Below are 72089 nucleotides of genomic sequence, written 5' to 3'. Positions count from 1 at the left end.
GGCACTGGCGCCAAAGCTTCCCAAAAGCCAGGCAAACCAAAGCGAGCCGTTCCCGTACGATGCTCCGTGGTCAGTAGCGCTTCACAGTCGAGTCTTTCAGCCAAGACCCCTGCCCAAAGGAACATCGACAAATGGTTCCAAACGATTCTAGCGGCCGACCCTAACCAGCCCGATGACAGCAAAAGGCCAACTCAGACGAATCCTATTTCAGGTACGAAACACTTAATCGTCTCATATTACATACTGACCCTTTGCCACAGACCGCTTGACGCCAGCACCGCTTCCGTGCCGGCCTAAAAGAACACGGTCGTCATCCTGGAGGTGGGACTATGTGTATCGTGTCTGTGCTGCTAGGAAGCTGAGATACCGGCGAACAGAGCGTGCACTTTAGCAGCATTCATCAGCTGGATCGCTACATAGCGATGTCCAAGGAACAGTGGCCAACTACCCCTATACACTTGTCCAAGTAAATGTTACTTCATCAAAGGCTGTGATCAGCAATGAAGCCTCAGCATGAGGAATATAAGCGTAGTTGTATATCGTTCCATGTATTCCGTAGAGGAAGTAGCAATCGCCCTTCTTAGGAATGACAACAATATAGAGGATGTCCCAAAGTCAAAGTTAAGGAATCGAGCACGACGGTGGTGCCCTTGGAACAGACCTGCCTACACATTTTCATTCTTGCCATGCAAACCAGGAGGATTTCATCGGAGTGTTATATGGCCCAGTAAGTACTGCGGACAGCGTATATGGATTCACGATACTATGAGTGGTCCCGTAGGGGGTAGGATATGGTAGCAAGGGGGCTCTAGGAAAATGGAAATACGGCATTCTTGTCGGCTCAAGGTAATACATCGGCTTGGACTTGATTGGATTGATGGTCGAAAGCAGGGTAATCTTGGGGTGAAGCGTACGATTTGTTTTGACCTACGCCCAAGTCAGGAGGAAATTAGTTTGACAGAGACCGTGGAATCACGAGGGCAGCTGACGATCATTAGCGGAACCGCAAATCATTCGACCGCAAAGTTTGGACGACCCATGGAATCGCCTGCTCGGTGAGAAAATGCGGTGGTCATGTAGGATTCAAAGCCCGGGCTTCTGCCCCACATGCTTTCTAGGTTGCTCGTGATTCAGCCCTACAGTTCAAAAGAGAAGTCCAGAGAATTGGGGCAGAACCACCACAGTCTCGACCTGCTCATGCAGGGCTTTTGGAATATACCAGCAGTGTACTAGAAAGATCTCTCTCGCTACAGTCGTAATCAAGATGAGGAGGGTGATTGAGATAAAGTTTGGGGGCCGCAGGAGGGCCGGCCCACAACCTCAATCCATTTTCGGCAGCCAATCGGTTCCTCGGTTTTAGTGCAAAAACCGGAGATATTTTTACATAAGCTCATGAGATCTGTCCATGATCCGATAGTTTCCACAAGCTATCCGCTAGGGATATGGGACTGACGATTGAGGGGGTTGTGTCGGATTCAGAGAGTACAATCTCTACGGGAAAGCTTTATGCAGGACAGAAGACAGAGCTTCTAGAACGTTCGACAGACCTGATAGACAAGGAGCAACTTGCCACTTGACAGGAGAACTTACTCTCCTGTGACAGGAACCAGGAAAGCATAACCACGGATCGGGATTTAGCCTACCATTCTGTTGCCAGAATTCCGCGCGATATTCCAAATATCTCACCTGCCTGGACCGTACCTCGGCCGTACCCTCTACGCAACAAAGTCCTTTTCCATCAGACACTGACGGCCGTCAAGTTTGGGCTTGTGGATCGGTCTGGACCTTTGCAAATCCTTCACTTCTTCTCCGGGTCAAAAATAGAACCTCCTTGATCTAGTGTCCCGTGGGTCGTCGCTGGGATCTGTATCGCAGAACCGTACCTGCGTCTGTCTAAATTCGCGCATTGTGTTTGATTGGTCCGTCGGGCGCTATTTGTATCCAGAGTCTCATCAATGTGATAGTAGCGTTACAATCTTGCGAGGGGGTGGCGATCACGCGAACCTAGCTCGTGGGCCTGGTTGCACATTTCACATGGTTGTCCTAGGCTCGGTTTCCTATGGAAACTTTCCAATAAGCTCTGGACTTTTGTTTATGCCCTCCCAAAGAAGGACAATCCTCATCCTGAGCTTGAGAGTATGTCAATATCTGTGCGGTAAGGGAGTAGAGATTCTGGTAAAAGCAACATTAGCTGGCTGCGAGTAGTCAGGAAACAAACAACATTCAGCGGCGCGGGGCCAAGGATGAACAGGATTGATTCGAGCGAGACCAAAGGATCCTCCGGCCAACCGCAGGTACAGTCCAGCGTTTCTGTCAGCCAGAAATTTTTCAACCTATTATTTTGGCATCTGTTGAAGCACTTCAACCCTCATGAAAGAGACGGTGACCGTGGCTAAAACAGGCAGATGTAGGGTGCCACCGCGTTGAGCGATTTAATTGCAAACTCAACAATATGTAGGAATCACATTTTTGCGGCGTTGCTTTCTTTCAACAGTTGATGAAAGCGGTTCACCATACTCAACGCAAGATTGAGAGAAATGGTCCCAGGTCGAAACTTGAGTCTATAGGCCACAAATCCTCCAAACACCATTTCAACGTCGTTCGACTTGCTTCAACGCCAACCAAAGGACAGTGATCTCTCTACCCTCGGCGCAATGGTTCCATGGTAGAGACTTGACCGAAAAGTTATAAAAGGGGCCGGATTCCCAGCCCAAAAAACTCAGGACTTCGGTCCTCACACTTTGGTCCTCACACTTTGATGCATCATAGTGTCCCTCTCTTGCCTGCGGGCTTGAGGGCTTCCGTGACCACGGCTGTCGCTGCCACGAGCCCAGCGATGTAAGACTGTGCTCCCTCGCTGCCATGAGCCCCGCGAGTGTAGAAAGGTGCTTCGCAGGATAGGTCTGCGTCAACAATAATCCTCGCAGGGGGGTGCTGCGAAAACAAGACTACCCCGCAGGATAGGTCTGCGTGAACAATAATCCTCGCAGGGGGTGCTGCGAAAACAAGACTACCTCGCAGGATAGGTCTGCGTGAACAATAATCCTCGCAGGGGGTGCTGCGAAAACAAGACTACCCCGCAGGATAGGTCTGCGTGAACAATAATCCTCGCAGGGGGGTGCTGCGAAAACAAGACTACCCCGCAGGATAGGTCTGCGTGAACAATAATCCTCGCAGGGAGGTGCTGCGTCAACAAGACTACCTCGCAGGGGGGCGCTGTGATGACAAGTGAGACCCGCAGGAGACCGCTGCGTTAACAAGTTCTCTGCAGGAGACCGCTGCGTTAACAAGTTCTCTGCAGGAGACCGCTGCGTTAACAAGTTCTCTGCAGGAGACCGCTGCATTACCAAGTTCTCTGCAGGAGACCGCTGCATTACCAAGTTCTCCGCAGCCTAGGTCCTGCGTCAACAAGTGTGCTTCGCAGGATGGGCTCTGCGTCAACAAGTGTGCTTCGCAGGATGGGCTCTGCGTGATCAAGTGTGCTTCGCAGGATGGGCTCTGCGTCAACAAGTGTGCTTCGCAGGATGGGCTCTGCGTCAACAAGTGTGCCTCGCAGGATGGGCTCTGCGTGATCAAGTGTGCTTCGCAGGATGGGCTCTGCGTCAACAAGTGTGCTTCGCAGGATGGGCTCTGCGTGATCAAGTGTGCTTCGCAGGATGGGCTCTGCGTCAACAAGTGTGCTTCGCAGGATGGGCTCTGCGTGATCAAGTGTGCTTCGCAGGATGGGCTCTGCGTGATCAAGTGTGCTTCGCAGGATGGGCTCTGCGTCAACAAGTGTGCCTCGCAGGATGGGCTCTGCGTGATCAAGTGTGCTTCGCAGGATGGGCTCTGCGTCAACAAGTGTGCTTCGCAGGATGGGCTCTGCGTGATCAAGTGTGCTTCGCAGGATGGGCTCTGCGTCAACAAGTGTGCTTCGCAGGATGGGCTCTGCGTGATCAAGTGTGCTTCGCAGGATGGGCTCTGCGTCAACAAGTGTGCTTCGCAGGATGGGCTCTGCGTGATCAAGTGTGCTTCGCAGGATGGGCTCTGCGTCAACAAGTGTGCCTCGCAGGATGGGCTCTGCGAAACCAAGTACTCCAGACCTTCCGTGACCACGGCTGTCGCTGCCACGAGCCCAGCGATGTAAGATTTGCGCTCCCTCACAGCCAATGAGCCCTGTGACTGTAAAAATGTGCTCCCTCACAGCCAATGAGCCCTGTGACGGTAAAAATGTGCTCCCTCACAGCCAATGAGCCCTGTGTATGTAAAAATGTGCTCCCTCACAGCCAATGAGCCCTGTGTATGTAAAAATGTGCTCCCTCACAGCCAATGAGCCCTGTGTATGTAAAAATGTGCTCCCTCACAGCCAATGAGCCCTGTGTATGTAAAAATGTGCTCCCTCACAGCCAATGAGCCCTGTGTATGTAAAAATGTGCTCCCTCACAGCCAATGAGCCCTGTGTATGTAAAAATGTGCTCCCTCACAGCCAATGAGCCCTGTGACTGTAAAAATGTGCTCCCTCACAGCCAATGAGCCCTGTGTATGTAAAAATGTGCTCCCTCACAGCCAATGAGCCCTGTGTATGTAAAAATGTGCTCCCTCACAGCCAATGAGCCCTGTGTATGTAAAAATGTGCTCCCTCACAGCCAATGAGCCCTGTGTATGTAAAAATGTGCTCCCTCGCTGCCCTGAGCCCCGCGAGTGTAAGAGTGTGCTCCCTCGTTGCCATGAGCCCCGCGAGTGTAAAAATGTGCTCCCTCGCTGCCCTGAGCCCCGCGAGTGTAAAAGGTGCTCCCTCGTTGCCATGAGCCCCGCGAGTGTAAAAATGTGCTCCCTCGCTGCCCTGAGCCCCGCGAGTGTAAGAGTTTGCTCCCTCGTTGCCATGAGCCCCGCGAGTGTAAAAATGTGCTCCCTCGTTGCCATGAGCCCCGCGAGTGTAAGAATGTGCTCCCTCGCTGCCCTGAGCCCCGCGAGTGTAAAAAGGTGCTTCGCAGGACGAGCTCTGCGTCAACAAACGTGCTTTGCAGGGGATTGCTGCGTTAACAAGCCCTCTAGCAATGTGCAGGCACCTCTCCGTGGTGTTAGAGACCAGTATTCGATATTCAACAGTATTCGAAGAAGCAAAGACCTGCCCAACCTCCTCATAGTCTGTTTCTTTTTCCGAAGGATCATCATTGGATAGATAGAATGAGCTCTCGATAGATCGTCCCAAATTCAATGGCCAAAATTATACGATAACAACGAAACTGTCATTTTTATCAAAGGGGAGGTTCCCAAATGTTCTGCGCTGATGGTTTGCGGTCCGATAGTCCTTTCGCGTAGTGAAATTGACACCCTTCATTCAGGCGTAGAGCAAACATGTTGGTGAGAATTAGTGAGAGTGTTGATGTGTTGACGTGTCGATGCGTTGATGCGTTGATGTGTTGATGTGTTGATGTTGATGTCTGATGTTGATGTTTGATGTTGATGTTCGATGTTGATGTTGATGTTGATGTTTGATGTTGATGTTTGATGTTGATGTTTGATGTTTGATGTTGATGTTGATGTTGATGTTGATGTTGATGTTGATGTTGATGTTTGATGTTGATGTTTGATGTTGATGTTTGATGTTGGTGTTGGTGTGTTGTTGCTCAGTGTTGATGTCGATGTGGTGAAATGTGTGTACCGAAACATCACTGTTGTGAACGGTCGGGCGGTGAAGGGAGGGGTGGTCAACGTCTCATGGAGGCAGCGCGGTTTCTTGCCATGTCACCCACATCATAGAAATTTCAATTCCTTTTTTTTTTTTTGATTCTGCAAAGCAATTTTGATCCCTGTTGGTCACGTCTTGACTACGGCCTCCAACTCAATTGAGATGATCCAATTCAAGAATTGTGCAACTCTGATCACGCAATATACTGTACACTCAAGATCAGAAATACGAAGTGTAGACCCATGCGATGTGTCTAGAAAATCTGATCATGGGTTCAATTCAAGATGCTTATGTGATAGGCTCAGTTTCTTGCGTCGCCAAAGAAATTGCTTGAGATGACTATTGCTAGTCACTCGAACCTATTCTACACTAGAATGCCTACATCATAGAGCGATTGCGAGAGTGAGAGTTTCTTTCTCTCGAGGTTAACATGTCATTGGTAGCTTTGGCTCTGGAATATCTGATCCGCTCCTTCTACATGTAGGAGCCGTCGCAACTCTGTGAATAATATCCCGCCAGTAAATTGAACCAGTCTTTCGTAGAAGTCCACTACAGCGATGAAGAAACGGTCGTTACCTTCTGTGAGGCTTATTCCCCACTACATGCGATAAATCACGCGCCGCTGCTGATATAGCATGATTAAATTCCGATCGGGGTCCAACGAGCTATCTGGAATCAGAACCGGTAAAGACACTCTCCGCGATCACCGCTCAGGACCTGGTGATATCTGTACAGGGGTGTTCTAACCCACGTGTGACCCTAGCAGGCATCCGCTCCAACTGCTCCCCAAGCAAATATAACATGAGCGCTTATTGGGCTAGACAATTCAGTATAGGCTGTACAGGATATTCAGAGGTCCTAGAACCCGAGGGCTCTTGTGATTCTGTTAGACATCAAACCCACCTTCACGGTGAATTGCTCGAACAGTGATATGCCAGATATCGTCTTGGGCGCGGAGAAATACATCATAGATGGTCAAAGAACAGTGAGCTCAGAGACGTAGAGGAATCGGTGATTTGCTGGCAAGACCTGCTTGCGCCTCCAATTGCGATATGTCAGACGACGGCCTCAATGGACGAAGGATACTGGATAACTTGACTGACCTCCAGCTGCTCTGACATTCAAGGTGTATGGGCTTTGCACGTAGTGCTCGGGCTTGGATAGAAAAACACAGGCTTAGGAATGAAATCACCAAGCTTCTGTCTAACAGGGAAAAGCAAACAATCCTGATAGCATGCAGCTCCGTGTATGTCCGAGTGGTTCCCGCTCGCCCGTACATGTCCAAAAGCTCAGCAACCCGGAGAGGAAGAGGAATCAAGATGACTCTATCAGACGTAGTTCTTGGGTTATGGGTCCTCTCAATCGTTTGGCCATCCTCGGTCTTGTCCATCGATTTGAAGCTGACTGGCTATTGTTAGTTGATTCGGGTAGAAATGACGGGACTTTTGCCTCACCTTCTCCATGCAAGCAGTCCCGACTAACAACCTCGCCAGTACGAAAATATGGCTCTAGCTAGACAAAGCATTGGCGTCTCCCGGTTTCTTAGGGGTTTCAGGCTCGAAAGACGCTAGATGCCATCTGAGGACAACGATGGTCACCCACTGGACGCCAGGGATCCAAGCCGCAAGTAGGCCATTCTACGAGAGGGTTCATATGCCGGGAGACAGACACTGCTATGCGCTCCATTGGGTCTGCATCAGGTAGGCATACCAACGCATGATCTGATGAACCAAATCGACTGGGAGAAGGTCGAGGTAGCGACTCGTCGATGCCACCAGTAGTCATGTGGAAGAAACAAAGCATAGATGGTATTGATGTAGGGGAGGTCGAGCAGATAAGAGATTTGCTCGCTTTGCATTCGGGTGATGGGAATCTGACGGCGTCTTCCTGTGGTGAGACCCGAGTCAGCAAGTGTTGATTCAGTTGGACAAGGTGTTGTACTTTACGCCGTTCGTGAAGAATCCGAGTGTATGCTTGAGACAGATAATCAACAATATTCGTGATCATACCTGCTTACCAACTAGATCACTGCCAAATCAGTTCTGCGATGCAGTCACCAATATGCCATGTTGTATCCAGGTTCGTCACACTCTCCGGCTGTCGCTTCGAGAAGCCGCGCTGGATGAACCGACAAGTTCACAACACGGCAAAGGCGCATGACGAACTCACGTGTGACAAAAAATTGTACAGTTGTATTAGGAGACAGCTTCGTGCAGACAGCGAGAGGTTGAGGCACTCCGCTGTTCATGGTGTGAAGGCGGTGAGGAGGGGAATGGCGCGTTGGGCCCTGGGTCTTATCTGACTCGGCGGGAATAGGTTACTCGCCACAAGAATTGTCGCGGTTGGCGATGGGCTGGCTGCTCCTGCAATGGCATAGAGACGTCAGTGGAGTTTGTGTCTGCGGCACAGAGTTGACACAAATCATCGGATCCGGCGCAGCAGGAGGCGTGATATTGCACTCACCTCGTCGTGCACAACGAACGTCTGGGGCTTATGCATCCTGCTGTTTGCCCGCGGCCTTAGTTTGCAGTATTTCACATAGGACATGTTGCATGGTTTGAAGTGATAGGGCCAGAAATGGCGTGTAAGCCATGACCCTGCGCGGAGCACTGACGGAGAGCTGGTTCGGACTCAGTCTGGTGCGCTGTCAACGGTTTCCTGTCCATCGTTAGCTTGTCGATCGGCGAAGCAATGCTTGACTCACATGTTCTGAAAGAAGACACGGAAAAGGGCTCCGTGGCTTTGCGCGTGCATTGGACGGAATGCATAGATCCTTGTTTCGCATCCTGTCTGAAGTAAGTCTAGTTTCGGACAGGGGCGCGTTGAAATTTACATACCTGTATGGAAGTCTTTATTTTGCATCGATATATTCAGGGACGGGACAGTGGTCGGTTGCTATGGTGGACAGATGTTCGCATAGATACTTTGACCAGCTAACCCCGATCTGCTTCTCGACCGGCTGGCATGGGTGGCATAGTGGACCTGGTGGGAATCTCATTCTCACAAGCACTTTCTAGCTTGTCAGTCCACAACGTAATTACAGTATAGATGTCAGTACATTGGAAATCCAGTAGGTGAAAGGGAAGAACTTATCAGGTGCCTCGAACCGAAGGCCTGCTCGACTTTGCGCAGCAAGTGACAGTGTTGTAGAACAAATTGCTGGGGGGAGAGGGCGAATTTATAGGTTTCTCGGCTCCCATCGCGTACGTGCTCTATTGTAGAGCAAACGTTCAAGGACACGACGCTATCCTAAGTGAGGTCTGTTGCAATTCATGCCTTCGTTCTACCGCAACTATTTGCAGCCGAATTTTTGGTGTCATGTTAGATGCCCACCGAGAAAAAAAATGCTATAGTCTTGTTGAGAATGAGTCAAAGTGAGTCGGTTAAGAAACGTTGGCTCACCGTTGAATCTACGGTCTTAATATTGAGGCAATGGAAGCTGTTCTTTGATTTTACCAACGGCACTCATATTTTCATCTAAGGAACATGGAAATCTTCTGGCCTCGCTTGAGTGTTGGTTGTCTGAGCTGTGTGTGGTTCTGTCCGTCTAGGCTGCAGAAAGCGTCAGACCACGGTCGTGCGCGGGCGCGGGTACGTACTCGACCCGTCAACCCGTTGAAGCTTGGCCGTCCTTGTTGACGAGAGTCACCTTTTGAACTTGTGATCATGGTTGAGATGGATACCTTGTTTTTTCGATTTTCTTTTTCAATCCTCTAAGTTTTACTCGTTTTACTTCATTTACTTTTGGAATTTCTGAGCTCTCAAACGAATGTGGAAAATGCGTTGTGATTGAATATATATCTCCTGGACCGTTCATCACCAGTAAGCCACTAATATGAGGCACATTCACCAACCATCAACACCACGAGACTGATCACCAGCACCATCATTGAACAGACTGCAAACAGAGTGCTGAGATTAAAAAGCTGACTACGCTGGTTAACTTTCCTGGTGAAAATGAGACTGAGTACCTGGCCACCGATGTCCTCTAGTCTATAAAAGCCTCCAAGAATTAGTGGACATGCTATTGCCTAGATACTCGTTCCCCTGCGATCAAGATGGATGCCCCTAACAGCACGCCAGACCAGGAAAAAGAAGGAGGACAACAGCCCAGTGCATTGCAAATCGTTTTTGAAAAAGAGAATTCGCAGGAGGCTTCTGATCATGTCCCTCCACTGGTAAGTAAAGCGGCTCAGCTTCCAATGCTCTTGCTGACCATCGCAGCTCTCTCTTTCGCCACAGGAAGCAGAAACAAGACATACCTTGGCGACCGAGCCATTCCAACCTATTCTGAAGGTACTAGCAGACCTCGAACGCAACGATCCCAAGTCCGCCTTTCCCGCGGCTCGACTTGTCGGGCTGTATCGACGCCTATGGGAGTCGTGCGTGTCCAAACACATCGATGGCCAGAACCTAGAGCAGAGCAATCGGATCTTGAAGGAGGCTAGCAGTCACCTGACTAAAGAGAGGGACGGACTTCAGCTTCGCCACGACAAGCAGCTGTCTCGGCTGCGCTTTTTTGACCAGGCACTGGAATCATCTCGGGGTCGACTGACTAGGATCCTCGATGACTGGGATCACCCTTGCAGACTCAACCTGGCGGGGCTGCCAGGCATAGGAAGAGAAGGTTGAAGGGTTCTATATTCTTGATTGTCCTAAGTCTTTTACCATGTGGAGAGTATCCAATGATGTACAGTATCCAACGATGTTGCAATGAAGAGTTACCGCAGGAAAAGAAGCTTATATCTTTTCGAGAACTCATATTACAGCTTTTGTGGAATGTGTCTGCGAATAATCTCGCATGTTCTGGTGTCGCTTTTATTACCCTAATATATTATAAACGAAAAACTACGGATCCAGTGACAATGTGGCCAGTGTAGCTAGCGGAGAAAGTGTCGATTAACTCGGCCGTCCCGCAAATCATCACGACAGCTACCGGAAGTAGATGTCGCCAGCTCGTACAGACCACCAAACCTTCTCCCCGGAGACCTCTTCAACAATCTTTGTGGAGTGTTGGCGTCTTCCATTCTGCTTCGAATGGCCCTCTGAATGTAATCGTTCCTGGTTAGATCCAGAGACTTCGTCAAACTGAAGTAGTTCAGTCTGGGATTGACCACAAGTGCATCAACAATCGAGGAATGCCCGCCCCTGACCGCAAACATCAATGGATCCTCAGAACATTGATTCCTGAGGTTCACATCAATCCGATTATGGCTTAGTAGTGCCTGGACCATCTCCAATTCACCACAAGCGGCGGCAATGCAGAGAGCAGTGTCGTGAGTTGCGATCGTGCTCTCATTGATGTTCAGACGTGCGTCTTGCTGCACTAAGAGTCTTACCACATCGAGATGGCCATGTGCAACCGCTCGACAAATAGGCGGATCTATTACATCCCTTCCATTGATCTCCACACCCTCCATACTCAGTAGACAAGCAACCGTGTTCACGCGACCGTGATATGCAGCCACGGAGAATGGAGAGTGGCCTCCAACACAGAGATTCAGACTGATCCCTGGCACCACAAGCAGCCGTCGTAGGAGCACGGTATCCAACCTGGCCGCGGCGTGGTGGAGAGATGTAGACAGCGTCTCGAAACTCACGCGGCCTCCAACAAAATTGACGTTGATGTCTTTCTCGGCCAACAGCCTTTCGGTTATCTCGTCGCATGACGAGTAAGTCGACAGCCAAAGTGGCGTATTGCCATTTTTGTCTTTGCAGTTCACGTTGGCACGGGGGTGACTTAGGAGCAAATTGACCATTTCTAGGCGATCGCTTTGAATGGCGAGATGGAGCGGCGTGTAGCCATTCCGGTTCTGGATGTCCAAATTCAGGCCCTTTTGTCCGAGAAGCCGTTTGACAACATCTACCGACCCATAGGATACTGCATGGTGAAGAGGTAGCTCAGCCTCCTGTGATGATTGGGTACCAAGAAACACCTTGGCCATCGGATCGTTTGAAAAAATCATTTCCATCACGGGTCTATTGAAGCGACATGCCCAGTCCCATGGCGAGTGGCCCGAATCGTCCTGTTGATCAGGGTCGCTGCCACTAGAAAGTAGCAGATGCACGAACCCTATTCTGCCTGCGAAGACTGCTAGGTGGAGCGCCGTTCGGCCGTGTTTCTGCTTGACGTCCACCTGGACGTTGGGTTGTTCTAGAACGCGCTTGACGGTGGAAAAAGTTCCGTAGTGGATGGCATACCACAGGGCGCTCTCCCGTGCTTGATTTTGAATGTTGATGTCTAGATCTCGACGATTGAGCAAGAGGTCACGCACAGCAGCGGAAGAGTATTTGAGCGCCCTCATTAAAGGAGTTTTGCCTCGGTAAAATGCATTGATGTTGGCGTTGCGCTGGAGCAAAGCCTCCGCAAGACCAATGTTGTCGTATTTGACGGCCAAGTGCAAAAGATTGCTGTTCTGAAATTTGATATTGTATTTCCAGATGCTGGGCTGCAGTCTAAAATCGAGGTCTTTGCATGATTTTGCGAGGGCAAATAATGCACTACCGTCCAAATACGACACAATCCACAGCAAAAGCTCGTTGGGCAGGTCTCTGATATTTGGCTGTAACGTATTAGCTCATCGGTAAACCCCGTAAGAACGAATTGAACGGACCATGATTGGACAGCGGATGGAGCAAACGAAATGTAGATAGGGGTGAGGTGAGAGATGTGAAAGTAGGATATGGGAGGCCTTTATATACTCACCTCAGCCAAATTCGTGGTCAGCTAGGAGTCTAGTCTGTCACTTGGCTGAAAGGTGCGTAGCAATCACACGGCAGCATCATAGCCTTGACAACAATGTTCAGGCGGAGTTGGAGAATCTGTGGGGTCTAGCTCCTGGGAACGCCAAAACTGTTCCTGGTAGTGTGTCAATGGCCTGGGAAACCAATCTATCTCTACGTACCCACATCTTGCATCTAGCGCCATAAGAATAAATCACAACCTATCATTCACTTCGAAATTCTTTAGGCAACCCAGAATTTAACCCGGTATTTGTCGACTTTGCTGATCACCGCAGTAGTCAGTCTGTTCGCTAATGCGTGGTCACCGCGATGGATAGTCAAAAGTGCAGCTGATTGCAGCAGTGGTCTGGAATGATATCCCTTCATGCAGGCCACTGACCGGCTGTATACGGCGCATACTGCGTGTGAATGCATTCTTCCACGTACCGACTGTTTCAAGGAAGTGTTCCATGCCAGCCACGCAGCCATGTAGGTAAGGAGCCACGCGATGGCATATAAAGCTGGCGAGGGAACGCCGCAGTGATTGCCCAACACCACCACAATCCGAAGCATTTTCTGCCTTTGACGACCACCTCAATAACTACCATGCTGCCTTGGAATCCGTTTCTTGTTTGTGAGATAGAGGTCAGCCCCAATGGCGGTCCTGGCTCTTGTTGCGGGACGACGAAAAAAGGCGAGCCGTGCAAAAACTCGATCAAAGTTGAAGACACCAAGATCGGCCATCAAAAGTTGACCACTCTCGCCAGAGAGCCATTTGACTTGTCATCGTTGCAGTCCAAGCTCTGTGATGTCGCCAGAGACTTCCTCTGCGCGAGATGGCACCGACAACGGCAGGCCGACCAAGTTGGCCAGCAGTGGTATGAAGCCGCCGTCCGCAACCAGGCGCGAGTACCACATGGCTCCAGAATGGCTTCTCCGTCAGTCATTGTACATCGGGGCCAGCGTCAGACATCGTCAGCCTCCAGGCGACGCCCTGCATCAGACAACACCCGGTCATCACCACCACCGGTGCCCCTGTCAACCAACCCCGAGCCAGTGCAGCCATTCAATCCATTTGTGACTTCTGCAATGCTGCGGACGAACAGTGTTCCATGGCGCGTTTCGCCGACCCGACCAGCCATCCTCTCATCGGCAACTAATATCCGGGCGGGTGTCCAAGACTTGACGCTGCAGAGTCTCAGGCCGAGCCAAGCGGTCGACAGCATCCACGTCGACAGCATCTACTGTGTGTTCTGCCAGACTGAGGATGAAGACCATGCGAACGAGAGCGTGATCTTGCACTGCGGTCAGTGCACATCGCTCTGTCATCTGTCATGCGCCGAAGAATGGTTGGAAAAGCGAGATACAGGGTTTGGCACGTCATGCTGTGTGTGGTAAGTGTGGATGACCTTATTTCTGAGACGACCAAGATACTGATGACCGCAGCCGAAACGAAGGAGCCCTAGATGCCATCATTCGCCCCCTACGAATCCCCTCGTCGGATGCCGAGACACATTCCGTCCACACGGCAAGCGATCCATCTCCCACTGGTGGGCCCCGTCGCTCAGCCAGACTAGCAGGAACTCATCTACCGCGAGAACCTTCTACTTCTGCACCGCTTCGCCGGTCGGCACGACTGAATTCCACTCAGCGTAGGTGATCACAGGTTACAGCCGTTATAGCCGTGATATACAATTTTGAAGCAAATTAGCAAGAAATGAAATACCGATGGTTAAACTCCGAAGTACAACGCGACCGTTTCATCTCGTAAGTGCTGGACACCAATACACCATAGCCAGTAGCTATTGACTGCTTCGCTGATTCCGAAAATGTCTGAGCTCGAAACTATAGTGGTAGATAAAAGTTCTGTTTTCATGATACCTAACGGCGATGACCAAAGAAACAGAGGATTCATCTCAGTGGAGCCGTGTCGCGTGAAGGCGGGGATTGTTGGCAGAAAAGCCAAAGGCAAGAGACTGACAAACTCTCGTGCTTGTTAAGTTACTCTGGGAACCAATATGTTGGCCCTGGGAACCTCAAAAGCATTTCTAGGGGCTGTTTATCCCCTAGGAAATGCTGTTTAGCTCCTGGGGCTGTTTCTAATTCTAGGAAAACGAGATCTACCCCTGGGATCTTCACTTTACGTTCCTGACCGAATACGAAACTCGCTCTGGGAATACATTGGCTTGACCTGGGAGCTGTGGAGCCCCTGGGAGCTTACTTTAGGGTCCTAGAGTCACTATCTTGCCTTCCGAGATCGCCGACAGCCCTCACAAAAAGCCTTCACCAAACCTGCGCACAATTCTGCGTCATTCGGTCACTCCTAGAGGGTCAAATTATAGCCCCAGGAATCAAAAAAGTCGTCAACAGGAACGCGGCTTTGATTCCCCGTGGTGGGGATACCAGACCCCAGAAGCTACATCGGGTTTCCTGGGGGCTATGTGGCTCCTAGAAGCTGCTTCTTTGCTCCCAGAAATGTTATAGGAGCCCCTGAAAGTTATCTTACTCCCAGGGTCAAGAGATGAGCTCCTAGCACTGATCGAATCGTCAATAGGAGTGTGAGAAGTTTCTTAATAGTAACAGTGGATAGTCTTACGACCCGCGAATAAAACCCGCGTAGTTGACTCTACGTTCACACTGGCCTACGGTTTCTAAATATTACGTATCGATGGCTTCAAATGGCGTTGGCTCTGAATATTCGACGTTGAGTATCAGTTATGCAACACAGATCCATCGCCGAGCGGAATTCAATAACTCATAGGATATTCATCCTACACGATTCATAGATAGTTCATAGCGATTTCCAGATCTACAGAGCTCGCGGAAATCATGAAGCATAATTTGGATCACCCTGTAGGAATAGTTGGAGTGGATATGAACGTTCCTCGATCAATCTATCCAGTTCATGGACTATGGCAAGGCTTGTTTGCTTGCAACCCCACCATCCTCATTTCTTGGTCTAAGTAGGGGGAAACGGCTTTTCCAAGAGAGATATGTAACTTGTAAATAATCATGTACCTAGTAATAGATGTGGGCCTCATCGTCGCACTCTATCTCTTGTGGACAAGTCTCGTTGCATATCTCTAAAGAGCCAACAGTAAGCCGGGAAAATATCCCATATTGTTTAATTTTGCTACAGTACGTTAAGTTACTTAGTTCCTCGTCTTAAATGTTGAGGGCTGGGAATAGACCGACCGATTGCATATCAACGTCTATAAATTTTCCACCTTGACTATATATTGAATCCACCTCCAGCGGAAAGAAACAGAAAACCACACTAGAATTGGCTACCTTCACATCAGTTTATAATAATGCATTGCAAAGATCTCTCACCTCAGGCTAGACATGGTTTGTATGTCCCTGTGGAATGAATACGCCTTGCTAACAGCAATCGGATTGGAAACGTGCGGAGGACTATTGCCTGGCGTTTGAATCACAATTCTTTTTGAAAAGGTGGATAGAAGATTATCGTATGACGAAGGCGATGATGATGTCCCGCGTTCAGATGTCGTCTCACGCCTTTGATCTTAAGATCACGCATTACAAAAATGTTTCATGCCAGGCTAAAGGCTTCCGACGCCAAGTCAAGAAGGGGCTTTTAACGGCCAAAGAGATGGAAGAGAAAAGGCAAACTGTTTACAGTCTCTACGCTGATGCTATGAATGACCTCGAAAGATGGACCGGTAAGGGTTCTAAACTGTTAGTAACGCAACATTGGGAGACTAACTTTTTGCAGAGTACCGGTTCCCACTAAATTGGACATGAGAACTTGAGCATAGACTACAGTGAACGATGGAGCCGCCATACAGTATTTTTAAAAGACCTACGCACGGCAGCGCGGTATGATCAAACAGCAAAGAAAAGAGAATCATCAAGCATCCCGCGCCATTCGCTTCCTACTCCAACAAGTATGCTGATTTGATAAAAAATACTTTTTGTTTCTGTCTATTTCACACTCTCCTGTTCTTCGGAAATAAAGTAATTAACACGCAAGCGGTTGAGGATCAACTAAATGTAGAGCACACCCCCTCAGCAATGAAGGATTTCGGTTGAGTGATCACCATGCGTTTTGACCTATACTTGTCTCCACTTGCTTATAATCTACAGATTGTGGGTAGTGGAATCAGGGGATTGATGATAAGTCTGGCCTATGCTGGTTTGTCGACAAATCTTGACAGCTAGAGCAACCGCGACACGATTTCGATCTGCAGTGTTCTCCAGACTGATACGTACCAATTGTCTGTTAGGTGAGGCCACAGTGGGACTTTCCCGGAGAGGTAAAGACAGGCAATGTGTTCTCTGCAGTGCTGATGGAAACGGTACACGATGATGGTGAGGAATACAAGATTCTAGAAAGTGTGTCAACGGTTTACTTTTATGATGCTCCTCATAAAAATAGTGTCAGCACCAAACACGGAAAACCACTAAATTGAGTGGATCCAAAAGATTCTTCAAGACCCGAGTAGCTATTAATGACCTGAAATTTATGATATATGGGATGCTTTTCACCTCCGGGAGGCGTCGTGAACTCCAGTGACTAATCGTTGAGCCGTCCACTATTCAGCGTTTACTCACCAGTATACCAATCCGCTTTGAAAACATAGTGAGTCTGGTATTCAAACTCGGAGGATCAAACCCAGGTCTTAAATCCTGATATGTAGGCTCTTCCCATTCTATCAAGCAAGGCAACCCTGAAAAGCCACCGCCGACCACATCACTCAGCATAGAAAGAAGAAAAGTATGTTTTAGCTGATAAAACCACGTCCTCTGTTGGCAAAGCGTCCACTGGCTGGAAGCTTCGAGAGCAGCGGGTCCTCAACCAGAAAATGAAGACTGTTCTCGATAGAACAACTAGTATTGGATCACCACTTTCCTGCTTTATAGACAAGCATGCTAAAAGCCGACGGCACCACATTCAATCAATATCAATAGTTGTCACAGTCAGACTGTATATATACACGGAAAGAATATGATGATTGGTAACGGAAAGTCATCCTGCTGAAAGAAGTTTAATGATGATTTTGCATTGTCTCCTTCACTCTAGAGAATACCAAGGAAGCACCGGGTGGTATTGATGTGGATTTTATATATCCATATTGATTGAATTAACCCGGTCCTACCATTCAACCAACCTGTTACATTCCGTCGGACAACGATCCTGGGACATCCATAGTTTCAATACCAACAAGCCATCTTTGAACTGTCTCGGGTGCTTGTTCTTCGAAGACCAAAGGATGCTTCGCCATATAATCCTTCACGATGCTCAGCGATTGCAGAACTTGGGACTTTTCAAGATGCGCTGCCAATCCAGTGTAGCTTGCTTCCATATGACTGTGGCTCTGACTTATCCTAAATGACAAGCCTGGCCATCGCTGCTGATTGTTTGGCTGGATAATGTGCTGGTTTAAGCCTTGGTGATCTGTTGGCCGGCCACCGACAAGCGCTCCGGATGCATCGCCGGTAAAAACTGACGATTCGATCCTCGCTGCGCTTGCAGAGCCATTTGCAGGCGGTATCGGTCCAGGAGTGAAGGTAGGGACTTGGTTGCTCGAGCACAAGTCGGAATCCGTATATTGGTTGCAGGGCTCGGTACTGAATTTTGTGGTTCTCGGGTCAGACGTAAAATGAGACAGTATCAAATGAATGAGAATCCAAACCTCTCTCTCCCGGGCTTAGTTGGAGATACCAAGCTGGTATCGGCCTTTAGTTGGGTGGGCTTAAGCTCGCTGCTTCTCTTTGGACGTTGGCTACTTCGGCGCATTTCACCTTTCTGACGTTTGCTAGACTTGGTTCGTACAACCTCATCAGCCTTCCCGGCTTTGGAACCATCTTTCTTGGGTCGAGGTTGGATGACGCAATATTTGGGGCGCAAGGGTGGAGGAGAGGGAGAGATCGCGGGAGTTGCCAAGCAGGGTGATGGAGCAGGTAACCCGTAAATAAAGTCCCGGGTTTGAAAGCCAGCCTCAAAAGACCTGTCGCCAACGGCTGAGTGATATGATGAAAGGCATTGCGGTGAGGTGTATGAGTATGGGTAACTCATCTGACCAAATGCGAACTGGTCCCCGGTGTCCATGTTGATCCGGAGTGGAGAATCTTGAAAGGACTCGCGATTCATTCCAAGCATATAAGGAGATAACTACCTCAGGACATTTCTCAACAGTGAACAGTATATTCAACAATAATTAAGAATGAAAGAGATAGTTCCAGATCGCCGGGGAGTAGGATGGATCTCTATTAACGAGAATTGGGGGAAAGGATTGGCGCTTCTTTCTCGCTCTCAGGGCATTGTACTAGTGAAATGCTCTAACCACATAACATATTATGTGGCCATGCTCTCATTTCTATTGGAAGATAGCGTAAAGGCACCAAACTTTGATCTTGCCGGAAATAGTTCATCCGAGCAAGCCGCAACTGGCGCCAATGTCGGGTTCTGAATCATAGCCGGTTGCATGACCTGGTCTTAATGGCTGAGCCTTGCTCGCAGGGCCCCGCGGCAACTGGATGGATCAGCCCGTGTTTCCAGGTCGAGTGCATAGCAATAATGCCAAGCCATACGTAGACATTACTAGGGGTAATCTAGCACTTCGGCCCATAGTCGATCCATTGCCCCTCACATTCTACTTCTCTTCATCTTCTTATTCTAGGGTATTTATCGGGATCACACTCTTTGGCATTCCACGGAAGACTCAACTTCCAGAATGACCTTTAAATGGCTGAAAGGCAGCTCCTAGGGTGTATCAGCCCAAAATGAACCGGATTCAGGTGAAAGCCTGACAGTGATGAATGGGCGTATTCTGCCAGACCTGCACAGAAATGCTTTGGTACCATGCTTTCATACTAGCCCTTCTTTTCTAGGTAGACTTATGGCTAATAAAATGTCAAGGCCCAACCAACGTCGGCTCCAATGCACGACAGTCAGGACCAGGTAAGTCTACCCTAAAGCCAGTCCGTACATTCTTGTACCTTCCAACGACTGTTACTGACCATTTCTTTTTTTCGCGTGAAGCGACTATCCCATGATAGACATATTCCGTCTAGTCGGCTAATTCCCAACCCCGATGAACGGAGACAACAGGGTACCTATGTCACGCCTTCTCAGTACGTGCCTTGGGTATTGACTTGCATTACTGTAGCCACCATCGACTGCTGCCGGGGACCTCAAGGCATCGGTCATGAAAACCAAGGAACGTATACCTTCAATGACTGCACATTCGATAACACAAGCATGGTAATTATTGGAAGCGCAAGCTCTAAGAACGAAACCGTGGTCCTCCGTGATGCTAAAAGTGGCCGAGGCTTTTTTGCCAATGGAGACATGGATAAAGAAACCTTCTTGAGAGAATTCTGTGGAAAGAAGTAGTTTTAGTGGAAGCCTAGGATACTATGCAGCTATTTTTCCTTTGATTTGATATGGATCAAGTAGACATGCAGAGCAGGTCGAAGCTACCTCTCAATACCTCCCAGCAAGCTTTAACTCCCCTTTGTATTCTGTGCTATTCCGCAATGGGATGATCAAAACAGACCGAATATACTAGTTCTTATTCAGTACCTCCCAAAGTCTTTTGATGCGGGGAGTCCAAAGGAGGTAGCTGCGGGATAGTGGGCTTGGAAAGGGAGAATATGGGGGTTCTCTGGTATTCTCGACGACAAACGACTGCTGACATGTAGGCACGCAAACAGAATTGAGGGCGCAGCTTGAGTATTAAACCGTGGAATGGACTTGGTGGCTACTGAATAGCCTACATGCAGTCTGGCAGAAGGATGCGCTCAAATTGTTTGAACTTGGTGCAAAGACTGACCATGTGAATCCTTCCCCAGGACGTGGACTGCATTTGCCTATCTGACAGAGCCCTAGAGCCGAGTCAAGCTTTGAAGATTTATCACCAGTTGTACCTCCTTCTGAATTGATGACAGACCCTCACTTGCATCACGATACTCTTCATGAACGACCACAAATAATGTGATTGAAACTTCAACCGCTATAGCTTCGGCTGAGGTTTAGAGACAGTATTCTAACCACAACGGATAACGGTAGAGTAGAGTATGCGGCGGTTTGATCATACGGGTGATGTCTATCACGTTCAAACAACAAAGCGGGAGAGCTGTCTGGTGCGGTCGCAGGGCTTCTGGCTGGCGTCCGACTAGCCCTTGGAACCAGACCAGGTCTTCCACCCTGTGGCATTGAAGAATTTTCTTACTCCAACAACACAAGGCCGATCCTTCTTGCCGATATTAGCTTTATGCAGTATTCTGGTTGAACAACCTCAAACAATCATGCACGAGGATCGGCCAACGAAGAGACGGATGGGACAGGCCAGGAGCTCGGTGGGCCTGAGGATTGTCGTTTTTGGAACTGCTATTATTCAACGCAAGTTTGAGTCCCTTGTTAGCTGAAAGATTCTTGGATATCAAGGCATTTCGGTGGCTAGACCTTCCAGTCTCAAGCCCGAAGAGCTTCGGTTGGGATGGCTTGAGATGATTCGGTGAGATTTAACTTACTGGCAAGGGGAGCAAGAGGATCAGGATTTGTAACACGGACACGCACTTTGTTGATCAAAGAGGACGGGGGATTGGTGATGGAAAGAGAAAAGCAGGGCTGGAATACTCAGAAGTGTGAGGGTGCGGTGAAGAGCAGACAAACCAAGGGTTACTTACCTAAAACAGACAGTTAGTGTTAAGTTTCTCCTTCTCCCAAGCTTTCTGCCTCGCATTCCCAGGATCCAGCAACAGCACGCACTGCATCAAATCGGGGTCCCCTTTGAATATGAGGAGCCTTAGCTTAACGGAAAGCAGCATTGGACACTTCCTAGCAACGGCTGCGCACAAAGCATCCACAAAGCGGCTCCGGGGCAACTGAAGACCCCTGGAAGATCAACCTCACTGAGCTGTACGACAAGTGACAGAGAGCATGAGTCAACTGTTGATGTATGTGGGAGCGTCCAGAACAGTTCCTACTAATTGAAGATTTCTCCAGGCTCAGAAGTGCCATCGCCTTCCCGTTTCTCTGAATTTCATTTTCGCGAAGCCTCTTTCCTCCTTCCATCCTCCCACATCTATTGATGTGCTACAGGTTCACTTCCGCATTCCCGAACCCTGTCGACCTTACTTTTTGGAGACGAAGAGTTGGCTTCCTGGCCAGGTGCCGTCTCAAGCAAGCACGAGGGGAACTTTCCAACCTTTGGTATACGAGATGGCCGGTGGTACAAGAAGGAAAACACGCAGCTCGGTCTATTGAGCCTCAGAGCGCTGTAATATAGGGGAAGCCTGTTGTTAATGGCGATGGGGTTCGCGCAGGTCCTGCTTTGAACGGTTCGGTCCGACAGAATGTTCCATACGAACGAGAACGTACGAATGATGGATCCGGGCCACAAATACACCCCTATCGTCATATGGGAATAGATTCTTGGGGATGCAGAGTGTACATGAGGCCGCAATCGTACCTCTGCAGCCCTTAGAGTTGAAGGCTGTCATGATCAAACCGTGATCGGTGAAAGCACAACACCGAGCATATTTTCCGGACTAAATGGTACCAATCCTATACCCGGAGCAAGGCAGAAGCACTAGAAGAGGAAATAAACGGATATTGGAAGCAGTGCCTTGGAATCTACTTTAAGGAAATAAGAGCAATGATGTCCCGGACCCAGGGAGGACGGCACTGAACCTACTGGATGTGTATTGACATGCTCTCAGATACCCAAAAGAGAGTGAAATATGCATGAAAATAACAATTCGTACAAAATGGAATGTAATAAGCAAGAGACTATTCGCAAGCTTCTGAGAAAACAGCGTCATTTGACTGCTCGTTGTGTGTGTCTGAGCTGAGCCTTTCTATCCATCTACCAATATCAAGATATAATCTCTGATTCTGGAATAGGTGGTACTCCGCATAAGTATGTATATAATTCAACAACTCGAGCGCTTGGTCTCTGATACTATGGTCTCGCATGGGGCCTGGAGCAGTGATGCATTTGGTGAGGATGACATTGAGGCTTTCAAAAGGAGCAAGCAATTGGAGCACGCTATTTGATACTATAGGGATCAGTGTTGCATCAACTCCGGTGATTTCTACCGTCCACTTATCAATTGTCTCAATTTCCAGGTTGTATGAGCGGAACTCCCCAGCGATCACGCCCAAAATTCTCAGTGCTTGTAAAACTTGAGTCTTTAAGGCTGACTGGAGAGCCTCAACGAGAACATGAGCAGAGCCAGTTTGGTGGTCTGGAAGGGTTTCAGAGAACCAAGAGCGTGAGCACTGCGTGATTGAACTGGGTCGCGGCACTGGCGTTGTTGTCCCTTGACTGCAATAGTCTACTTAGCACTGCAAAAAAGACAAGTTCGAAAGTACAGCAATGCAAACCTTGTTTGATCATCTCTGGCTGGTAAGTTACCCGCGCCAGTTTCCTCAAATACCGTCCGGCCTGCACTTTTGCTGTCCCCTGGGCGCGCCTGGGGCTCAACTGTGTTCTTTGCTTTGAGTGTTTCCGGCCCTCTAAGTCCTGGTCCCTATTGTGTTTCTCCTTTTCCCCCGTCTCCCGTGGAGGTGATGTAGGTGTTGATTTATGCGGCAGCATAGGACTTTTTTCTCGATGAGTCACATCAGGCCGAGAAGGTTGATACATGCTGCCACAAAAATGAATTAGCTTGCAGTCCTTTACGCCCAAGAAGACTGTGGAGGCGGTTTACCTGCAAGCAGTTTGTTGAAGCCGACTGGAATATGAGACGAGGTTGTATCCTGCCTCCTGGCCAAAATGCAGGTGCGGAGATCGGAAGGGGCGATCAGAAATCTAGGACATGACACTGATTTTACACCTGATTGGGAGCACGACACCACCAGAGGCACTAGTTGCCAGTAGAAATCCTAGCAACCAGACTTGGAAGGGTGAGTGGATCAAATGATAGGCGCTCTTGCCTCAAATAGGTGTCCCGAACTGACCCGGACCGACCTCAAGTTCTTGGTCTGAACCTTCACTTTACCTACTCCTACATTCTTGGCCCGCGGCAAACGGGTCATTGGCCTGGTAGGCCATCTATAGTGTGACGAAGGTTTTTTTTTTTTTTTTTTTTTTCCTTTTCCCTCCATTACGACTGGACTCCTGCATACGCAATGAACTAGACGCTGGAAGGCCGCTTCACGCTCCAGCCTCTGCCCCCTACTCCTCGTTATACCCATAAAAGTAGCAGAATCTGATGATCAAACCACTCATCCATTTGGGTTTAGTGGAGCATGACTTGGCCATCATTGGCCACCTTGCCCTCGATAGCCAGATGCCCCATGGATTTTGGCCTGAATCCTCTTACGTTAACGGTCAGGTTGGCCGGCGCCAGTGGCTAGCACCTTTGCTGCAAGCCCGCAGCAATTTTACAAAACATACCATCACAAAAGTTAATACGGTGTGTCCGTGGATTAGGCTAGTGTTAAAATACAACACAAATAGGCAGATAGCCTTCTTTCATCTTCACTTTCTCCATTGCATTTCATTATCTCATCAGTTTCTACTCTATCCACTAGAAATATTCTGGCCCTGTGACTAGTATTTTTCACCATGATCATCAGGTACTCGAAGGGAGAGCCACCTCTTCGAAATGATTCATCTTCGGATCAGGATGTGCCGGTAGCCGGGGAAGCGATGTTGCACACAAACCAGGGCAATAAAGTATGTTTCTGCCAAAGCAAGCACTGCTGATCATATAGAGCTACGTGCTAAGCCTTAACACTAGACTTGTTCCTCTGGCTTCGAAGCTAACCAGACCGGCGAGCATAAAACGAACCCAGGTATTTCCATAACCGACCGGCGGTTTACCCCTTCCCCAAACGTGTCTCCTGATCGCAAGGTTACAGGCCACACTAGCATACATTCCATGTCAAATTCCATCCTCAACGGCGGATCATCATGAATGGCGGAATCAAAAATACTCGGCACAAATATAGAGAACAGCCGAAGCAGAATGACCGGACGCCGGCAGTCAGGAAATCTGAATCGCATGTCCAGGACGTCAGTACGGTATGAAAACATTTTCTGCGATTATTGGCTTGACTTGTCAAGTTGCTCATACTTATCGCAGGTTCGAAATATACGGTATGGTGCAGAAATCTCGGCCTCCAATCCCCGGATGAGCAATGTCAATATTAGCCGAGGAGCAAAATTTGCGAACCGAGACATGAGTAGAGACGAGTTCATGGACTACTACTGCTGGGGAATTTTAGGGGTAATCCAGACCATTAAGCTCTGTAGAAGCTCCTACCTATTGGATACTCATGGATTTCAGTGGATGGGTCAAGTTAGGATTGCTCTGTTCCCTAGGGAGTTGTCTAGAGTGGTCCTGAATGGAACACGGAGCTTGGTGCAAGTTGGCTTGAGTACTTTCGATAGCGGGTCGAGGATCACAGCTAATATGAGTCGGTTATAGTGAAATGGACCTTGGGGTGACAGGTCAATGTTGCAGCTAAGGATGCTATGTACATGAAGCGAACCACCGCATGCTCCAAAGCCCGTAAACTGTACAATACAGATCTCCCATCAACAGGTGGCCTATATCCAGGGAACCTAGGTCATCCTTCTATTTCAGCTCGTGGAAGCCATAATCAATGAATTGTGATCTGTGTGAGATGCCGGAAGAGGGACGTGCAGTTCCCAAGGGGCGAAGGATTCTGGCATTGGGGCCTTCCCTATAGGGTATGGTTCAGATTTCATACCCTCCTTAGTGTGCTAAACAAACACCGGTTATAAGGGAAATGGTTGGAATTTCGGTTCAATATGGCAATCCGCCCAATCGCAATCTGTATCCCTTGTATGAGTACGGATCTGGGTCCGCAGCGACCGCTATCGCAGTCATCGCTCTTGCTAGGTACGACAGTGGCGTCTGCGGGCGAGAAGCAGGATTCTGGTTTTCGGCGTGGAGAGCTACTTCCATTTTCCAGCATGTCCGAGTCTAAAGGTACATGCAAGGGGTTTTTCATTTTGACTAACTACCCTGATGGCTTTCTTTGGATACCCTCGAAGGGTTCTAGCTTCAAGTTTATACCAGGGAAAGGTCAGTCCAACCGTACGAATCAGTGAAGTTACATGTATCCAATTTCTGGTTTGTCGGGCAGTTCATGTAAACGTGTGTGTAATAGGCGCAAATTTTGCCACTGCATCCTCGCCTCCATCTATTGCCATCACGTCGCGATACTGCATACGCTTCACGACCGTCTCCTTTGCCCAATCGAATTTGATTTCAACCTCCAATTCATCAATAGACAGGGGTTTGACTCGGTCGTTAAAAGTGTATTTGATAGACCACACGTTGACCACATGAGACTGAGCAACATCCCCCACCCCGGCCCTGGAAAATTCCATCCTTTTTTCCAAACCTGGAGGGTCACTGACAGTGGTGCATCCACTGTATGAGATCATGGTATGTGCCCAATTTGTCTTTGGCTGGGTGCTGTCCGTCTCCTCCTCGAGGGAGGGCTCCCTTGCATCCATGAAGGCAGTTGTGCCCTTTATATAGTTTTAGCATGTATCAGGCGGAACGGATAATTCAGTTTCCAGACCTTTGAGAGACCAAAACAATGAAAAAATCGCAAAATGTTCATGGCAAGCGAAGATTTGAATGGGGACTGGCTAAAAGTCACTTCGACGTGTGCACGCACAACCAACATCAATTGGAAGCATGAGCATTAAGTAGGTTTCATGGGTATGGAAATGAGGACGGTCTCTTTCGTACTCAGGGGTAGTACAAAAGCCAGTTGTGCTGACATCGCACATCGTCTATAGTTCAGGTATAAATCCTGCGGCATGGTCTGATCTATCCTCTTTCTAGATGTGTGTGATAAATCCTGCTGACCCACCCCTGCCGACCTCAACCCATCTGATTCTAGGCACTCACAACCAATCCCCAACTGTCATCATGACCCCAGTCACCGCGGAAAGGCTGCTATCAGACTTATCAACGCAACTGGATACTTTTACCCGCTTTCTCAGAAACGACTTGACCCCTGTCACCTTGGAAAGGACATCGGGACAAGGGGGTTTGCGGGCTGCGGAACTCATAGCAACAGGGAAGAATACCCATATGTGGCTACTACGACTCCAGGAAATCCATCATTGGACCAACCTAGCTTTGTGGGAGCAAGACTGGCTTCGACGGACTGGACGAAATAGGCCTATGCCATGCTCGGGGCCCCATCGACTAGGCACCATGGCCACATTCATCCAGGAAGAGAAATTATCCGACAGTCACAAGACCAAGAAAGCACTCCAGCATGGGCGCAGACTGATACGATTTGAATATGAACTTGGACCTGGAATTACGCTTCTTTTCGTACCAGTCCTTCCTGCTTTCCGCTGTTTGACCTTAGCTGAAGAAGCTAGGACGATGGAGATGCTGCGAGATGGCGACTTTGCACAGATCATGTACCAGGCGCAAGCTCTGGCTTGCCTGAGGTTCAATTATCAATGCATCCATGGAATTTATCCCGGTAAGCTAATACGGACCAGTTACCTATATTGTCTAGCTAAACTGTTCCCAATAGCAATGTCCTGCCCACCACATGCAGATCCAGCATGCCATAGCGCGGTTTCCGCTAGATCTTCATGAAAGCAAAAGCTTCACGTGCTGATGATGTATCCAGCCCCCACGGGTGCTCAGAAAACCCTTGCCAAACAAAGGATCCTCCAGCAGGCAGTGAAATTACCATCTTGACTGCGCCTCGCACGAACAGTACTTCATTTGATCGTAAATCGAAAGACCTCGGTGTTCTTCTTTCCTGTGCGAATTCGGTGCTCGTCAAGTGGTGGGAGATCGGATAGAGCTTCAAGGTTGTCACTCTATCCTCTATGGTATCTGAGAGTGCCCGGAAGACGGAAAGCCCATTTCGGCAAGGATGGGCGGCATTGATTCCCCAGTTTAGGCGATCCGACGAGTGGACGATGACCGGGCCTTGGTGGAGAAGGAAGGCAGGCCTCCCGGTCACTTCTTCGACCTTCCTGGTGAACTGTCATTATGTTTAGTTTTGTACAATGACCACTGAATTGAAGGACACACATCATTACCCTGGATTCCAAATCTCAGGAAGCTCTCGCATGCATCATGATCCCCTCTCCCATACATAGACCTCCGCAGAGCCCATAAAGCCCAAAGCCCAGCCCAACCCAACCCGCAAATGGGTTGGGTTTTGGGCCCGGTCCTTAGGCCCATCGATGGGCTATGGGCTTGTACCTCGAGCCCACTGTGCGTTAATGGGGGCCCAAATGGGCCCCAAACAATACAAACATGCCGAGAATTTGGATGCCAAGATAAGTTGAACCCCCTTTTTGGTATTAATTAAATTACTTCTGTTTTACGTCCGTTTCTTACCCTGATGCCTAAGGTAATATTTTATTAGATTTAATGATTTAGAATCAATTACTAGCATTCTCTCTATGTCACGTAAAAGAACACGAGAAAACGCGGTATTAAGAAATTTTCAAAATTACAGAGGTTCACCAGAAAGTGGTGGTGCTTCCCTATAAAACCTAGATATATATCTAACATCAAAACATCAACATTCACCTTTTGGGTTATATCTCGACCCCCACCGATCGGATTTTTGTTCAAAATCAGCATGCGTACTCATAGTATTCCCTTTATTTTAAAATTTAAAATTGAACTTCATACGATTGGTGGAAGGTCGTAATACAACGATTACAGAGTCCGCTTTGTCAGCGCTTGCATGGGTTTTTATGGGGGCCACGGCCCAACCCACTGTGGGCTGTGGGTTGGGTTGGGCTTTGAAGGTTGAGCCCATAGCCCACCGTGGGTTGGGCCGTGGGCCTAGGGTCCGGGCCCATTTATGGGCTTTGCGGAGGTCTACCCATACATGACGGGCCCCGACGCTTCCTTTGGTCGTGTTCGAAGAGATTTCTTCACCTCCGTGACCATAGACTGGGGTGGCAAGTCGGCTGGAAGTATGCTATATCCCATAACCTCCATGGTCGAGGACCCTCTGGCGTCGTCACAGAAAATGGCTTGGTTGGATGTCATGTCTGCGGAGTAATACAGTCTAGCCAAATGAGGCTTAGTTCCGTTTGGCGAAATTTGTAGGACTTGTCCCACTATAAAAGAAAGAAATGATTATTTCTTGTACCAATGTGTAACCTGCGGGGAATATGCCTTTTTATATTGCTTCGACTTAGCGATTAGACAAATGCGTAGGTGCTTCTAGCCTTCAACGGGAAGACGGAACTATTAGGACGATGGGTAACATGTCATTCTCCGCGCGTACTATCGCACCAAAACGTATCTGTTGGGAAACCAAGGCCGAGGAGTTTGTTGGTCTTCTAATATGCATTGTAACCATTCAGCTATGGCCATTATGAATCCATCCACTGGACTCATTGCAAGGCTTACGGTTCCACTCTCTAAGTTCTGTCTATCTACAATTCGAGGATTACAATTCTTCCAGAAAGAATAATATGACGATTTAATGTACAGACTTAATGGACGGGGGCTTGTTAACTTCATCAGAAGGAATACAAAAGCGTACATAAGGATATGGCATTTAATACAGGAATGAATAGCTGTCGTCTAAAACACTAACCCATACAATGTTTCAAGCGGCTCAAGGCGAAGACATGCCTGTCCAGTATCGATGATCATGCTCAGAACAGGTATCTTTCCCCTCTTCCGAAGAGCCTCACATCCGATCCTGGAACGAAGTTAGATAATAACACCCGGAGAATAGCGTTTGGGTGGCTGACGCATACATCGGTATTCGAGAATAAACGCTCCTCTTGCAGAGAATATGCTGCGTGCCGATAACTTAGAAAATATTTCCAGCGTACGGTTTAGTAAAGGCTCGACCTCTTGGTCTTCCTTTCCTCCCTGGAGCCCTGCAGCGCCTCTGATGAGAGTATATGCTGATTGTTCAGCGTAGTAGCTTCCGAGACCTCGCATATACCAAGCATATGATTTGGACTGCATGCTCCCAGCCAAAAGATTGAATACTCGCAACGTAGCCTTTGCAAAAGCAATACACTTCAATGCAGATAATCTTGTTTCTGGTGTCGTCTCCCCATCTAGGTATCGCTGAAGATAAGGCAAAAAGAGAAGATGAAGCAGATAGTTGATATAGCAGTGCAGTATACCATAGCCGCCTTGATGAGAGATTGACTGCGAACCAGGTCCACCGAGCTTGGTGTTAAGCTCGCTGCAGACTTTCTCCATACGGTCTAGCTCAGTCTCAAGGACAGCGAGGGTACACTCTGACATCAAACCATGCTCTGCGCTCACACAGATCGTGTCTGATATCTTCAACAGTTGAGAATTCAACATGGTAAACGTCGTCTCCATGGGAGATAATTCTGCGGCACCTGTTGATAGGCTTGAATGTTCAGGATACTCTTTGCAGATATCAGTTAGTAGCTGTATACCTTGGGTGAGTACCGGGTTGCGGTAGTAGTCGTGCATCTGAGCGTTAAGCATAAACAGGGCTTCCAAGCTAACCAGAATACATCGGTATTCCTCGCAAACCTTGGGCTGGACAACACACTGCTCGGTATCCACATGACATTTGGTAGAAATTGCCGCACGGCAGGCCAGTTGCAGGTCACTGAATACATCCTCTCCACGGTGTGTGCGACCATAGATTATGAGTACCATCGCTTTCAGTTAACTCTGTGATATTTCAAATGGTGGGTCGTTGGTCAACTGACAGTGCCAGGCAGCTTCCTCGTACCGCATCGACAAATCATCGGAGAAACAGCCTCTTCCAGAATCTTCTTCCGCACGGCAGGCTAGTGCTAGAATTGCAAAAATCAAGGATAGCCAGGATTGCGGCGCGACGTTAAAATTGCGGCAGAATGCCTCATACTCAGCTTCGAAGCTGGCGGCGTCGATGACACAACATAGCTAGCGTGGTGTTAGTGAACATATCTCGGCAGTTTGATAGGCCAACTTTACCATAGACATAGATGTAAAGTATCTTTCTATAAGATGGTCAATCACTTCACGGTTTGGGAGGACGTCGAGGAGTTGCTCATATGAAGCGCACCCTGCCAGTGAAGATGGGCCAACAGCACTGTCGGAACTGCTGACTTCTGGGCTTGGAGTTCTGCCCAGCTCCGACGGGGCAGTCAAACTGCTGGTTTTGGAAAGTGGTGTGGTAACGCCCTCTGACTCATCGTGGAATGCTCGTCTCGTATCAATAGCAGCAAGAGTGGAGGTGTAGGATGACGGACTACTGTAAGACCCTTCATGGAGAGGGCTCTCAGCCGGTTGGACTGGGGCCTTCTCTAGTACTGCATTCCAGGATGACTTGGCGGGAATATCGGACTGACATAGAGGTGCATGCGGTATTGTGGGTTTCGTGTGAACTGTTTTTGCAAACTCACACGTACTTTCAATTCCACGAAGAGTACATGATACACACGGAGCTCCTTTGCCAGTGCAGCGGATTTTCTTGGCGCGGCACGGCAGGCAGGCAGATCTGGCCCTTGCCAGGTGCTTCTCGCTGCGCGAGTCAAGCTCAAACGTACATGCTCCATTTCCACGTAGAACGCATTCCTCACACGGCGGTCCTCCCCTGCAAAGTGTGCTGTTCGTGAGACACGGGCCGCATGCGTCACTTTCGATCCTTGCCTGCTGTGCAACAAGCTTCCTGCTAATTGCAGTGAGGACAAATTCACAAGACTCTTTCCCCCGTTCAAAACAGTTCTGACAAGGAGGTCCCCCAGCGCAGCGTTTCCTAGTAGTGCGACAAGTTTCGCATGCTGTACTAGTTCGAGCTGCCATAGTACACTGAGATTGCTGACTCCTCGAGCTCTTGGAATAGAAAGGTCATTCAATGAATAAAAATGAAGGTTCTTGTAATGCTGGTCTGGCGATTGGTAACTTTATAATTGACAGGAGACGTCGCGACTTTCAGACTTACCTTAGTGGAGTAGGACGGCTGACCTTGAACCCAGTTACAGCCTCTCCGCTTCTTCCGTCCAACATGATCGTTGGTTAATCCGTCATCTAGAGTACGTTCTAGACATGGTGTATACTCACCCTTCTGTCGAACCGGGCAACCTATTATTATGTTGTAATGATGTCTTGCCGAAAGAGGAGAGTATCTGCTTTGTAGCTAAACTTCTATAAACGCCGAAAAAGGCATGCTAAGTAGAGATCTATCCCGACAGAGTGTAAGGTCTCGATTACCATCTCGAAAGTGTTCTAAATAAGGCTGGAAATCAATGGCCAGGTTGTTGCAAACGAGTAGTAAAAGGAATGATATTGCGTCACATTGATGGGTGACTTCGAGCCCGGTAGCCCAAGTTCATAGCCAAAAGAAAAAAAAAGCCTAGCACAATCACTCAAGTGGCTCGAAAGAGTTCCTAGACATCCGTTCCGAAACAGTATTTACCAGCCCCTGGGTCATGACAATGACAACCAACAACAGTCGAAACCCACAAATGGCGAAGCTGAGGATCAGACGCCGTAAATACTTCCAATTCCCAATCAAAGCTGCTTTACAAATTTGGCGTAGTAATTGGACCTTGACTCGTAGCGTGTACTGGCTATCCGGATGCTCAGCCTGCCAAATCATTGTTCGACCAGGTGTCGTCATCTCCAGCACAGTGAATGGAACCAAAGCGGAAGTATTGCCATAGACGACAGGGCATATAGGCAGTCGTCCTTTTTGAGTTTTGCTGCCAACTCGAAGGCCTTCGATTCCGGATAGTGGCTTCCACTCTGAATTCCTCCAATGCCGCAGTGTGTGATAAAACATGCACCAAAAATACCCTCCGTGGTCGAGAAGAAATGCGCACCCGAATATGGAGCTCTTCATCTCGTCGAGGAGGAGTTCTAGCTTCCACCCCGTTGCTCCTATTATCACGGCCTTTTCATCTTGCTCTCGGATGTGTAAATGATCCCAGGGCTACTCAAGTGGTTAGTAAACCTTTTTTAGCATGGAACGTGAAGCTCACTTCTAATTTCAAGACCGTCAGGTATGTAATTGCTGCGGAGAGGCATATCTCCATTTTGAGCCCAGAATAATTCAAGTCAGATGCCAATAAATATCTTCGCCTCTTGGAACGTAATCTTCTCCAGGGAATGGAAAGCATTTATATCCTTGCGCGTCATGGTACAGAATATAAAGCTACAAATCAATTGGCAGCCTTCTCCTTATGCGGCACCATGAGCCGTCAGACGCCCATTCGTCGATATCAGATAATATCAAATCGCCTTTTTCTCAAATAAAAATCAGGGCCGGCATCACAAGGTATATGGTAAGGATTTTCCTGGTGCAACATCGTCTAAACTTACGCTGCTTTTTCATTGTTTCCGGATCTTGCTATTTAGGGAGCGGAAATTAAAGAGCGCAGAGATAAAGCAATCGACGATGAAAAATGCCTTTCTCGAAGAAAACAAGTATAAGCCCAGAGAATCTTGATACTGTAACCAAAGCAGTGTATCTTGAATATGAAGCACGGGAGCGTGTTCCCACAACCAGGATCTTTTTGAGCTTGGGTTTGAATTTGGATATAATGCAGTCCATTTTTTCTAATACTATCAGTCTATTTCTGTCCCCGTCAAAATTCTGAACTCTGGTTATGCGAATAATTTTAACCCGGAACAAAAAGAAATGCTTGTCCTTGGATGATGAGTTGCGAGAAATGGACAGTGAATAGACTTTAAGGTTTGTTTCTAAGACTCGATCAAGAAATTCTAGATACAAATTGGTGAGAGAGTGTCCTCACATCTCTTCTAGCCATGCCAACGCCCACGATTTCAGATTACGCGCTGGGATGAATGCTCTGCCCTGAAGCATCCCGAGGTTTAGGTTAACCTTCTCGTATGATATTCCTGATATCGATTAGCAAGATCCAACCTCAGCACAAAAAAAAAAAAATACTTACACCCGAGGATTCATTCCATGTCGATCTTCAGGGCCCCAGATGATTGTAATCAAGCCTCTGATAAAAATACCGCATCTGCGAGAAGGACCTGCGGCGTGACCGTAACCCAGTCGTCGTAGTTTCCAACAATGCTTGAATAGAAGTCATCCCAATCAGACTGAGCATTTCTATCTAGAGCTAGAAGCAGTGTTGATTTAAGCTCCGGCTTGGCCGCAATAATTTGTTTCGCCAAAGACATGCAATCTTCGAGGTCTGTATCTTCAAAAGTCTTGGAGACCGATTCGACATCTTCGAGCAATGACTCCTTGACAAGTTTGAAAATATGCTTTGCTTTAGCTGATGGGTCATCGGGCAGCGTAGCTTCTTCATTTGTCCTGAGGTGATCCATCGTACAGTTCTTAACGTGAATTAAGGCAAGTCTGCCACGTAAAGTATGTTAAGTATAGTTGAAAGAGAGAAAAAAATGTTGCCTGGTAGGTGGGAAATATTGGTCCGGCCATCGTTTATATATTTTCTTGCTATGTCCCATTCATGCATCCAGACAGACAGATAACTATTAATGGCGGCAAACAGAAATGGCTAAAAAAATCTATGCAGAGTCTCTGTTACATGTTACGGTAATTGCACTATCCAGCGATAATGGGGCCTATCCGTGATTTTTCATAATCGAGACCGGTTACTTGGAACCTTGCATTAGATCGCAGGGATTCTACATGTTCGTACTAATTGAAGGACGGTGATTGAAAGATTAACTAGCAGATTGTATTGAAGGCGTCTCATACCCTCAGGGGCTAGTATTAGCGTGTTGTCAGGCGGGTTTCCCGAAACGACCAGATTTGCCACACAAAAGAATACGGAGGAGCGGGTAGCCGTTGAATCAGTTGAACGAACTCTGATTTGTACTTGAGGTATCTATGTGCAATTGGCTGGTTTCTCTGGGTCCTGCTGTTGAATGCTGCAGACCTCCGAACGTTTGGTAGTGCCACAACAATAGGATTGTACTTCAAGTTCTCGAATGCAAAGATGAAAGAAAGTAGTGTGTACCCGAATAATATTCCTATCTTCAGAAGTAGACCGGCCTCAAGTTTAATCGCCGCTGGTAATTCTAAGAACCAGCCGGTTGTAGGTCGGTGAACTCTAGTTTCGCCACATTCTTGACTGCCATCACCGGGTCTTCATTGCACTGCAAGAAATACTCTTGCAGAGTAGCAGGTGACAAGGCCAAATGAGAGACAACATCGGAAAATTGACTGGCCAGCTGATCAAGCGTTGTATTCGGGAGCTTTGCATCGGCATCATCATTACCAAAAAAGAAAGAGAAGTAGTCGTGTATGGTCGGTGCATCAGGGTTTCGGAACTCGAATTGCTTGTCTATCCGTCCAGGTCGAGTCAGAGCCGGATCAAGTGTTGCTTTAGCATTCGTGGTGGCAACGAGTATATGGCCGTTGTGCGCTCCGATGCCATCTAAAGCATTCAGAACCGTTGCCAGCGTTATTCCTTTCTGACGAGATGCATCTTTTTCTTCGTTCACTGTATTTCCACGCTGATCAATCCCGGTGGTGTCTATATCTTCAAGTACCACCATACAGCGTGCAGGAGGGGCCGGTAGTGTGCGGAACAATTCTTGTAGGCCATAATCATCAACAGTGGCGAGGTTGAATATATATATCGGAAGCTCAAAGTGGGTGGCAATCACCTTGCAGCAGCTGCTCTTACCAGTCCCCGGTGGGCCATGGAAGAGATAGCCTCGTCGATGCGGGATGCCACGTTTCCGATAAAAATCGGTAACGGCTTTGCTGAGGAATTTTTCAATATCTTCGATCATTTCTCGCTTCATTTCTTTATCCTGTGCTAGGCTGTCCAGGCTCCGAGGAATCTCGTCGCACATGTTTTGCCAGCCCGCATCCCGCTTATCTTGGCGTGCACAGAACACGGCCAATTGTCCGCGGCGGCAGTCAACATTGAATTTTTGGATATCCACCAGAAGATCTTCAAAAACAGCCTTGTTCCAGGACATGTAATAAATAGTGATATTCTCGGCATTTCTCGAGAAGGGATCCAGAGCATTCCGGTGCGGGTCGCGGTAGAAGGCAAACCAACATTTCTGATACCGAAAGAAATGAAAACGCTCTTGTCCCGGAGTGATGCGAAGCTTCTCTATCTTTCCTCAATATGCTGGGATTTCCGTCTCCACATACTTAAGAGAGTCGTCGTTGGAATCCCAAAGAAATCCGAATGCCTCCGTAATTCCAACGATAACCGAGCTTGAGCAGCTGTGAAACCCGACACTAGATACCCATCTCATGACTTGGGGGTATAGATTATTCCGGTGTTTGATTTCCGCGGAGGCGACAAATAGTGAAATAATGGGTTCCAGAGCTCTCGAAAGTGACGGCAATAAGAATGCCGAAATGATCGGAAGGGCAACCAACGGCAGAACAGAAGACAATATGTTAACGCCCAGGGCGGCCGAGATTAGCCGGATAAGCCATGAAAGCCCTGGGGCAAAGGTATCAAGGAGAGAATGAAGTGCCTCATCAGGTTGTTCGGACATTTTAGGTGGGAAAGCAAGAATCTCTGAGGGGTTTGGTATTTGGAGTGGAGATGAACACCGATAATCTGTTGGTGATCTGTGGTGTATTTCTTCGTTGTGTACAATGGCATAGGAACAGTATTTTGGGCAGCTAGTATTTATATTATATCCCGAATGGGGGCTGAAACTTCGTCTTTACTTTGGCGGTCGAGGTGGGACGCCTGGTTTCTTGACGCCTGTTGTATCGCATGCACTGCGTCTGCAAAGCTTAGCCTGGGTTAAGATCACCAGTAAATTAAATGAACATACCTGTATTGAATTGGTCTTCGTCAGGACAAATCATGGTTGGTATTTGCACTTCGACTAGCTCTCAATTGGAATAGAGCAGCGTAAATTTGGATATGCTCGAGGAAGACTTATTAATCAAGCCTCATTCTTTGGCTGTAGGGCCCCGCTTGCTGTGGGTTTAAGTTGTAAATTTAAATCCTTGTGACTAAAACAAATTACTAGCGATTGTGTATACATTTACGGTGTACAGACTATCATGGCCCAAAAGGAGTTCTGAACTTAAAGCATAATTGCCTGGTGCTAGTCGCTTTCCCCTTGTGGATTGGTCCATATAACTGGTTTTTGGCCTACAGACAGTTTACCAATGTACAAGTTGCGAGCCAAGACCTCTTGCATAGTTTAGTTCTGATATTAAGAAGATGCAGCGCATTGCACAAGAGTAGTATAGTTGAGGTAGAAAAACAATTTGAACGGGATCAATGCAGAAACGAAAAAGACCAAGATAGATGTTCCAGTGTACCTATCCGAGATACCCGTTTGGAATCGCGTGTGGAAAACTCGACTAGCCACTGCTCAATCGCGCCGTGGGCGCTTCGGAAAGGTGATATGCTGACTTATAAGTCACTCTCGAAAGCCATGGGGTTTTCTATCTACATAAAGTCAGCACTAGTGGGCTTGCTTGCCGATCTAACACTACGAAGGGTCAACGATCCTATCCGTCATTAGTGAAAATTCAAGACTAATCCAAATTGAGGACCCCTCACTGAGGGTTTCTCAATAGGTCTATTTCTGTAAGCGATCCTCCAACTAAACCCTATTCGGAAGCCCCCATTGTGGGTTTCCTGATCGGTTTAGTTGTGACCGGCCACTTTGCCCGAGTGTAGCCCCACCCCTATCTCTAAGAAGATCAACCGTGGAAGGCTCTCTGAAAAGTCACATACTTCTCAATAAAAGCCGCACACGTGTATGTGAACTCGAATCAGAATGTCAAGACCTAGAAGAGGTGATGGAGCTGAGAGGAGATTGGGTATACAATACAATAGAATGCATATCGGCCGGACCACCGAGATGTGACATGAGAAAGAGGAAGAAAGATCGTTCTCAACCTCTATTAATGGCTCTCAGTAAAGCATGGGGTATCTATCGAAATTTAATCAAATGCAACGTGACGGAACTTGCATACACTAGCGCCCCATATGATTGATTTACCGAATAATAGAGTTCGTAACATGGAAAACCCATTGCAAAGCTGGCTTAAGTTATTGCCTGCTTACTTGTCCGCACAAGGCAAACTAGAGGAATACCTAAGAGGGAAAGCCGAATATCACATGACGAGCCGTGGCAAGGCTTTTCCATTTTCCTCTTATTTTTCTTTTTTGTTTGATACATGCTCCCTATTATGGCGATCCAGCGTCAGATTGAATTTGAAGGCAATGATACGGCCTATATCCGGTTCCTCGAAAATAAAGTATTGGAGCTAGAGAATGTCTTGCAGATTTTACCAAACCAGAGGATCCGTCCGTCCGTCCCACAGTCAGTAAGTGCTGGATCAAACCCTCGCTCTAGCAGGCGTCAATCTTCTACGAATGAGCGTGGTAATCGTCCGACTGTATTACAAGTCATCGAATACGACCCAAATCACGATGACTGCTACCCCAAAAGAGTTAAATCCAGAAGCCAGACACGAGACAGGTGGCAATCTGATTTGAACGGCCTACTTGCGAAGGTACCGCCTTTGGATTATTGGCGATCTCACAAGAAAGAGTTATCAGAGAAGAGCAGAATTACGCTGGAGGTTCTGGTCCAAGCCGATATTTCATTATACCGAACACCCATATTCCCCCCGGGACTTACTCTGGACCTGTTGACCTTGTTCCTATCTTGCACCAATATTGTAACTTTGCGATGAAAACAAGCCCTGAAGGAGATTTCTACTGCAAGTTGACGTGCTTCCGAGAACTCGTGTTCATGTCATTTTGTGCCGTCGCGCTCAAAGTGGCTAATAACGCAGCCAGCGTATTTAAAGTGATGCGAGAATATAGCGGGTCTGAAGCTCAGGAGAAACACTTGATTAAGCTGACTCGGGGTGCAATTTGGGCAAATCGCTCAATTTTCGCTTTGTCTGGGACTCAGTGGGGCTCGGATTGCTCCGATATCTTTTTGCTGGGTAAGTCAGAACAACAGCTAATTTTTGTCTCAATTAACAATTTTTTGAAAGCTGGGCAGCCGGTTTCTTTCTATGCACGATACGCAGAGTATTCTGAAAGTCTGCCGTATTTCCTGCACCAGATGAGAACGAAGGCCGGCGAACATGCTAGCTCCGGAAAAGATTTCAGACCAGTGTCGCTTGCTGTTCCTCTCATAATTGAGAGGCTTGCTCGGGGAGTTTGTCGTAAGTGTCACTTAGTACCCGTCTACATGAGCTTATCAACTTCAAGGCCTGTCACTTATTCGATTTGGGTACGCAGACTATCAAAAATATGCGAAAGCCTTGGATACGAATTAGGATACATGGAAGACTGTCGTCTACCATTTGAACAGGCGTTGAATCAATCAGTTACAAAGAAACGACATTTTGGGCCAGCACAGCCCAACGCTTCCAAGAGGCCTCGTTTGTCCCAAACCCAATCTACATCGTCAGATTCAACCCCCAACCAGGCTATACGAAACTGCGAAGAGACAACCACGGGAACTAATGTTGCTTTGTCTGCCGAGAGCATTCCCGAATCTACATTTCCTCCCAACGCCATGAGTGGAACAGAAGTACAGACAGGCTCATGTCAAAGTGATGTCACCAGCGGTGTTGACTTCTCACTAGAGTTGAGTAACGCTCCGCTGTTGCAAGGACAATCCCCTCAACGACCTAGGTTACCGGCCGAGCAACTCAGCTTATGTATTACACAACCAGAATCTGTACCTGATCGAGATTGTCCTACCCTACCACCTATTTTCGATGATCTAGTTCCACACAGCTCGCAGCCCACAGCTTCACACCCTGAAGACTATAGTATCTTGGACTGGGAAAAGGATTTCCTCTTGCTGGATTGGGAACGTGATTATGACTATACTGCATTTCATTCGGGCAACTGGCAGGATCGACATAGCTAATCAATGTACGAAAACATCGGCCACGGCAGTAAATAACTTCAGGCAGTGCGTAGTCGATAAACAAGAGTAATAAACTTCCCACCTCCACCACTGGTATGAGAGTACACAATCCGGCCACTCCAAGCGACTGCGTCACCAGCTTTCAGATTTAGGTCCACAGGATTTCCAATGGGTGGTTTCCGTTGATGGGATCCTTCGTAGAGCGTAAACCATCCATTTTCTTGTCCCAAATCCGTAACTGCAATGGTAATGTAAACCTCCTCTTCATTTGCGGTCTTCAGCTTTGATGGGTCCGCATGTGTCTGATGAAATATGCCCATATTAATCGATGTTGGTTGGTGGGGCACGGCAGTCGTGGAGAACAAAGGTTCAAGCATTCCCTTTTCTACATTCTGCTTTTTCCTTAGCCTGTGTTCACTGATAAGTCCAGGGATAATCCATACCTTCACAAAATCGTCCCTCACTGCGATACCTAATGACGAGACCTCGTATTCATTGTACTTTTCTCGACACACCGTAGGTTTTCTTTTCGCGATGTCTACATCGAATTCGGTCGCCAACTGTTTCACGAGAGCCACAGATACACATTGAGGTATGACCATAAACCCTCGAGAGTTTTCCATTTCTGTAGTGTGTTTTGGTTCGTCTTCAACTGAGAGGTCTCGAGCAAAGGCAGCATGAACGGATGATTCTAGAAGTCGCGCCCTGCTATCAGTCATTTGCTTCAAGCTACCGAGGCCAACAATCTTGATATTGGTAGCTCACTTGAAGAACAATCTGCTGAATTTGGATACTTCGCAAGTCACCAAAAGAAGCGATGGCAGCTTCTTAGATAGGAACCTGAATTGTCCCAGGGCGGGGTTCTGCATTTTCTATGCCCGACCGCCTCGTGCTTTTTCTGCCGGCATGTGGCCCCTCCCCCACATGCGGACCGCTTTTATCGCCTGTGATATGAGGCTGGTGCACATTAGGAACCAAGCCGCATCAGAGGATATAAGTTCTTCACGGTTGATGGGAAGATTCAAACCCAATAATAATGTACAGCAAATTGAGGCACCGCAAAAAGCAAACCCTTTTGGCCCAGGGAAGACTCTCCTCAATTTAGTTTTTGGCGGAATTTGAACTACTCGGGCCCTTTTAATGCTTAGCTAAGCTAGTCGCCCCAAACACCTCTGGTGTTGGGGCTCCGGTTTTAGAGCATACTTTCGGGCCCGATTTTGGTGCCTAACCATACTTTTCACCCACCTAGTAAAATGCCAATCTTCGTAGCATTTTTGTATAGCAAATTACTGCCATAAATACTGCATTCAAAAGAGCATTGCCTGAGCTATTTAATGTAAGCAAATCAGAACGCAATGCATCTAATATTGGCCTTACCATGACGTTTTCCCGCTAATATCTCCATGAAATAGCTCATTTTTCGACCATTTCTCGCTACCATGTCCGATGAAAATGAGCTCAAAATCGCTAATGCATTGGCCGCTTACCATGACCGTAATGAGCCGAAGATCAAGCCATTGGCAAGGGAATTCGGCGTCAGTTACCAGACCCTGCTAGGCCGTATACGGGGTGCCGGGTCAGCAAGTGGCCGACTTGCCACCAATAAGGCATTGGACTCGGTCCAAGAAAAAGCATTGCTTGACTGGATTATCTTTATGGATAGCTGCGGCGCCCCCCCGACGGCATTATCGATACAGCAGCGCGCCGATGACATTATTCATCGATCAGACCCGGACCGGAAGCCTCTTTGGCATGGCTGGGGCCTGGCATTTACTAAGCGACTGCCAAAGCTTGCACCCCACCTCCATTTTATTAAGCAGAAGCCGAAGGACCCGAAGCGAATGGGCGCCGAGGACGTAGGTCTTACGGAGATGTGGTATGACCGCCTAGAGCAGTGTATTAAGCAGTATGGGTTTCGACCGAAGGACATCTATAATATGGATGAAACCGGCTTCCGAATCGGCGAAGGAAAGGCTCAAAAAGTGGTATCTGCTTTACCTATTAGCTTCACTGCAACCGGGGGCCATGGCGAGAGTATTACCGCTATTGAATGCGTTGCTGCCGATGGTTGGAAGACGCCGCCGTGGTTTCTAGTGAAAGCTCAGTATCACCAGGAAAGCTGGTATATTGACGAAATGCCTGATGATTGGACGATAAAACCGACACCAAAGGGCTATTCGTCTCATACCACAGCATTAGAATGGCTAGACTCATTTATCGAGGCCACAAACCACCGAGTCTATCGCCATAAACACGCCGAAAGTGATGATGAGATAGCGGAAGCTCGTGGCCATGGCGGTCGCCGTCGATACGGCCAAGATGCAGCTATTCGCCGAGAGATAAAAGCAATACGCGAAGAAGCAGACCGAGTACACTGCCGAGGTTATCGCCTTCTTCTTTTCGACGGCCATAAGTCTCACTGTACGCCTGAATTCATCCTAAAATGCTGGGAAAATCGCATTGTTCCGTACGCCTTCCGGCCGCATGTCTCCCATATATGCCAGCCCCTCGATTCGGTTCCATTTCATCGGTATAAAGCGCTATATCGGAGAAATAATGTCGAGGTTGTCCAATGGGGTGGCTCGGTATCCCGGAAAGTCGACTTTTTTCGCGAAATCGTTAAGGTTCGAGAGTGATGGATGCTCTCTCGGAGCACGTCATTAAGGAAGGTTTTCGCCTTACTGGAATCGTCCCTATTGATGCGCAATTAGCCATGGAGCAAGAGATCAGAGATGCTAATGATGAGACTAATGATATATGGGTAGACGGCTTTCCTGATAGAGATGGAGACAGAGATGAAGCTCAAGACCGCGAGCTCGCTAGCTGTATCACTATGTCACCGCCGCGAGACGTTCTAAACACAGAATCGACGTCTCAGAAGCTTCTCAATGATATCGCCGCTGCTCGACGCCGTCTAGCTACCCTTAAGCGGACGGCCACGTCAATAAGGAAGAGGAATAATGAGAGTGCTAAGGAGAGAAATCATCGCGAGGACGGAGAGAGACGTCGTCTAAAGAGCTTCCTATCTATCGTGGAGAGAGTTTTACACCGGTCTACGCTTATTTGTAGCACTGCAGGTAGGTTTCTCGCTTCCTCGCCGTTATTTTACGTGTATCTAACCTTTAGTGTAGGAAATTCGACGGAGGGCCTTGCCCAGTTCCGTGCCGACAATCAGCTTCTTCTTACCCATACCCACAATCGGACGACGAGGCCCTCTGGCCGGCAGATCAGGATAGTTGGACCACTCACAAAAGGCGATGCAAATAAGGATATACGCAAGTGAGAGCAAAGAGAGAGAGATCAGGCTGAGAAGAAGGCGATATCACTAGGTAGGAAAGCGGCTAAGAACCCTATGCCAGCAGAGCTTCTTGCGAGGGTGAATGCCAGCCTAAATACGCCGGCGCCGCCGCCACCGATGCCACCGCTGCCAATGCCTGAATCGAGTCCATCGAGAAAGCGAGGAATATGGAGATAAAATTGGAGCTAAAACTGGAGAAAAATGAGAGAGAAATGGCTGAGAAATGCATGTACGCCAAGAGCATGAGGAATACTGCGAAGATCCTACCAATATAATATGTATTGCATTCTGATTTGCTTACACTAAATAGCTGACGCAATGCTCTTTTGAATGCAATATTTATGGCAGCAATATGCTGTACAAAAATGCTACGAAAATTGACGTTTTACGAGGTGGGTGAAAAGTATGGTTAGGCACCAAAATAGGGCCCGAAAGTATGGTCTAAAACCGGAGCCCCAACACCGAAGGTGTCTGGGGCGACTAGCTTAGCTAAGCATTGGAAGGGCCCGAGTACTGAAAGGTGCTAAACCAAATAGAGTTCGGGGAAGAGACTTTGTGATAAAAGCAATGAAACAAATTTCTATCCATTTCGTACGACTTCGCCCCGTGTCTCACTCCCTCCTCTGGATTGATACGATGTTTTGGAGGGCAAATGCGCCTCCAAATCCACTACATTAACCGAAGACTAACGCCCGCTAGATATAAGCAAAGCCGAAGAAAGCAACGTGGGTGTTAATCGTCGGTTCTCCCTCTACAATAATACAAGAGGAACGATTGTGGAAGGGGAACCAACGACTCAACGAGCCATTTGCACCAGATAGCGAGCCCCACCAATCAGCGAGCTCCTAAAATTCCAACATGTCCTGCTGATGGGTGGGGCTCGCTTTATGTACCTATATCATATAGCCGTGTCACGGGACGACCCCCTACCCGAAGGGGGTGTCCCACAGCCATAATGCAATTAACCTCCATAATGCAAATTTCCTACCTTTTCAACTTTTACGCGTATTCCTACCCACCTAAAATGCCTAAAAAAACTCGCGATGAAGAGGATCTGCTAGCTAAGGCATTACATGCTTATACTACGCGAGAATTTTCATCACTACGTAAGGCTGCGGACCATTATCGCGTGTCTTATTCGAAGCTTCGCGGTCGCAAAAACGGACAGACATCTCTCTCCGATCGCCCTACCACCAATAATGCATTGAATTTGAATCAGGAAAATGCATTAATTAGCTGGATCGAAGTGCTAAATTCTTGCTATACACCTCCAACTGCAAAAGACATTGAAATTGCCGCAAATCGCCTGTTGAAAATAGCGGGTTCGGAGAGAGTTGTTAGTTCAATGTATAGCTATCGGCTTATACGGCGTCTACCTCCACACATCAAGCTTATTACCCAAAAATCAAAGGAGTCTTTACGAATTCAAGCCGAGGATCCTGGAGTTATTAGCCATTGGTACGATAGGCTTGAGTATCTCTACCGTGAGCATGGTTTTGAACCTCATGAGATCTATAATTGGGATGAAACCGGCTTCCAAAATGGCGAAGGACTTAACCAACACGTCGTCTCTACGCGTCAAACTGCTAGTATTGCTACTGGAGATCGAGGTGAAACTATTACTGGCATTGAATGTATTGCCGCTGATGGCTGGGTGATGTTTCCGTGGTTTCTAGTCAAAGGCAGCGTCCACATGGAAGACTGGTATAGTAATATGTCAACCTCTTCTTCGGCGTACAAAATTATCCATTTTGTTGTAATTTACAATGGTCTGAGAAGCACTATGCATGATCATTACCCAAAGGGTGTAGTTCTCCTTTCCCTTCAAAGCTTCGAATTTGTCGTCATCAGTAAGCTTGCGATGAATAGTCGCAGCTATTTTGATGTGCTCGGTGGCTTTGCGAACGGCTCTTGCGTATTGGACCTCTTCATTGGTCATTGCCGGCGTCGGTTGATGGCTTGGTAGACGTCTTAGCGGTGCATTGCCAGTGGAAAAGTGAGATCTCCGCGAAGCTGTTCTTTGAATTGGCTCTCCACTATGGCGACTGGAGGCTCTAGGAGTATGTGTTCCGTTCGGGTGAGCTGTATAGCTTCTTCCCGGCTTGCTCGACGCAGTTCGGTTGCGATACATTACGTCGGCATCTGTATGGGGCCCATCGGTCTCTGACTGGTCCGATGGTCCATGGATTGGCTCACTTGGTTGAGTAAAGAGAGAGGGTGCTCTCCTACTTTGAATGTTAAGCCTATATCTATCAGACGTTGTACTGGCGTCTAAGACATGTGGTTGGTTGGTGCCAGTGATCTCTGGCCCATATTGAGGCAGCGAGGTCGAAGCTGGCTGCTCTCTTATTGGTTGGTTGCCAATTGCTCGCGATGAAGGGCCCGGCGCCGAGTCCTGGATCACGGTATGCGTATCGTCTTCAACATCAGAGGGGTAAGCGTCGCTCATTGGTGGAGCTTCACTTTCACTCCAATCGAGGTGATCGGTCTCGAGACGGCGACGTTGAGAACGTGTGGTGCGTCTATCAGACATTGTTGGAGGAGTGGACTCAGGGGTAAAGCAAGTAAAGAATTGATAGCAAGAATGAAGCTATTCCCGGCTTACGGAGACGAAGCCGGGCTCATAACCTGTTGTAATTTACAATGGTCTGAGAAGCACTATGCATGAGCAATGGGCAGTAAAACGAGATGATTTAAGTCTACCTCCCGAAGGAGGCTTCTCTATAGCTATTTATAATGGTCAAATGCATACGATATGCCTTTCATGAAACTATTGCGTGATCAGCTCACTAGCAATATGAAAAGGCCACGTTGCTTGATGCATTCAACCAAGTGCTCTGAAGCTCTCTATAGCGCTGCTCAGCCAAGCATTAGCAGTGCTTGGCGAGCTTCAGATCACAACACATTTGACGTCTAGTGGCTGGACGGATAGTGAGACTGCTTACCGATGGCTATGCTCATTTCATGAAGCCACGAAAAACCGCGTACGACGCGGGCGACCGAGGCTTTTGCTAATGGATAATCATGCGTCTCATACAACTATCGAATTTCTCGATTTTTGTAAGGAAAACCTGATTATTCCTTGGTATTTTGTACCTCACACGACTCATATATGTCAGCCCCTTGATGCTGAGGCTTTTTTAAGCCTAAAACATAAGTTTAAAATGGCGAATACTGAGGTTGTGGCGTGGGGTGGAAGTAACGAAAAACGCGACTTTTTCCGCAACATTGACGCCGTCCGACGCCACGCCTTAAGGTCCAAAACTATCCAAACCTCGTTCAAATCTACTGGTATCTGGCCACTAGATCCGACACAAGTTTTGGGTAATTTAGGGCAATATTCGGACGAAGAGACCTTACGCATATACGACGAGCCGTCACCTACCCGCGAATTCCCAAGTTCAGCGACCAATTCTCCGCCCAATTCTTATGCGCGTATTGAAAAATTGGAGAAGACAGTTTTCCCGCTACTTGATAACCCGAATCCTGATTTACGTAAAATTCGGAAGCATATACGGCGCGCAATTGATGCCGGAAAATCGTCTCTATACAATGCGGAACTTGCTGAGATGAGCCTTGCGCGCGCCCTTAGCCATAAAACGCCTGGGAAAAAACCTACAAAAAGCAAGCGATGGGTAAAGGGTGCTACAAAGAGTCCCCTTTCATAGATTTCAGGCAATAGGCTAGTACAGCGAAGGTGTGAGAAAGAAGATGAGTCGAAGCTTCGTGCTTGGCGGAAAGACGCAGAGAAAATGGCGGCCGATTTGGCGGCTAAGGAATTGGAGGAAACACTTGAAAATGAGGAGGATGATACATTATTGGCTACTGAGGCTATTGATGGGCTTTATTTCATGGATCCTAGACCTTATACGTCTAAAAAATGAGCTAGAAGTTGAAGAAATTGAAAATTTGCATTATGGCTGTTAATTGCATTATGGCTGTGGGACACCCCCTACCCGCGAGGGTGGGGGGCGGTCCTGTGACACGGCTAACTATTTATGGCACGGGTAGTAGGTAGACCTTCTACGCGAAGCCAGCTGCCACTATTAGTTTATAAAAGCCACTCTTTCCCTATTTTTTAACTAGCAGAATACAGCAGACCGACATCCAAACTTCTTATTCTTTCCTCACGTCAAGATCTTGGTACATAGTCAGTGGTACCTTTCGAATCGAACTTCCTTACAATCTTTATTCACCAGTCCGAAAAAATCACGACCCAAAAGATATGGCGAACTGGTCCTGGCTCCTCCTTGTCTCTCCTATTTTATTCCAAATCGCAACCGCTAGAACTTGTGTTGGTGGATGGATCAATTGTGACTACAAAGATGGTAAAAAGTGCTCCGTGCAGTGCTCGATAGTTTTTTTGGCTGCGGCTGTCCAGACACGCAACTTACCTACAACTCTGCTACGAAAACGTATGGGACCACAGACCTTGCAAAAAGCGCCTGCGCCGCCCATATTGATACGAGGGACGGTATTTGCCGTTAGACTGTAAGTATTAACTTCCCCCTAAATAATCATCCTTCCCTAGGTTATTTGTTTATTTCTCTAAGGTGGTTCACGACTAAGAAAGGGTATTTAGGACGAGGCAGGATGGTGTCGAGAAATGGAGCGGTAACTTACCGCTTGCACAGGGGTTATACCGAGTGACCCATTCTTATTGTGTTTCTGTATAGTAATTTGGTTTCCTCGGCACTTGTCGTAACACCGTGTACCCGAGCCTAGACCTCCGCAAAGCCCATAAATGGGCCCGACCTTTAGGCCCATAGCCCAACCAGCAGTGGGCTGTGGGCCTAACCTCTATAGCCCGCCCCAACCCATAGCCCATGAGTGGGGGCCCATGAGGCCCCCAATATAGCCCATTTCTATGCATAACTACGATCTTGGCGCTCATAAAACCGCTGATTAATGCCTGTTTTTTACGCATGTTCCAGTCTGTAAGCCTTTACAAGGCATACATCGGCCCGACGTTTTACCAGGCCTGATCTAGTATTTCAACTCCCAATCCGGGGGTTCAACTCCCCCAAGAATCAAGATCTCAAGATCCAACGGCGACGACATAGTAATTAAGGTCGTAGATGAAGCCAGCTACAGTAGGCACTATAGTTTACCGGCGTCATCCAAAAAACAATCCAATTTCACCAAGTTTTCGTAGTATTCTGGTACTTAGAGAGTTCCAAAGTGTCAACATGTAGAGATATATATCTCATATAATTAGAAGTAGGTGCATGTTTCTGTTGAACTGTAGATTCAAGGGTCAAATCTATGAATTATAGGTTTATAGAGTTGAAATTTATACCAAAAGATAGCCAATCTCTCAGACTTAACGTCTGTCTTCACAGGAACGTAATATTCTGGGGATTACAGAGATACGAGAGGTTTGAAGATATCTCATGAGCCATGGGGTGAGATGTTTTGGGCGAACAAATTGTAAAATGGGCGGGGAGATGGGTTATCCATGGACTTTTCTTGGGCTTTGGATGGGCTGAATTCACTGCATATGCATGATCTAGCCAATCAGATGCTAGAATCAAGATATTCCGTTTTAATGTCGACTGCTACGGTGATCTCTGTTTACAATATCTGTTTGCTACGGCGTCGATACGTCGACAGTTCTCTCACTAAGAAGGTATGTCGATTTCTTCCTCCTGAAGCTATTCCCCTGAAGCCCTTCATCCAATTTTGAACCTACTATCAAGTTGTCATCCTGATCATGTCGCAAAGCCAGGAGTTTAGATCCTCCCAGTTGGGCCTGTTCGACACTGAGCCCGACAATTCGTCAATTGCTACGCCTTCTCTTTGCCCAGCTACTCCGTCCACCTCTCGGCAGGTTGATAGCTTCTCGTTCGTTGAGCCGTCTGTTCCTTCGTCTATCGCCCTAGATCCCCTTGAACGCTTCCAACGTGTCGGTCCTGGTAGGAGAGGAGGCCAGTTTTTCCTTTACGACGCGATGAATCACACTGATTGGGTCAACTGGTGGTTGGAGACTGACTATGGATCTAAAAACAAGATCGCTTGGGAGTCACAGCATGGCTCCGCTTCGGAGACCTGGAAACAGTTTGAGCAAGTGGCCCATACGGCGACTGGAAACCCAAAGGTCTTGTGTAAGCGTTGCGATGCAATTCTTGAGCACCCTTATACTACTAAGAAGGATGCCAATGGGAGGGTTGGTCGTCATGGCACGACAACAATTACCCGTCATCTTCAGACCTCAGCCTGCCAAAAGGCTACAAGTGGACGCCGGCAGAGGGCTGAATTGACGAGGTTCCTTCAAACGGTATACTATCATACCTAGCTCTACTAGACCCTACTAACTAGCATCATGATCAGGGTAGTCATAGCCAGACATTCTCGCAAGAAGGTTTTGAGAGTAAAATCTTGGAGTTTATTACTACTAACCGGCTTCCATTCCAAATCGTTGAAAATCCAGCATTTCGTGAGCTCATCGCAGAGGTAAGTCCGTCAGACGCCAGTCCGTAGGCGTCAAATCGCCCAAATCCTCCAAATCCGCCGTCTTTACCAATCAGCCTCTATTTGCCTCGTCACCTAACTAAATCTTAAGTCTTGAATCTAGGCACAATCCGCCCTAAGCCCTCCGATCGTGCCCTCCGCTGATACAATTCGACGTCGCCTGTCTGGCCGTGTTAAAGAACGACAGCATGATACACTCAGAATGCTTCCAGAACATGCAAAGATCTCGATTGCGTTAGACTGTTGGACATCTCCATTTCAGCAGGCATTTATGGCTATTACTGGCTATTTCATCGATGCCGAATGGGTCTACCGTGAGGTGCTACTCGGCTTTAAACCCCTTCATAGTTCGCATACAGGTGCAAACCTAAGTGCTATTCTGATGGAGACGCTTACCGAACATGGCATTAAGGGCCGAGTCTTTGGAATAACCACCGATAACGCATCGAATAATGAGACTCTGGTTAAGGCACTACAACAGTCTTTACAACAAGAGCCTTCGGCTTCGGCTACTGGTTTTAACGTCATCCGGGTCCCCTGTCTCGCTCATGTCATGTTAAGTCTGAACCAACTACTTCACCGACTTAAAGCATGCCCAAAGAATGAACAAGCCGAGACTGTCTGGACAGAGTAACAACAGATTAGCCTTGCTAAGGCGAATGCGGAGGCCAGGTCTAAGAAACGGGACATTGCGCATACCTTAAAGAGGATACGATCTCTTGCTGTTTATATCCGCGGGAGCCCTCAGCGTCGAGATCACTTCCTCAAAGTCCAACACGACCTCGACAAAGGCCAAGGCAAAGTTCCAGGGCAAGGACTTATGCCGATCCAGGACGTCAAAACTCGATGGAATTCAACGTTTCTGATGCTACGCCGGGCGAAGAGACTCCGTACTGCTATCAATGAATACTGTCGTCAGTTCAACTGTACAGAATTCGAACTTGATGATGAACAATGGCGCCAAATTGACTATCTGATCTATCTTACAAAGCCATTCTTTGACTTTACGCTCGCCCTTTCGAAGACACGAGAGGCGACGTCGTTTCTTGTCTTCAGGATCTATAACCAGCTCTTTGAACACCTTGAGAAGTGCAAGTCGCAGCTACAACGAAAACGTGTTCCATGGAAACAGCAGATGCTTACCTCCCTCGGAGCAAGCCATTCAAAACTGTCGGAGTACTATAAGAAGACGGATCATATGCGCGGGCATATCTATGCGGTTTGTACGATGCTATCGCCGGATAGTAGATTCCAGTTCTTTTTATCTGATGACTGGGAGGATGCCAAAGAGATCCGTGAGCAGTATCGAGTGGCTTTCCGTGAGGCACTTACTCCTATCCAGGAGCGTCTTACTACTTTAAATAGTCCGCAAGTGTCTTCCTCTGGATCGATGCCAAGATCCTTCCTTCTTGGCCTGATGGCTCCCCCGAAGTCTCTCTCCAAACGCAAAGGCAAAGCTGGTAAAGCAACGCTAGGCCCGACTAAAGATGATGAGATGACGCAGTATCTCGACGGCAGTAAGTTAATCTCTATGTTTATTCTTTCTTGAGAGATGGTTTTTCGGCCGAAAACCCATCCCTATCTTCATGATACTAATTTCTTACAGGTTTAACTATATCTGATGAGCCGCTCTCCTTTTGGAGAGAGAATCAATATCGCTTCCCTGCTATTGCCGCACTTGCAAGAGATTACCTTGCAATTCCAGCCACAGGTGCTGGAGTTGAACGTCTGTTTAACACTGCACGCGATATCTGCCACTATCGCCGGGGCTCTTTGAAGGCGCAAACTATCGAAGAGCTGATGTTGTACCTCTGTACGTCAAGGTTTGATCTTGAAGTGCAAGAGGCGAAGGAATTTGAGCAGTTCTTTGGCTCTGATGAGATTCAGATCCTGGTGGAGGAGGCTCAGGCGGCTCAAAAGCCAGGTGATGATGCCGAGGAGCCAGCTGAGGTGCTAGCTGTCGTCGACGTTGATGCGATCAGTGATGCTGAAGAGCAGGGTGATAGATCCGGTGATCTGATAGATGTTGACGATGACGATGACGATGCTACTATCGCTGCGGCACCGTCTCATGCGGCACCGTCTCAAGTGCGGACATCAGGGAGGAAGAGGAGGCATGTTGAGGATGATTTGTATGAGCATTATTAGCATGTAGATAGTTTTACCTCTTGGGATCTAATCAATCGATCTCATCAGTTGATCTCATCAGTTAATCTCATCAATCTCATAAATCAGTGAATTGCGTCGATTTCCATGAGATCTCAGTCAATTAGGGGCCTCAGGTGGTAATTGTAATACTCAAAATTACTAGGAAGGTCTACATAACTTATGCAAATGCCAAGAATTGGCATGTTTGCAATGTTTGGGGCCCATTTGGGGGCCCATTAAACCATAATTGTGACTAAGCACTCACCGACAGTCGGTCCCCTCCTGTCAGTGAGCCAATGCCTAAACACAAACCAATGCCTAAACACAAACCAATGCCTAAACACAAAAAATTCAACTATTCAATTTCAAACCTAATTTCCTCCCAACATATCATCTGGATCTACCCATTTAAATAGCTCACTATTTTCATCAATATAATCTCTCTCTCCTGATGCCTCTTCTTTTTCTTTGAGAGCTTGTTGGGCGCGATACCAATAGTCTCGAATTCTTGCATTTCCGATCTCACGACAGATCTCAACTCTGTTTTCGTTCGCAGCACGTCGATGAACTCTGATATTGCCCGCAATTGATGATAATGGGGATTTTGAAGCTCCTTTTATAATACGTCGTGATTTTTTAATCGGAATTCTGTGTTTTTGCATCCTTTTGATCGTTTGTTTTGCAAGGTTCAGATCTTGAAGCGCCTGTTTACCTCCACGAATAGCACGTTTTACATGCTTTTGGAGTTTTGAAACGTCTGGTTCATCATTTTCGAGGATTGTTTCGAGTTTATCCTCAATTTTTGACCATCTGTGAGGTGTATTTGGTGGTGAATTCGTCTGTGAACTTGGGATTTCGGCTTCGGGGGAGGGCGTATGACCATAAATTTCAATCACTGGTTCATCTTCCCACCCAGGATCAATTTGATCAGGAACAAGTTTTGGATCCCAAGGCCAAATGCCAGTATCCGCAAATGCTGATTTGATAGTTTGCGATTTGAATGTGTCTTTGCGGACTGTTTTGATCATTCGAAAAAAATGCCGTTTATCATTGACATCGCCACCCCAGCGTTCAATCTCATTGTTCTTCCGCCGAAAACGCTGTTTAAGAACTGAGAATGGTTTACCGTCAAGAGGTTGACATCGATGTGTCATTTTTGGAATAAACCAATAAGGAATGATGTTAAAACTTTGACAGATATGCTCGAATTCCGGGGTTCCATGAGAACCATGATTGTCCATAAGTAGAACTCTAGGTCTACCTTTGGTAACTCGCTTTTTCGTGACGAAATGGAAGTCCAATAGCCATTGAATTGCAGTTGTATCGTCTGTCCAGCCTTTAGAAGTTGGTTTAATAACCCGGTAATTGGCTATATTATCGTCGTCTTCGAACCAGTCTTCCATATGCTCAGAACCGCGAATCAAGAACCAAGGATGCATAACCCAGCCATCAGCTGAAATACATTCAATGCCAGTAATATTCTGACCAATTCCACCGGTTCCAATAGTCTCATTTTGGCGGGTAGACACGACATTTTCCTTTGTTCCAATGCCTAGTTGAAAGCCAGTTTCATCCCAATTATATAATTCATTGGCTTGGATCTTATTCTTTTTGAGAAAATCACCAAAAACCTCATACCAATGAATTAATTCACCGTGAGATTCAGCCTCGATTCTCGCTTTTTCTATAGGTTTTTGGGTTCGGAGGGTAATATGGGGTGGTAAACGTTGGATAAATTGATATCCGTACATTTTACTAACCCGTCGGTCGGAACCGCAGTATTGTAAAATGCGATTTGCAGCATCCTCAATATCAAAAGCATTAGGTGGTGTATAGACCGAATTAAGGAGCTCGATCCAATGAATCAAAGACTTCTCTTGCGACTCATTTAATGCTTTATTGGTAGCTGCACGCCCTTTTTTACTCGGTCGGCCCTCATTTCGGTTTCGCAGCTTCCACTTTGACACGTTAAAATGGGAGGCTGCAGACTTGATACTCTTAAATTGACCAGAATTATAGGCTTCAAGGGCATTTGAGAGCAAGATCTCTTCTTTTTCGGTAGAAAACGGCATTGTTTTGGTGGAGAGAATTGGGTTTGAAATTGAATAGTTGAATTTTTTGTGTTTAGGCATTGGTTTGTGTTTAGGCATTGGCTCACTGACAGGAGGGGACCGACTGTCGGTGAGTGCTTAGTCACAATTATTGGGCTTCTACCTTAGGCCCATAGCCTACCAGTGGGCCTAATGCCAGGCCCAAAACCCGCCCCATTTATGGGCTGGGGCGGGTTGGGCTATGGGCTTTGTGGGCCGGTGCGGAGGTCTAGCCAAGACTGTGGAAGGACAATGTAAGCGCTACCATAAAGGTCGAAAATTCCCTGGCTAATATCATGCAGAGAAAATGGCCAATTCACTCAGATGCAGATGAAGGCTTTGATGTTCCATGTTTCGGCAACTCGGCCTGATATTATCAGTCTCTGCAGCAAATTAGAACATGCTGTCAGCTATTTTCTGGCACATAATCAGTTGCCAGCGCATCCCACGTTGGACGACGACGTTCGAAAAATGATAGGGATTCACAATTCAATGACAGCGATCGTAGATTAACAGGGATGGACAGATTAAAGATTGCGCCGTTTTCTTCAGATGAATATCCAAGTCCAATTTGGCCTGCGCTGTTTATGCGTTTGATTTTGCCTGGTCGAACTCTTTTCAGTTATCAGCAAATAGAACATGAATCAATAAGTCTCGCCTTACCGCGTTCGTGCAGTAGATCGTTTCACTCACTGCGCAGTATCCCAGGAAGGATGAGGAGCTCCGGACAAATCGGCCGTTCAAGGACGATGAGATTTTATGCTAAGAGGTTAATAAAAATTGCTGTGAAGAACCAGGTAGTCTTCATAGAAAGAATTTTCTTTCTGGGAATATGCCTCAACTTTGTATGCACCACCAAGAGTGGAGTTGAAACTATTGTGTATACCAACGAGAAGCAGACGGGAAAGGAGCTTCGATACGGTACGGAACCACCAATTGAAATTGGCAGTTCGGGCTGGATACTGTGCGCCCATTGGTCGGACACTTTGTTGGCGGTTCAGAATCGCGACTCTGGAAGAACTTGCCGAGCCGCGATTCCTGTTCGTACCAAACCGTACGATCTCCTTCTAGGACTTTCTATCGTCCGGGAAGGTGCGGTAACTTCCCCAAAGACGGAAGCAGTGTTTCTGGTATTTTACAATTAGCTGTATCGAAAGGCCAGAGATGAGGAACAGGAATGTGAAGTCGGACTCTAACCCAAAAGGACGTACAGATGGTATCAGCTACCGACAGGGTGCAACCAGCTAGCTAATATTTCTACGGACGTTACACTGTGCGTCCACCGGTGGAGCGCCCCCTTTCGCGGTTTAAAACAGCGACTTCGAAGAAAGCTATTTCGAACAGCCACCTGGCGAAGCTACTTTTTCATGCCACCAAAACACTACTTAAAGGAACAGGATATTCTTCGCCATCATACTTCCAAATGAGATTCAGACAATGAACTCCGCCTTTCAAGACATCCCACGTAGCTGCGTTACTCCGGGTAGCGCGTATCCTGAGGCGGGCCACAGTTTTCTGTCTGTGCTCCCGATCCCGAGACTGACCACGAGTTCCCTCCTTCCGTAGGGCCAAGCTCATCGTAGGGCAGTCCACGATTTCCCCCTCTCTCCAAGCCATCGCAGGTCGGGCAGTTTCTCCCGGTCGAACTCAATGTAGGACGGGCCCCATTTCCCCTCTCAAGACATGCAGCTTCACTACTCCGGATAGCGCGCATCCTAGGACGGGCCATGAAAACCATACGCTAGTCATACACGAATCTGGCGCCTCGCTATTCGGTAGCACAGGACCTAAGCGATTTCCAAAAGATTAGTTGGGAGGAGACAAAGCTGCTAAGAAAGGAGGTCGGTCACACCTACCGAAAGTAAATTTACACAATGCAGTCAAAGTGGAATTTCAGGTAAGCTGATAATGAGCGTCTCAATGAAGTGGCCGCCCTGTTTATCTTCCTGGATATCGACGACCTCTGCCTTCACCTGAAAACACTGCTTTTTCGAGAAGGAACCTGCCGTTTGGATAGCTTGGATGTTTTCATTAACTCTTCTCGATCGATGCAGTACAGCTACATTCAGATGCAACTTTGCCTGACTGGTATGCAGTGATGCCCAACGGCGAGACTAAGCTGCTAATGGCAAAAATCTCCGAAGAGTCAGCTGTCCAACTGGTTGCTCATGACCCATAGAGTCAAATCTGCGTTCGATGTGGAAGTTCTCCCGTTATTGTCCTCTGCGTCCTAAAAACATACATCAAGTATGATTTAGCAACCAAAACGAACTTACTTCAATTCGAAACCGTTCGAATTTCCTTTAGCGACCATGGAGTGCCTCGCTATGCCTATTGACCATCGACTGCGGCGACTAATTCGGGAAGTTCGGCCAATCGACACGAACGGAGAAGACTCTGACCACATTCGAACTCTCCATAAATTCGGAACTTCACTCAAAATCGAGACAACAGACTATCTCACACCAAGTGATTTGAGCTTCGGAATCGAAATGGCGCGACCTGAATCCAAGGGTGGTATGGTGGTTGTCTTACAGCAGCCCCATTCCTCACAAGATAACTCAAAAGGGTTTTTGGAGGGTAAACGTAATTGTTTGTCTGTGAAAGCAGTATCCGAACTAATTCACGCGACGAGCAATGCAAGGTTCGGCTTTGATGACATCAGCGTTTTTGACGCAATACCATTCCTAGACGAGGAGGTTGCCGAAAGGGGCATAATTGGAAAGGCACAGGACGTGTTCGTCGACATGATCAGAGCTAAACAGCCACAAATCATGATATCCTGCTTCTGGACAGAGACAGATAACAATACTGTCAAGAATCTACGCCGTCGCAAGATAGGGTCCTCCTTTGAATCGGACCCGCAGGGATTCAGGCAACCAGTTGCCTGAATCGGGGCTATTCCTTACTCGCGTAAATGCGCTCCATCCCAGCTACGCGATCAACTACTATCCAGAGTTCAGCTGCTTTAAGCGTCTACTTGTCTTGGAGTTTGTGAAGGCCTTTTCTCTGTGGCAGGGGCATTGGACCGATGAGAGCTGGATGGCCCAATTGAGACGTGAATGTCAGAAGCAAGCAGAGAAGCTCAGAGAAGGTATGCATACTACTCCGGTATTTTAATAGACTATTAACAAATCTTACCTTAGCTGAGGGCATTCACAATCCTTGGAAAGCACATTTTGTCAAAGGGCAATGGGAAGATCCTCTTGAAGCTTTGGAAGCAAGTTTTAAAGAGTGCTTTTTTGGTGAGCACGGCTTTAGCTTGGCCGAAATTGCTGCAAATCACTCTAATCTACTGGTGGAATCCAAGATCACGTGGCTATGTTGCGATATCGCATGGATCTTGGATAACCAGGATATTGTTGTCCTAGACATGTCGCGACAGCTACTCTTGCAGTTCGAAGGCTGGTGTCAAGAATCGTGGCCGGAAACAAAGCTTCAACGCAACTTTAGTGGTTCCAATGGGTACTATGATCATTCAGCACTATTGCTTTTGAAATCGAAACAGCAAGGCGCACGCGCAAGGAGGCTTGAGAACACTCTTTATGCCTTCTTACGTGATTTGAATCTGTCTTATAAGTGGTCCCAGCATCAGACAGAATCCAACAAAGAGGCTCAGCGGGATATCTTTCGAAGGTTTGCTACGGCTTTCAAAGGCATACTAGAGGAAGCCCACGAGAAGAGCACATCAAGGGAGCACGATATATGCGGTAAACTGAGTTCTCTGAACTTGAACCGGTGAATACTTCATCTCAGACAACCCATGTCGCAGACTGTAAAGAGTGATCTATGTACATGTGTCCTCGCTTTCATGTACCTTTCCTCATGGTTCGAATATGATTAACACGATCCTTCGTGTACAAAACTGTAGTCAGCGGGAAACACTTGGTCAACAAGGGCTGCACCACAAGAACTAGAGACCGACACCATCCAATTGACCCCGCCTGCATACAAATCAGGGATTATTGAATCGGGTGGTACGCAGGCGCTCCCAAGCACCTCAGAAGAAGAAAAATGTGTATCGGTTCCCGCCTTAACAATATCAACTTTGCAGTTTGCAGCAGCAAGTGTACAGATCGCTAGACCTGCTAATGTTGCAATAATCGGATGAGCCATGACCTAGAGGACAAAGTCAGAGAACCCCTTAGCAATGCGTTGGTTCTTAAATAACTGTACTATGGAGCTTCCGACCTCTTTTTTTAACGTCGCGTAAAATTGTCAGTCAAGCCTGTCGAAGCGTGAGTTGAAGAAGGTAGAGTATTGAATGAACAAAAGCCGAGAACGTACGAGCTGAAGTAGTTTATAAGTTAGACTGTCGAGAGGTGATGAAACGATATAATTTGAAAGAAGAGATGGTTGTGTGTATCGAGAATGGCCTGTAGGATGAGATGAAAAAGACTGTTGATTCTGTTGGACTATCTACAGATAATATATCAGATTTCTGGATGACTAATATGGTTTCACCAGTATAGCCACGTGGCATTTAACTTTTATTGTAAGGAGAGGAGGACAATAATTAATTGCGGTGTAAATTCCGGTTGCAGTTGTCAAGCACTACGCTTGGCCGAATATGGCAGGAGGGGTGTGTAAATAGCAATCTGCGGTGCGTAAATAGCACTACCATGATTTTAGGGGGCAGACTGTACCTCACAACCGCACACTATATGCAGATGTTTGTTTTAACAGACACTGGCAGCGGCGGAGGGGAGCGGTCCCTTACCCTAGGCAGGACGCCTGGAAAAAGAGCCTAGTCTGAGCATTCGATAGGATTCGGGCCTTCCTAGGTGAGAAGGCTGTGAGGCATGGGTGTTTGGGTTGCGTTGTCGCGGGATGAAGGTCGCGGGATGGTCCAGTCCAGTCTGGTTCTGACAGGTTTGATACCGTTTTGAATCGGTAAATCAATAGGTCACAGGGTCGCTGAAAAAGGTCGCTGTCAGGTTGATTCGGATTATTTTGAATTTTTTTATATTTTCATGGAAAATTCAAGTTACTCGATTAAAACCAGGCTTCCCATCCAGCGACCTCCACACAGCGACCTAATACAGTCAATAATCCGGAAAGCATAAGGAAAGTTTGCGGTATTATAGCGAACTCCCAATCTATCCCGAATGAAACTGGAGTGTAGGCCCTATAGTTGAAGCATCATCCTCTTATGGGTCTCTCTCAAGGACCATACGAAAAAGAATCTCCTGGAAGAAAACAACCCATCACCGACGGATCCTACAGTCCGAAACCTGCAAGATATCAGAGAGAAATACAGCAGAGTATGAGACGGTGTTTGTTGGTATCACCAGCTATGTACTGTGTACACAGTTAAGTGGACAGTGATGATGATGATGATGATGATGATATTTCTTATACCTAATGGAGCCTGCCTAAGCGTGCGGTAAGCTATGTAGGTCGGTGCACCCGGACTGGCACCACAAGAAACCTTCTTTTAACGCCGAATTCCCAATAGAAATGACCGGACGGTCTGTCCTAGTGCTTTAAAGCGACCGAGTGACCAATTGTTCAGTATGTTGTATTTTGTTCAATGCAATCCAGGGCGCCCTCCCGGAACTCAGATCGTACTTTGTTGAGCTTTGCAGAACTGTTACACCTTTTCTCAATCTAGCTACCACAGAGGGGACATCCTTCTTTCCTAGCGGCCCGAGTTAAACGGCTAGTACTTCGGAAGGTAAGCTGAAAGGCTAGACCGGTGACAGTTTTCCCCACCCGCCTTTTATTGCGTACCGCAGTAGCTACCCCTACCCTGGGTCTACCATCCAGGTCCTAGCCAAGTCAACCAAGGCGTAGGCTTTCTTCGGTAGGTGCCTCTAGGGTAAAAGTTGTGAAAGTGACAGGATTCGAACCCGCAGTCCCTACGTTCCGTGCTAGGACCCCAGCTAGCATTTTCGCGTAAGACCTAACCAGTGACGCACTACTGTTTACGCCACACACCCCCTAAGTGGACAGTGGTTAGGCTTCCAAAGCAAAAGTCAATTTGGGTCGTGTAAAATAGATGTTCCTCCTCGGTCAAGGCCCAATATCCCTGAATCCATACGGCGGGAGCCGTTGCTTAGCAAGATTACGTATAACCTGTCTTTGCTTATTCTGACGGGAGTACAGTGGTGTAACATTAGTATTTGACCTCGAGTACTTCGGGCCAGGACCCACTTTTTTAATACTGCCAGCAGAAACCTCCAAAATTGAATTCAATTTAATAGCTAGTATGCCACCCATTATACTTAATGACATCAGCTACCCTGTGAGGCATTGTCTCCGATAGATGCTTAAATAGATCAATATCTAAACTTTCCCATGCTTCCTGCGCAGCTTCTAGTAGCAATTCTAGCGTAGATACGTTATTAGGAAGCTGTGTTGTGATATGAGGCTGGTGCAGATCAGGAACCAAGCCGTACCATCGGAATTAATCCCGAGGTGTCTATACGAAGAAACAAGTTGATTTCCAATCAACTTGATCTACTCTTTGTGTATATATAGCCTCAGTTATTCCCTCTAGTTCAGTACAATTCAATCTTCCTTTGAACTACAACAAGATAAGACCCAGGGCCCAACGCGCCATCGCGTCTTCCCCTCCTCACCGCCTTCACACCATGAACAGCGGAGTGCCTCAACCTCTCGCTGTCTGCACGAAGCTGTCTCCTAATACAACTGTACAATTTTTTGTCACACGTGAGTTCGTCATGCGCCTTTGCCGTGTTGTGAACTTGTCGGTTCATCCAGCGCGGCTTCTCGAAGCGACAGCCGGAGAGTGTGACGAACCTGGATACAACATGGCATATTGGTGACTGCATCGCAGAACTGATTTGGCAGTGATCTAGTTGGTAAGCAGGTATGATCACGAATATTGTTGATTATCTGTCTCAAGCATACACTCGGATTCTTCACGAACGGTGTAAAGTACAACACCTTGTCCAACTGAATCAACACTTGCTGACTCGGGTCTCACCACAGGAAGACGCCGTCAGATTCCCATCACCCGAATGCAAAGCGAGCAAATCTCTTATCTGCTCGACCTCCCCTACATCAATACCATCTATGCTTTGTTTCTTCCACATGACTACTGGTGGCATCGACGAGTCGCTACCTCGACCTTCTCCCAGTCGATTTGGTTCATCAGATCATGCGTTGGTATGCCTACCTGATGCAGACCCAATGGAGCGCATAGCAGTGTCTGTCTCCCGGCATATGAACCCTCTCGTAGAATGGCCTACTTGCGGCTTGGATCCCTGGCGTCCAGTGGGTGACCATCGTTGTCCTCAGATGGCATCTAGCGTCTTTCGAGCCTGAAACCCCTAAGAAACCGGGAGACGCCAATGCTTTGTCTAGCTAGAGCCATATTTTCGTACTGGCGAGGTTGTTAGTCGGGACTGCTTGCATGGAGAAGGTGAGGCAAAAGTCCCGTCATTTCTACCCGAATCAACTAACAATAGCCAGTCAGCTTCAAATCGATGGACAAGACCGAGGATGGCCAAACGATTGAGAGGACCCATAACCCAAGAACTACGTCTGATAGAGTCATCTTGATTCCTCTTCCTCTCCGGGTTGCTGAGCTTTTGGACATGTACGGGCGAGCGGGAACCACTCGGACATACACGGAGCTGCATGCTATCAGGATTGTTTGCTTTTCCCTGTTAGACAGAAGCTTGGTGATTTCATTCCTAAGCCTGTGTTTTTCTATCCAAGCCCGAGCACTACGTGCAAAGCCCATACACCTTGGATGTCACAGGAGCTGGAGGTCAGTCAAGTTGTCCAGTATCCTTCGTCCATTGAGACCGTCGTCTAACATATCGCAATTGGAGGCGCAAGCAGGTCTTGCCAGCAAATCACCGATTCCTCTACGTCTCTGAGCTCACTGTTCTTTGACCATCTATGATGTATTTCTCCGCGCCCAAGACGATATCTGGCATATCACTGTTCGAGCAATTCACCGTGAAGGTGGGTTTGATGTCTGTAACAGAATCACAAGAGCCCTCGGGTTCTAGGACCTCTGAATATCCTGTACAGCCTATACTGAATTGTCTAGCCCAATAAGCGCTCATGTTATATTTGCTTGGGGAGCAGTTGGAGCGGATGTCTGCTAGGGTCACACGTGGGTTAGAACACCCCTGTACAGATATCACCAGGTCCTGAGCGGTGATCGTGGAGAGTGTCTTTACCGGTTCTGATCCCAGATAGCTCGTTGGACCCCGATCGGAATTAATCATGCTATATCAGCAGCGGCGCGTGATTTATCGCATGTAGTGGGGAATAAGCCTCACAGAAGGTAACGACCGTTTCTTCATCGCTGTAGTGGACTTCTACGAAAGACTGGTTCAATTTACTGGCGGGATATTATTCACAGAGTTGCGACGGCTCCTACATGTAGAAGGAGCGGATCAGATATTCCAGAGCCAAAGCTACCAATGACATGTTGACCTCGAGAGAACGAAACTCTCACTCTCGTGGTCGCTCTATGATGTAGGCATTCTAGTGTAGAATAGGTTCGAGTGACTAGCAATAGTCATTTCAAGCAATTTTTTCCGCGACGCAAGAAACCGAGCCTATCGCATAATCATCTTGGATTGAATCCGTGATTCGGATTTACGAAATACATCACATGGCTCTACACTTCCTAGTTCTGATCTTGAGTGTACAGTATGTTGCGTGATCAGAGTTGCACAATTCTTGAATTGGATCATCTCAATTGAGTTGGAGGCCGTAGTCAAGACGTGACCAACAGGGATCAAAATTGCTTTGCAGAATAAAAAAAAAAAAAGGAATTGAAATTTCTATGATGTGGGTGACATGGCAAGAAACCACGCTGCCTCCATGAGACGTTGACCACCCCTCCCTTCACCGCCCGACCATTCACAACAGTGATGTTTCGGTACACACATTTCACCACATCGACATCAACACTGAGCAACAACACACCAACACCAACATCAAACATCAACATCAAACATCAACATCAAACATTAACATCAAACATCAACATCAACATCAACATCAACACATCAACACATCAACGCATCAACGCATCAACGCATCAACGCATCAACGCATCAACGCATCAACGCATCAACGCATCAACGCATCAACACAACAACGCATCAACATATCAACACATCAACACATCAACACATCAATACATCAATACATCAATACATCAACGCGCATCACTACATCAAAACACAACACATCAAAACACAACACATCAAAACACAACACATCAAAACACAACACATCAACACTCTCACCAATTCTCACCAGCATGTTTGCCCTACGCCTGAATGAAGGGTGTCAATTTCACTACGTGAAAGGACTATCGGACCGCAAACCATCAGTGCAGAACATTTGGGAATCTCCCCTTTGATAAAAATGACACTTTTGTTGTTATTAACAGAAATTAGTGACCAACATTGTATGGGTTTTGGAACGGTAATATTAAACTCTCTCCCTAACTAAAAACTATGAACTTGACAATTTTGTAGGATATGCTGACAAAGAGTAATATGCACTTTTATGTGAGGTGTCTGATTTGATGTCGTAAGATATTCTGGGTAAATACCCAGAAATCCACACGCAGATCCACCATATTTCTGACAGTTATCGTATAATTTTGGCCATTGGATTTGGGACGATCTATCTAGGGCTCATTCTATCTATCCAATGATGATCCTTCGGAAAAAGAAACAGACTATGAGGAGGTTGGGCAGGTCTTTGCTTCTTCGAATACTGTTGAATATCGAATACTGGTCTCTAACACCACGAAGAGGTGCCTGCACATTGCTAGAGGGCTTGTTAACGCAGCAATCCCCTGCAAAGCACGTTTGTTGACGCAGAGCTCGTCCTGCGAAGCACATTTTTACACTCGCGGGGCTCAGGGCAGCGAGGGAGCACACTCTTACACTCGCGGGGCTCAGGGCAGCGAGGGAGAACATTTTTACACTCGCGGGGCTCAGGGCAGCGAGGGAGCACACTCTTACACTCGCGGGGCTCAGGGCAGCGAGGGAGCACATTTTTACACTCGCGGGGCTCAGGGCAACGAGGGAGCACACTCTTACACTCGCGGGGCTCAGGGCAACGAGGCAGCACATTTTTACACTCGCGGGGCTCAGGGCAACGAGGGAGCACATTTTTACACTCGCGGGGCTCAGGGCAGCGAGGGAGCACATTTTTACACTCGCGGGGCTCAGGGCAACGAGGGAGCACACTCTTACACTCGCGGGGCTCAGGGCAGCGAGGGAGCACATTTTTACAGTCACAGGGCTCATTGGCTGTGAGGGAGCACATTTTTACAGTCACAGGGCTCATTGGCTGTGAGGGAGCACATTTTTACATACACAGGGCTCATTGGCTGTGAGGGAGCACATTTTTACAGTCACAGGGCTCATTGGCTGTGAGGGAGCACATTTTTACATACACAGGGCTCATTGGCTGTGAGGGAGCACATTTTTACAGTCACAGGGCTCATTGGCTGTGAGGGAGCACATTTTTACATACACAGGGCTCATTGGCTGTGAGGGAGCACATTTTTACAGTCACAGGGCTCATTGGCTGTGAGGGAGCACATTTTTACAGTCACAGGGCTCATTGGCTGTGAGGGAGCGCAAATCTTACATCGCTGGGCTCGTGGCAGCGACAGCCGTGGTCACGGAAGGTCTGGAGTACTTGGTTTCGCAGAGCCCATCCTGCGGAGACTCTTGTTGTCGCAGATGTCCCTGCGAGGCGCTTTGTTGACGCAGGACCTAGGCTGCGGAGAACTTGGTAATGCAGCGGTCTCCTGCAGAGAACTTGTTAACGCAGCGGTCTCCTGCGGGTCTCACTTGTCATCACAGCGTCCCCCTGCGAGGTAGTCTTGTTGACGCAGCACCTCCCTGCGAGGATTATTGTTGACGCAGACCTATCCTGCGAAGCACACTTGTTGACGCAGAGCCCATCCTGCGAAGCACACTTGTTGACGCAGAGCCCATCCTGCGAGGCACACTTGATCACGCAGAGCCCATCCTGCGAGGCACACTTGATCACGCAGGGCCCATCCTGCGGAGACTCTTGGTGTCGCAGATGTCCCTGCGAGGCGCTTTGTTGACGCAGGACCTAGGCTGCGGAGAACTTGGTAATGCAGCGGTCTCCTGCAGAGAACTTCTTAACGCAGCGGTCTCCTGCGGGTCTCACTTGTCATCACAGCGCCCCCCTGCGAGGTAGTCTTGTTTTCGCAGCACCTCCCTGCGAGGATTATTGTTGACGCAGACCTATCCTGCGAGGTAGTCTTGTTTTCGCAGCACCTCCCTGCGAGGATTATTGTTAACGCAGACCTATCCTGCGAGGTAGTCTTGTTGACGCAGCACCTCCCTGCGAGGATTATTGTTAACGCAGACCTATCCTGCGAGGTAGTCTTGTTCACGCAGCACCTCCCTGCGAGGATTATTGTTAACGCAGACCTATCCTGCGAGGTAGTCTTGTTGACGCAGCACCTCCCTGCGAGGATTGTTGTTCACGCAGACCTATCCTGCGAAGCACCTTTTTACGCTCGCGGGGCTCATGGCAGCGAGGGAGCACAGTCTTACATCGCTGGGCTCATGGCAGCGACAGCCGTGGTCACGGAAGCTCTCAAGCCCGCAGGAAAGAGAGGGACACTATGATGCATCAAAGTGTGAGGACCAAAGTGTGAGGACCGAAGTCCTGAGTTTTTTGGGCTGGGAATCCGGCCCCTTTTATAATTTTTCGGTCAAGTCTCTACCATGGAACCATTGCGCCGAGGATAACGAGAATCACTGTCCTTTGGTTGGCGTTGAAGCAAGTCGAACGACGTTGAAATGGTGTTTGGAGGATTTGTGGCCTACAGACTCAAGTTTCGACCTGGGATCATTTTTCTCAAATCTTGCGTTTGAGTATGGCGAACCGCTTTCATCAACTGTTGAAAGAAAGCAACGCGGCAAAAATGTGATTCCTACATATTGTTGAGTTTGCAATTAAATCGCTCAACGCGGTGGCACCCTACATCTGCCCGTTTAGCCACGGTCACCGTCTGTTTCATGAGGGTTGATGTGCTTCAACAGATGCCAAAATAATAGGTTGGAAAATTTCTGGTTGACAGAAACGCTGGACTGTACCTGCGGTTGGCCGGAGGATCCTTTGGTCTCGCTCGAATCAATCCTGTTCATCCTTAGCCCCGCGCCGCTGAATGTTGTTTCTTCCCTGTCTACTCGCAGCCAGCTAATGTTGCTTTTACCAGAATCTCTACTCCCTTACCGCACAGATAATGACACACTCTCAAGCTCAAGATGAGGATTGTCCTTCTTTGGGAGGGCATAAACAAAAGTCCAGAGCTTATTGGAAAGTTTCCATAGGAAACCGAGCCTAGAACAACCATGTGAAATATGCAACCAGGCCCACGAGCTAGGTTCGCGTGATCGCCACCCCCTCGCAAGATTGCAACGCTACTATCACATTGATGAGACTCTGGATACAAATAGCGCCCGACGGACCAATCAAACACAATGCGCGAATTTAGACAGACGCAGGTACGGTTCTGCGATGCAGATCCCAGCGACGACCCACGGGACACTAGTCCAAGGAGGTTCTATTTATGGCCCGGAGAAGAAGTGGAGGATTTGCAAAGGTCCAGACCGATCTACAAGCCCAAACTTGACGGCCGTCAGTCTCGGATCGAAAAGGACTTTGTTGCTTAGGAGGTACGGCCGAGGTACGGTCCAGGCAGGTGAGGTATTTGGAATATCACGCGGAATTCTGGCAACAGAATGGTAGGCTAAATCCCGATCCGTGGTTATGCTTTCCTGGTTCCTGTCACAGGAGAATAATTCTCCTGTCAAGTGGCAAGTTGCTCCTTGTCTATCAGGTCTGTCGAACGTTCTAGAAGCTATGTCTTCTGTCCTGCATAAAGCTTCGCGTAAGAGAATGCTCTCGTTGAATCCGACACAACCCCATCATCGGCCCAGTTCAATCGTCAGTCCCATATCCGTAGCGGATAGCTTGTAGAAACTACGGGTTACAGTTGAGCCTGGTTCAAAAAGTAACGTGACCGACCCACCCGGACGGAAAATTGATATTCCGGATTTTGAACCAGGCTTAGCTTCCAGGTTCCCCCTGGTTCGGAAAATTCTGAGCCTCGCTCAGTCCACGTAAGCAAAATAGTAGAATTTGATTGGTTAACGCTCCCCACACTCATTCACGCTAGATAAGTAGTTCATGTATAGCCTTAATTTACGACACCTACGTTCATGAACATATTTTCAACATATTTATAACATATTCTGAACACATGTTTTGTAGAATTGAATAACAAAGGAAGGAGCACCGCGGTTTCTTCTACGATCGCACTTTATTTCAACCAACTACTGAATGAATGTCGCTCACGTACATGTCAACAAAGCACGTTGTATATATATAAACAAAGCACTCATGCACTGTCTACTCCCTCTCTCTTCTTCTTCCAACCACCATCTCTTAACTTCTTCATCTACCCTCCTCCTCTCTTTATTAACTTCTTTTGCTCCGCTTCTTGTGTTTTGCAGCTCTCAATACAGCTGATCACACTAGCTTCGCCGTCTTTCCAGGTCAAAAATTCCACGCGCCTACTTTGAGGCAACTGGGGTCAATACGGCGGCAAACCCAGTGCCATTATTTGGCTACGTCCATGGTATGTTGATTCTTGGATATGCAAAACATATGTTGACCAGATGCAGAGCCAGTTATTGACCCGAATCCCAACCGGAAAGCCTGCCACATGGCATACACAACACGCTGCTGGTAACCTCCGCTACGCTATCACCGCAGCCGATCTTGAGAACGCGGCTGGCCAGCCTCCAAATCCGCGTCTACGGCTGTCGAAAATCAATACCCTGGTTTGCCCTGTCGTCGAAAATCCCCCGGTTCACCAGTGCGGACAGACGTTTGAGAGCCAGCCTGGTTTCCGTCGGCATCTCCGCCAGGTTCATTCTGGATGCTGTGAGTACATCTGGGTTACATATGTAAAAGATATGCTAACTCGATAGTCGTGAACCATAACATGGAGCGCCTTGCGTATGAATCTTGCACTCCTATGAATGATCTATTACTAACGTAGTTGTTTACAAATAGTCGGGATGAGGACGACTTCCGGAACGCGTATGGAGAGCGTTTCCATCGACTCCAGCAACCGGTTACTCCTACTAGTGGTGGCCGTAGTCGACGCGTAAGTATTTAGTGTTCTGTGAATATTATAAACATATGCTTATCATATGCAGCGTGGGCAAAACCCTCCTCCGAACCCGATTCCATTTGTGTTACAAGGTCATGATAATGGTAATCACAACAACAATGGCGGTAATAGAGATAGTGATGGCGATGGCGATGGAGATGGATCTGTATCTAGTAGCTCAGCGGCATTTTCGACAGGGCGTCCTTAGATCGATCTTTTAGGTTTTGAATATGTTTAACATGATCTATCAAAGCTGTTTTAATAACTCCTCCTTTTGCCGCTTAAGATCTTGCAATCGTTTCCGCGCTTGAAGTTCCGCAATCTCCTGTTGTAACTTGATCTCTTCTTGATAAAGGTTATCAAGATGAGATGTTTGAGGCTGTGTAGGTTGAACTGAGTATGAACAAGATTGAATAGAGCGTGAGCGAGATATTCGTGAACGCGAATGACTAATAGATGACTGAGTCTCAAATTGCGAATCAGCAACTGATATTGAATCAGAATTGATGTCGGAATCTAGGCGTGGAGGTGGGCCCATAGGAGGTGTAGAAGGCTCAATTGAATCATATGGATTTCCGGGCTTCCAAGGTCGCCATGGCTTTTTTTGACGAGATACTGCACTAGCACGATTGCGTACTTCCTTTCGACGGTATTGTTTACTGATGCGTGAGATACTGTCAGAAGCTCTCCAGGTTGCATTTTGGCCAGTTTCAGCAAATCGGTTGTTCTTTTCAACCATCTCAAAAACATGTTGTTTTGTTCTGGGAGTCATATATTAGCCACATGTTTGACATATGTTTAACATATGTTAAAGAAACTCACTTCAAGACAGCTGTAAGTAGCGATTGTTTCCGACCAATTGCCTCATTATCTACAAAATGACTGCTTTCGCAGATTCCTGTATGATGAGGTGCCGCAATCCACCAATCAATCGGGATCTTGGAGGCTTCACACGTGATCCCTGCTAAAATCCATGACGCTCGCTTATTCTTGAACCAATTCGCTGTTTCAGGGAATTCTTCTGATGCTTTATCCATACAGCGAATAACCTCGTCTTTTGAAGTGCTCTGAAAGATCATAGTGATTACACCAAAGGCAGGATGCCTTGGAAATTTCTTGAAAAACGCGCGTTTAACATGTACCTCGCAAAAGAGAAGCACTCGTTCCAGATGCTCATGCCAGTTCCAGCGTGGGTCACGAGATGCAAGATAATCGCCAAGTCCTTTAATGATAACATATGGTTAACATATGTATTGCATATCAAGAGAATCTTGTACATACCAGGTGCTTGTTTTTTGCACATATCTAATGTAACTGTGCGAATCCCCTCTGCATCATCGTCACCACCAAGTTGATATGCCCAAGATACTGGCTTCCGGCCAACATCACCCAAGACTTTGAAAAGCCTTTCGAAAAGTGTTGCATATGCACGACGTGTATCCAAATTCATGAATGCATAGGCGTAAGTGTTAATCCGATTACCTTCCTCATTCCATGAAGCAATAGTAAAGACATTTGTTTTACCAGCTACCATCTTGAATGCAAGATCCATTTCAATATAACGCACTGATTGGAATAGCTTAGCCTGTGCATATGTACAACAGATGACCAGAAAGTGCTGGCGTTGTTCATCAAAGAAATAGACATCACGAATCCATTGTTCATCGACCTCCTTTGCTTGATCAAAGAGAAACTCGCGATAGACCCCCGCAATATCTGTCCCCTTAGGGTAGTGGAGAAGTCTTTGTTTGCGGATAAGCGCTGTAATTCGATCTTCTACATGTAAAGTATCATGGATCTGTCGTAATGCGGATGTTGAACGTTGCTTGACTAATGCACTGAATTTTGGAGAAAACATCAAAGACCGAGCGGTTAATCCTAGGATATCATGCTTTAGAATAACATCTGTAATCTCTGCGGCGATTGAATGCGGCATCTTTGATGGTGGCGGTGGGAAGTGTGAATGACTGCCACGACATACTAGCAAAACAAATGGGAAGCGATGCCAGGAGTATGGGATAAAGAGATCAAATCTGACTGAGCATTCCCTTTTGACCAGAGTTCCAATATTATTTTGGTGTATTGAATCTATTTTTTGCATAAGTATTGCATATGCAAAACATATCAAAACATAAGACGTCGAAACGCGACTTACCACAGAACTTTCCAGTCTTCCGACGATTTGCTACAAAGTAACAATTCTTGTTCTGATATTGATTCGTCGGAATACCAGATCTCTCAACCAGAAGCTTCATGAAGTCCATACTGATGTTATGGCTATGTTCAAGTGTCTGTACATAATGCCAATCCGCGTTTTGGTGATAAGATGGACATCCAATTCTCCACATCTAACCGCGTCAATATCATAACAACATGTCAATATTATAACAAAGATCACTTACACTACCATCCTGCCATATACAGGGGTGCTGATCTTTACATGTTGTTGCTCCAGTATAATACATACATGGGCCATCGATATTCCATGTACGCATGAAACCTAGATAACGCTCTCGGGTTCGCTGCTCAACCTCTTGCCGAGTTGTTGCATAGACAGGCTTTGCCATCTTTTTGCGTACATCGATAAAGATCTTAGGATTAACCGCATCGTATTGATCACATGAGGTCAAAATTTCAGGATGTGCTTGTTCACAGTGTTGAATTCCAGAGCACCGATATGAACGATGCCAAACTCGAGAATCCGGATCTTTAGGCTTCTTGGAAAGAAGCTTCAAGAAGTTTTGCCTTGCTCTGCCAGTAGCTTCAATTGAGAATTGAACCTAGGATATTGTTAACATATGCATTACATATGACCTGCATAAGTAATACTTACATTTGACATAAGATCTGTGATTGAATTATGTAAAAGAGTCGGATTCTTCTGATCTTCTGGCAAAGGCGTTTTCGCAAGATGAATGATATGAAGAATACCATCTTGAGATGTGGCAGGATACTCCGGAACAGTAAGATGTTCTCGCAATGTTTCCGCTTTCACGGAAGCCCGACTGCTTGTGCTAATAATAGCACTGCTATCTTTGAAATCAGTTTCTTTGAGGCCCATGATTTGTCTAACAGATGGAAGATGTGGCGGTTGAGCTTCGTTGAATGCATCCTCAGATATATCCTCAGATTGATCATCGGATTGATCCTCAACGCTTTCTGCACAGTCCTCATATATTGAGCCTGTTTCATCATTATCCTATCCTTCAGGTTAGTATATATTATACATATGTTATACATATCATACTTGGGGAATATCATAAGCCATTGATACAAACTCATCTTGTATAGCACGGCTTGTACTAGTAACAGCCATTGCTGTCCTCCGGCTTTCCCATATATCTGCTCGATACCTCGGCAGACCCGGATCCATGGTACTAGTTGATTCGAAGGTTCAAGTTGTAGTATGAAGGTTGTAGTAGGCCGAATTAGGGGGAAGAACATGGATAAATAATATTTATTCACGCTAGCGTACACTAACCTTTAGCGTGCCTGGTTCAAAAATTTTGAACCTCGCTTAGGTTTGGACCTCCGCCTGGTTCAAAAAAGTATTCAAAAAAGTGGGTCGGTCACGTTACTTTTTGAACCAGGCTCAACTGGGTGCCCTAGAAACTATGCCAATCATGGTTACCTCAGTTACCTCAGCCGCCCCCAAAAAGGCGGTGAATTTGGCCATCCACCGCCTGCTGTTTCCAGCGATGCTGACACACCTTTTTTGGGGAACGTCTGAGCTGGGAATTTGGTGGTACCATACAAGTTTCCGGGGTTTTTGCCCGTGTTTATATGGCGAAGTTTCCAGGCGCGTCTTTCAATATTTCCAAGTTTCTCGCGCACCCACGCGAATATTAAGAATCGGGCGACGATGTCTTCTGCATCTTTCTGAGCTGAACCCATTGACACCAAAATTGTATGTATAACTGGAAAGGTGGGTGAGAAATATGTCCTTAAAATACCCGAAGGAACCCTTTCTTAAGCTGTCAAAGCCATTATATGCCCCAAGTATTCCGCCAAAACCTCCATGAAGCATATATTGACATATTTTAATGTATAGTGGCTACATCTGATCCACAATATTAACTCTATCGCGTGAGAATTGACTCCAAACCCGCCTCACGATGCCAGATCGACGCCCATCACGACGGAAGCCTCCTCGGAAATATAACGCGAAACTGAACGACCCCGGAAATGGACAGACACAGTTGGATAACTGGTTGGCCTCTGAGAATAATCGACCTTCTTCAAAGGCTGGAGAGCCTATTGAATTGGGAGTGGAGTACGAGAATGAGGGCGCAACTGTCTTGCTGGAGAAACAACAAGTTGAGAAGAATTCAGTTCTTCAAGCGCAGAAACTGATTCGCGATGCGTCTGAGAAGCGTAAGGATGAACAGGACCAAGCCATCAGACAAGCAATTCGAGAGCTGTATCCCTATTATCCACGTGCGGGTCAGTTGCAAGCATTGAGACAATTGATCTACCTGAGAAAGGACCTTATCCTGATTGCGAAGACGTCATTTGGGAAGAGTATGATATTGCAAGCAGTGTCACTCTTGCTTGATAAGTCTATCACCCTTGTTGTGCTTCCATTGAATCAAATTGGCGTTGAGCAGACCAATTACATCGAGAACATTGGAGGGCGACCTTGTTTCCTAAACAGGGAAACATTCTCATCCGAACTTCTTGACAGGGTACAAGCGGGCAAGTTCA

General features: G+C 47.4%; 5 protein-coding genes across 5 annotated transcripts; 4 read left to right on the top strand and 1 right to left on the bottom strand.

Annotated features, from left to right (window-relative positions):
- Positions 1–39228: 39228 nt before the first annotated feature.
- Positions 39229–39909, bottom strand: N7446_007605 (uncharacterized protein; the record flags this gene model as incomplete). Its single annotated transcript, XM_058516350.1, has 1 exon — positions 39229–39909. The coding sequence occupies one exon, from the start codon at positions 39907–39909 to the stop codon at positions 39229–39231; it is 681 nt and encodes a 226-aa protein (XP_058373528.1).
- A 720-nt stretch (positions 39910–40629) lies between these two features.
- On the top strand, positions 40630–41826 carry N7446_007604 (uncharacterized protein; the record flags this gene model as incomplete). Its single annotated transcript, XM_058516349.1, has 1 exon — positions 40630–41826. The coding sequence occupies one exon, from the start codon at positions 40630–40632 to the stop codon at positions 41824–41826; it is 1197 nt and encodes a 398-aa protein (XP_058373527.1).
- On the top strand, positions 41826–42473 carry N7446_007603 (uncharacterized protein; the record flags this gene model as incomplete). The annotated part of the gene is made up of 2 exons (XM_058516348.1): positions 41826–42267; positions 42322–42473. The coding sequence occupies 2 exons, from the start codon at positions 41826–41828 to the stop codon at positions 42471–42473; spliced, it is 594 nt and encodes a 197-aa protein (XP_058373526.1).
- A 14097-nt stretch (positions 42474–56570) lies between these two features.
- N7446_007602 (uncharacterized protein) lies at positions 56571–56939 on the top strand (the record flags this gene model as incomplete). The annotated part of the gene is made up of 1 exon (XM_058516347.1): positions 56571–56939. The coding sequence occupies one exon, from the start codon at positions 56571–56573 to the stop codon at positions 56937–56939; it is 369 nt and encodes a 122-aa protein (XP_058373525.1).
- Positions 56940–66885: 9946 nt separating this feature from the next.
- N7446_007601 (uncharacterized protein) lies at positions 66886–67593 on the top strand (the record flags this gene model as incomplete). The annotated part of the gene is made up of 4 exons (XM_058516346.1): positions 66886–67153; positions 67201–67228; positions 67286–67379; positions 67432–67593. The coding sequence occupies 4 exons, from the start codon at positions 66886–66888 to the stop codon at positions 67591–67593; spliced, it is 552 nt and encodes a 183-aa protein (XP_058373524.1).
- Positions 67594–72089: the final 4496 nt, after the last annotated feature.

The sequence above is a fragment of the Penicillium canescens genome (genome assembly GCF_028828765.1).
Source record: "Penicillium canescens strain IBT 15451 chromosome Unknown utg000004l_segment0_segment0, whole genome shotgun sequence".
Taxonomy (NCBI): domain Eukaryota; kingdom Fungi; phylum Ascomycota; class Eurotiomycetes; order Eurotiales; family Aspergillaceae; genus Penicillium; species Penicillium canescens.
This window is presented reverse-complemented; position numbering and strand designations above follow the sequence as displayed.